The sequence below is a fragment of the Rousettus aegyptiacus genome, unplaced genomic scaffold (assembly GCF_014176215.1).
Source record: "Rousettus aegyptiacus isolate mRouAeg1 unplaced genomic scaffold, mRouAeg1.p scaffold_m13_p_14, whole genome shotgun sequence".
NCBI lineage: Eukaryota > Metazoa > Chordata > Mammalia > Chiroptera > Pteropodidae > Rousettus > Rousettus aegyptiacus.
The window spans coordinates 35,826,442-35,896,494 of NW_023416289.1; the positions used below are offsets into that span (position 1 = coordinate 35,826,442).

Sequence of the window (70,053 nt, forward strand, 5' to 3'; positions counted from 1 at the left end):
CTACAAGACCCTCATCACCACTCTTCTCATATACTTCTGCACAGTCTCTAACTTCCTTACAAGTCCCACCTCTTCACCTACTGTGTCCTCTACTCAAGAAACATAAATCTCTCAATATCTCTTCAGTTAAAACAAAACAAAACAATAAAAACTCCCCAAGAATCCTCGCTGTTTGCATAGCCCAGAAGAATCACATGGTTACTACCATACACACCATCTCCTCAGCCTGGGAACCCCCTTCCTCACATAGATCCCTCTGTCTCTGGACCAAGAATCTCAACCTCCAACGCACCTTGAAAATGTCACCAAGGCCCTTTGAATATTCCAACAATTGAATCCCACCTGAGAAATTCAGATTTCCTTGATCTGGTCTGGTATGACCCTGAGCATCTAGGCTCTTTAAAGCTCCATGGGGGGTCTTAACCAGCACCAAAGCCACACTGGACCCTCTGGTTTAGAAGAAGGCCCCTATCTCCACCCCGTTCCCTCTAACAATCCCCACTATCTCCCTTGGACCACCCCCACCCCCTACTATGTCTTTGACTCAAGAAAACTCCCATCCTTTTTTTTTGCTTAAAGAAGTCTTCTGAATCTAGCCTTTGCTATCTCTGCAACTTAGATGAACTCATCGTGATCGTCACTTTCTCCTCCTCCATTAAGAAAAATTTTCTCCATGAGCTCCACGGCATTTCCTACTCATAGAAATCTCCTCTTCCAGACCCCCAATTCCTATCCATTCAGAATCTCCCAAGCTGACCCAGACATCCATTGCTGTCCAAGGAAATCTGCTGGTCTGCCCAGCACCCCCACCACATTCTTCTGCCCTCCCATCACCTCCCACTCCTCTACACCCCCAGGACAGACCTTGTTATCCCAACTCTAGATCTCCCCAACTTATTTGGACCTCCCACTCTCTCTCCAACTTACAAGAAACTTCCCCCACCCCTGCCTTGACTTCTCTCACATATGAAGTTTCCCTTTCACTCCTGCCCTCTTCCTCCACCCACTCTGACTTCCAGCATCTCATCCACTTAGAAAAACTCCCTTCCTGCCCCCCAGACTTCTCTTCTGGGGAACACCCCCAACACTCCCCGTATTTCACTTACGCAGGAACATACACTGTATGAATTTTCTTTCAAATCTAAAAAGAGCCCCTCCATAGACAGCACCCCTCAGAAAAATTTGATCTATAGGACTGCAACTCACTTTCAATTAGGAATAATCTCCCACCCTGCATGCTCCACTCCCACCCAGTGTCCATTCATTTCCCTCTCCCAGAGCAGTCCCACCACCACACACCTGCCTTCTCCGCCTCATCCCAAACCTCTTTCCAGGCATGAGCCTCTTACCTGCTTCCATCATTCATTCTTTCCGAGACTTTATCCCTAAACCCCCTATTATAATTAAGGGCCTGGAAACCATAGAGCTGGGAAAAACACTGCTGGGTCCCAATACCAGGGTGACCTTGGCCTCTTCTATCCCCATCGGCTGGCCCCCACTGGGTCTCATACATGGATGGGTGGTTGAAAAAGGTTGTCTGGGGGGGGGGTGTCTCCATAGCAACTGGGCCCAGTGCCCCACACATGTGTTCCCTCCCTCACTTGGACTCCTGCCAGCCCACTAGCAGCCCCTACCCCAGTCCCATTTATCAGACATTGGACACTGACATCGCCAGCCTCCCTCTTCTTGCTGCTGTCCCCTTTCTCTCTCTCCCCTCCAGGCAGATGCTGAGTTTCCTCAGCTCTCCATCTCTGGGCCTCTTCTTCCCCTCGCCGTGCCCCTCACCACCAGCACTACCTCCAGCATCACCACCTCCACTGCCCTAGCAAATTTCTGCTTCCACCCTGGTGAGCTTGTGACCCCAGGATGTACCCTTCCCCTTATTTGCCCCCTACAACCCAAGATAAGGGGGGGATAGAAACAGGAAGTAAATGAGGGAAATTCTCCATCAAAAGAAAAAAAAGATTTGATGATCTTTTCATTTTGTTGATCTGGGGGCAATCTGTTTGGCATGAGGGACTGTTCCCTTAGTCCATCTGTCAGCAGCAGCAAGGGAAGAGGGTGCACGAGACCCCCAAGTCTACAGCTTCCGGATATGACAGGGTCACTGTACCCTCTCCCTCTGAATGGGACCAGCTCCTTCCTCCAGAATGAGGGGGGTCACAGAACCTTCTACATCCACCCACCTCCAATTAATAAAAAGATCTGTCTCACCTCTTTTAACAGCAGGTCAATTCTCCAATGCAGTGGGGAGGAGACGAGGAGCCCCCTGTCGGCACCCCCCCACACACAAAAAAATACCCTCGTGGTTCCCAGTTCTTACAGCTCCCCTCCCCCAGCAGTGAGAGACCCAGGCGTCCGACCTGGTAGGGGGATGGAGATGAAGAGGTATATGGGGGATGGGAGTATTGAAGTGGGAGGGGAGACTGAGGAGCAGCTCTGAGCTTGGGCCCCAAGGGAGTGGGGGTTCGGAATGGGGAAAAAAAGGTGAGGAGACAATTTGGTTCTCGAGTCGCTGGGTAAAGTGCGGAGCTGGAGGATGAGAGAGGGAGGGAACACCGAGGGAGGGGGAGCTGCTGAGGATGGGGGAACACGGAGTGGAGATGGCTGGGGGGAAGGGAGATGATGGGGGACAGGGTCTGGGTGGCAGAAGGAAGCTGGGGAAAAAGAGAGAGACCCAAAGAGCCAGAGGAGAGACAAGGCAAGTGGAAAGAGGAGACCTGGAGACTGGGAAACAGGAATGGGGGAGGGAAAATTGGGGGGGAGGCAGTGACTGGTAGAAGGAAGTTGAGAGAGAGAGACACACACACACAGAGAAATATCCAGTGAGAGAAAGGGACAGAGACAGAGACCCAAAAAGAGAAACCAAGAGACTAGGGGGGATGGGGAAGAGATAGGGTGAGGAGGAGGATGGGGGGGCAGGGTCTGGGTAACAGAAGGAAAGAAGAGACAGGGAGAGTGTCATCCAGAGAGAGGGGGAGAGACAGATGGGGAGAGACTGAGAGGATGGGGGGGAGAGAGAGAAATAAAGGGAGAGAGAAACTGGGGATTGGGCAAGGTCTTAACACAGAGAAAGACGCTTTAGAAAGAGAAAAGGAATCAGAGAGAGAGGGTAAATAATGAGAGAAATTTAGAGGAGAGAGATCTGAGTGGCAGAAAATGCCTGGAAACAGAAAGACAGGTACAGAAGGAAAGAGAGACCCAAAGAGAGAGACAGATGGAAAGACACTTGGAAAGAGAGAGACCCAGGTAAGGAGAGACAGAGACGGAGAAGGCATCAAAAGGAAGGTGGACAAAAATGGGAGAGGTGCTAAGCTCAGAGGCATGAAGGAGGTCAGAGAGAGAGGACGCCCCTGCCTCCTCCCCCACCTGCATCCCAGCCTCTGAACCCTACCCCCATCCCCATTTCAAAGCCACCACCCCCACCCCCACTAGCCTCCATCTCTCCACAGCATCGCTTGCTGCCGCCACCGCCTCTTCCTGTCGTCATAGCAACAGGATCCAGGCGCCCAGCCAAGGCTGGCAGCAGCGGCCGGAAATGAGGGGAGGGCCTTTTTAAAAGGACCCCTGAGCTCTCCCCTTTCCCAAAATCCAGGGGAAAGCTCAATGTCTCCGGATCTTCCAGCCCCCACCACATCCCTCAAGTGTCAAGGACACAGATCCCCTGAAAATAAAATTATATTAAATTTACAAGGATAGCGAAGCTTTGAGTTTCACTTACACATTTTTTTCTTCTTACCCCCTACTCACCCCTAGCTCAGAGTTTAACTTCCCCAAGGAAGGTATGGGAGGGGGAAAGTAGTATGCAAGAAGCTTGGGTGGCAATAGTCTGAAAAGAAATCTGTCTGGGGTTGGGTGGGAGGGCTATGTAACAGTTTTGAGAAGAATTAGAACTCGCCAGTGGGACTCGAGGGAGAAAATCAGATGAGAGCAGAAAATTTGGTCTTGGGTTCAAATATCAAGATGCCTTACGTGTATGACCTTGAACAAAACATTTTCTTTCTTCTAGACTCAGTCATAACGGGGGCAAAACTGTCTGCATTGAGCAAGAACTTTGATGAGAAAAGGTCTTTGCAGGATGCTGTAGATTGTCCTGACTCAAATGCTATCCAATACAAAAAGCTAGTTGGGACAGGAGCCTTGAGGTAGGCAGTTTGCATGCGTTGCCATCTCATGAAATTCTTACAAATTTCTTACAATGTGGACACTTATGTTCCCATATTATAGATGAGCAAATTACGGCTCGGAGATGCATAGGGATTTTGCCCATGATCATGCAGGAAATAAAAGGCAGAGGTGGGGGTGAAGCAGCCTCTTTGTTATGGTTGCGGCGGGGGGTGGGGGAGGTGGAGGGTGGGGGGGTGGGAGGTGGGGGGAGTGGGAGGGGTGTTCAACAATAGGTGAACTTCAGAGCCACTCACTCAAGGCACCCTGCCTGGAGCAACCCCACAGTTTGGAGGCTGGCAGAAGGCAAGTAACCTGTGTCCCTCACACAGCCAGTTACCTCCCCAGAAAAGCCATATCTCCCTGTACCTAGCAGCTCATATTTCCACTGGATTTCAATAGCTCACTTTACTCAACTTTCCCCATGGGGGCACAAAGTTTAGAAAAGCATTCGGGTACCCCTAATTTAGAAGCAAAGAAACGCCAGCCTCAGGCGAAGGTGGCTGGAATTCACTGATTAAGAAACATTTGTTCTGCCTCTCTGGGTTCTGTTATTAGCCCCGTTTCAAATATGTGCAGACTGAGGCTGCAGCAGGTAGCCCATCAGGCAGGTAGGATGTGGCAGTGGTGGGAATAAGGGTCAAGGCTCCCAGCTCCAGCTGTTTTCACTGCTTCTCTGTTCTTGGGTGGACGGGTGAAGTGGGGGAGTTGTTTATATCCTGAGTGAACTAAAATTAAACAACAGATCCTTTCGAAGGTGAAAACAATTATAAGATAATAAATAAGCCAGAGTTTGATCATAAATAAGCCAGGGTTTCTAAACCTTGGAAGTATTGACATTTGGGCCAGATTAATTTTTTGTGGTGGGATCTGTCCCATGCATTGTAGAGACTCCAGCAGCATCTCTGGTGTCTTGCTGGTAGCTAGGGGTTATAATAAAAAAAAAATTCAGTTTGTTCCACCTCAAATCCTATTTCTTATTGGAAAAGACTTTTAACATCTTGAGCTTCTCTTACCTGCTTTTACATCCCTAAACCATTGCCTTCTAGATATGTCAATATTATGGCTTTTGTTTTCTCTGATAGAGATGGACTTAACTCATATTAAAACTTCACTTTTCCCTCTCTTCCTCTCCATATAAATGTTTTTAGTTCATTTATTGGTTAATTTCACGACATTAAGTAACAGACTTACACTACGATTTCTTGTTTCAGAGGACATATCTTTCTTTCTCTTTTTTGCTTAGCAGTTTTATTGAGAGAGACACCACATACCATTAAATTCACCCACTTAAAGTGTATGATTCAATGGCTTTTAACTATAATCATAGAAGAGTGCAACCATTGACTTTAGACCCATTTTAGAACATTTTCATTAGCTCAAGAAGGAGCCACACACCCCTCAGCCAGCTGTCACTCCCAATCTCCCCACACACACCCCAGCTCTAGGCAATCACTAATCTACTTTCTGTTTGTATAGAATTGCCTGTTCTAGACACTTCATATAAACAGAATGATACAATATATGTTCGTTTGTGGCTGCCTTCTCTCACTTAGCATAATGCTTTCAAGGTCCACCCATGTTGCAGTGTGTGTCAATACTTCATTTCCTTTTTTTTTTTTTAAAAAAATGCCCGCAGCACCTGGTATTCAATACTTCATTGCCTTTTATTGCCAAAATATATTCCATTGTATGAATATGCCACATTTTGTTTATTTATTGGATTTTTGGGTTATTCCCACTTTTTGGCTATTATGAGTAATGCTGCCACGAATGCTTTTGTATAAGTTTTTGTGTGAACATGAGTTTTAATGTCTCTTGGGCACATACCTAGGATTTGCTACATCATAGATTAATCTTTTCAAGAAGTAAGATAGCACCTCTGCACTTCATTTTGTAAGATAGAAATATTAGACCCCCTGATCACCGCTTCAGTTCAGGGAAGGACTTCTCAGAAGGGGTGTCACAGACAATGTAGTTATGAGCCCTTTCAGATCTTACTCCCAAATTTGCAAATGAATTAATCTCACATGAGACAAAATCTCCAGCAGGCTTGATCTGGAGACACAGAGGCTGTAGACTCAGAGATAAGTCTGCTAAGCACCTACTTTTGAGAAGGCCCTCCATCCTCACTTCCTCTGATCTCATGTGTTAGGCAAGACTCAAAAATGACCTTCAAGATTCCCATCCCCTGGGGGACACACCCTGTAGAATTGAGTGTGGGCGGGATATGTGACTAGGATGGAGTGTCACCCCATCGTTAAGTGACATAATATGACGAGGTGACCCTGTCACCTTGTCTGCACATGTAATTAAGGTCCCTACTCAGTTGAAAGTAATCAAAAGGAAGATGATCCTGAGTGGGTCTGATCTAATCAGGTGATCTCTTTTAAAAGGGTCAAGAAGTCAGAAAGCCTCAAAGCAAGAGATTCTGTCGCTGTCCTGACAGGATCAAGCTGCCCTGGCGAGGACCTGAGGGTGTCACCTACTAGAAAGAGCATAGGGACGCCAGTCACACAACCACAAGGAAAAGAATTCTACTCAACCTGAGAGAGCTTGTGAGTCTTTCCCTAACTGAACCTCCAGATGAGAGTGCAGCCAGCTGACATATTGATTTCAGTCTTGGGAGGTCCTGAGCAGAGGACCCTGTGGCACTGTACTAGGTTCCTGATCTACAGAAACTGTGAGATAATAAAATATGTGTTGTTTCAAGCCACTACATTTGTGGTAATTCCTTACACAAACGAGTTACCCCAGATAACTAATGAGCCCTATAATGGATAACTAACACACTCTGTCAATCACATTGCCTGTGAAAATCTTTCATGGGTCGCTCATTCAATGTTGCCTCCTCAATGCCTCCCCCTTCCTCACTCCCCATGTGGGCCCCCCTCTCCCTCCTGGATTTCTTTCATATCTATACCCTTTTCTCTGACATGCTCTTGTCTGGATTGTACCACCAGCCTACACCACTGATCTCCTCCAGTCCAGTTTTCACCTGGACCCTAAAGGTTATTTCTAACATTCAGAGCTGACCTGTCTTTCTTCTGCTTAACATTCTCTATGGCTCCCTATTGCCCTCAGGAGAAAATCTAAGCTCCTCACCTATGTTCTTTGCCAAGAGCAGAAGTCATGTCATATGCTACCTTTCTTGCTGCTTCTTCCTGTAAACGGGAAACATTTTCCACACTGTGCCCAGAACCTTCATGCTTTTGAGGTTTCTGAGTGTGGCTCCCTTGCCCAGAACCCCCTTCCATCTCTCTGTCATGCAACAAACACTCTACCTTCTCTTGAACGTTCGATTTATATGCTCTCTTTGGAAAGCCCTTCCTGACCTTCCAAGGCCGTTTCAGGGGTTATAACTGTGCTTCCACTATGCCCTCTTCTGCCCTCATTGGAACACAGTCACCTTGCATTGTGGTTGGTGCATTGGTCGGTCCTCTCCCAGCAGAGTGAGAGCTTTTCGAGGACAGGCATAGATCTGGCTCACTTCAGTATCCCCCAGATCCTAGCCATAGTAGATAGGAAGCCTCGGTCCACAGGTGCTAAATGAATGGATGGATGAATAGATGGATAGATAGATGGATGGGTGGGTGGATGGTGGATGGATGAAGGAATAAATGAAAGAACCAGGGAAGAAGTGGATACAGATTCTGAGGTCTCTCTCCTCTAGCAGCCAGTTACAACCTCTTGTCCCTGTCCAACCCCTCTCCCTGTCTCACATCCTGAGTGTGCTGTTCCCCAGGTGCTGGAGTGTTTGTCATCAAGTGCAGCTGGGCCCTTTGTGTTTTCTCAAGAGGAGCAGAGTGGTAGTGGCATGTTTTCCCGCTCTATCAGGAAGAGAAGATCAGCATTTCTAAAACGTCCTCATTCAGGGTGAAGTGGAAATATTCCAGTGCTAGGGAGTCAGGTGGCTTGAATTCCAATTCTTGCTTTTCCTTGCCTCCCTAAAGTACCCAGAATCAAACCTTTGTTCTCTCTGCACCTTTATCCTCTCGCCTGTAAAAGGGATGGCGGGTGCAGTTACAGATCTCCCCCTGGATGGAATATTCTGGGATTCTGATTCTAAATCACACATCTCAGGAATCCTGGCAGGGCTTTCTGAAATTGTATACCAAATTTTGTGAATATAGGTATTCTCTTCTGTGAATCTATAGCTTTGATCTGATTCTTGCCCCCTTCAAGTTAAGAGTTGCTGCTTATAAATCAATTTAGCAAAATCTCATTTGTATTAGTAAAACACACACACACACGCGCGCGTGCGCACACACATACACACACACACACACAAGGGAGAATATCTAAATGCAGAGATAATGTCTAAAGCAGGTTTTTCTCAACCTCAGCACCAGTCACATCTTAGGCCAGATAATCTTTCTGGTAAGGGCTGTCCTGTGCATTGCAGGGACTTTAGCAGCATTCCTTACCCACTTGATGCCAACAGCATCCTCCTGCTGAGTTGTGACATTCAAAAATGTCCCCAGATACTGCTCATTGTCCCCTGGGGACAAAAACACCCCAAGTGGAGAACCACTGGTTTAAAAGAAGAAACTAATAACAATTGTTCCCTCTGTGAAACGAGACTCAGTTTGAGAATAGGCAAAAGAGAAAGTTATTTTTTCTTTGTATCCTTCTCTGCCGCTTAAATTTGAAAATCATGGCTTAAATTTATAATAAAAATATAATATATTGTTAAATTACAGTAGCCCCACCCCTCCTTATCCATGGTTAATTTTCCATTGTTTCAGTTACCCATGGTCAACCTTGGTTCAAAAATATTAAATGAAAAATTCCAGGAACAACAATTTCTAAGTTTTAAATTGCGCACCGTTCTGAGAAGCATGATGAAATCTCACCGTCCACCTCCATGCCGCCCAAGACACGGATCATCCCTTTGTCCAGTGTCTCCACACTGTAAATGCTACCTGCCTGGTAGTGAGTTAGCAGCCATATTGGTGATTGGATAGACTGTCATGGTATCACAGTGCTTGTGTTCATGTCACTCTTATTTTAGTTAATAAGGGCCCCAATATGCAAGAATAGTGGTGCCGGCAATTTGAATATGCCAAAGGGAAGCCATAAAGTGCTTCCTTTAGGTGAAAAGGTGAGTATGTATCAGAAAAAAATATAGTACATATAAAAATTGGTACTATCTGCAGTTTCAGGCATCCACTGGGGGTCTTGGAACCCATGGATAAGAAGGAACATCTGTACCTCCACTCAGTAGGCCACTACATAGTCACTGCAAAAATGAGGCAAACCTCTACTTCTGATATATTGCCTCCATGACGTACAATGACAATGCTTAAACTTTTTGGTCTCAGGACTTCTAATGCACTTAAAAACTTTAGGGGACCCCAAAGAGCGTTTGTTTATGTATATACTATGTCTATCAATATTCAACATAGTCAAAATTCAAATGGAGGTATTACAATAAACATTCATTTTAGTAAAATAATAAACTCATTGCATGTTTTCATGAACAATTTATTTTAGTCAAAAATAACTATATATTGCCAAATATAGTCATGTTGGCTTGTATTTTTGAAAATCTATTCAACATTTGGCCTCATAGAAGAAGGTTACTTTCTCACATCTGCTTCTGTATTCAGTCTATTGTGCGAAGCTACCCAAACACTCTGGACTTAAACTCACAAGAGATTAAGAGTGAAAATGGGAAACAGTATTGTAGTATTAGTATAAAAATGATGCCTAGGCTCCCTAGACCACACTTCAAGAACCACCGATGTGTAATATTGTGCTGTAAATTAGCGGTACCCAACATTTTTGGACCCAGGGACCAGTACTTTTAAGAGAATCTAATGCCTGACAATCTGAGATGGAATTGAGGCGGTGATGCCAGTACCAAATACAGATGAAGCTTCACCCTCTTGCCCATCTCTCACCTTCTGCTGTGCAGCCCAGTTCCCAAAAGACCACAGATCAGTATAGTCCATGGCCCAGGGACTGGGAACCCCTGCTGTAAATGAACTGAGTGCAAAACACTGTGTAAGAGCAATAATAGAAAAACAGATAGAACTATGTGGCTGCAATATACATGGAGGTATACAGCTTAGTGGTTAAGCATGACAGGTCAGGAGTCTCCCAGGTTTCTAATCTTAGTTTGAACACTTACTAGCTGTGTGACCAGGAGGAAGTTAATTAATCTCTCTGCACCTCAGGATCTCATTTACAAAATGGGGATGATAATAAAGGCACAAATCTCCTTGGGTTATTGAATGTAAGGTGTTAGGACTTGAATGCAAAGTTGCTGGCACAGAGGAAACACTCGATAAATTATGCAACTAATTTATGCAAAGCATTTTTTGTTAAGTGGCCTTGAAAACCAGTAAGGTAGAGTTACATAACCGATACTAAATGATCTTCATACTAAACTTCAGTGTGAAATTGCAAGGTACAGAACTATGTGGATACTATGATAAATGCTGTGTCAAACATATATGTACATATTTGCTGCACGTTCACTTGTGTGTGAGTTTAAACACATGCGTATATGTTTCATTATGCTTAGATTTTCTTGAAATTATATGTTAAAAGATGGTAGTGCCTTGGTGGAGCGATTTCTGGATGTCAAGAGGTCAGAGGTAGGACTGACTTTTCACAGCATTCCTTAAAAACAAACAAATAAATCTTTAACAATGGAATCCCATTCCATTTTCAAAATGTAAAAAGCAAAACAACAACTGGCTTTTTTTTTTTTTAAGTAACATAAACATTAGGACTGTAAGTTGTTATGTTCCAGACAAAATCAACAAAACCAGCACTTGCACCACAACCGCCCATCCTGCTGGCAAGACAGGCAGCAACAATTGATCAGGATGGCAGGCAGCAATAATGGATGGAGACATCCTTTCCCACTGAGCAGAAGTTCAAAATCCATATCAACACTGTGCTCCTGGCAGCCACTAGAAATCGATTAGTCTTGACAAAGCAGCCGAACGTATTTGCCATCCCAAATCTCCAGCATGACTGCCAGAAATTCCTAAAATCATTGTGCATGACTCAGACTATTTCTTCCATGGAAGCTGATCCTGCTGAATCTTAATTCTTTCCTGCTAATATACCCCCCTCCTCCCAATTCTCCCTGCTCTGAAAAGATTTGGAACCTTTCTAGCCCATCCCCCCCCACCTTGTTACAGAAAACGGAAGTCCCAGAGATTTAAAGACTTGCTCAAGGTCACAGAATGAGTTTGCATCAAATTCCTAGCAGTAATATACTGCAGCTGAGAGAGCAGACTGGAGTTAGCCCGCCAGGGTGTGAATTCTCCTTTGCATCTTACCAGGTGGGTGACCTTACCTCCCCTAGTCTCAGTTTCTCCATCTACAAAATGGGGTTACATGGAATGCCCAGTTCACAGGGTGGCTGGGAGAATCCAATGAGTGAATGAGTGGGAATACCTGACACCTAATGACAGATTGATAAATGTGGTTGTGGTTGAAGTTGTTCTAAGTGTCACCAAAGGCTAAATTAAGACCAAAGAACCCAAGGGCTAAGATAGAACTGTTTCCTTTTCAATACATATCTGAAACAAGATTATCAAGCACTCAGGCTGGTTTTAGTTCCTCAATGTGGGGAGATATCACAGACCTCAGAGCCCATTGTGTGTGTATGTGCATGATAATTCCTTCCCAGGGCCACTGGGAATCTCATGAGATCATGTGTGAGAGAAAAGTGTGAGGCTTGTAGTAGGTGCGCAATAAATGCTAACAGTTATTTCTTGACAGAGTGACTGAGCCAAGCATTAGAAAATCCATTGCTCCCAGAATCATTTTACCCCAATGGCCCTAGCTGCAAAATGAGTCCAATAAACTCAGCCTGTAGGCTTGGGGAGAAAAGTAAACAGAGCAGTGAATGTAAAAGGAAGGTGCATAATAGTAACAGTACTCTAAATAATCAGAGTAATAACAAGAGTTAATTTTTATTGATCCTGCTTCGTGTCATTTGCTGTCATACGTGCTTTACACAGACTGAATTATAAAGTTCTGTTGCTGATAATGAAAAGGATTAAGTAATTTAACAAACACCAATCTAACCTTGTTCTCTGATCCTAGGCGTCTAGACCCAGTCCTAGCTCTCTGTACCCAACGCCCACTCCCTGGGCAGACGGAGACGTGTTTGAAATAAAGTTTATTGAAGTTTCTGTTGTTATTTACATATGATACACGGTAAATAACAGAGCCAGGCCTCCCCACACCACCCCCTCCCCCCCCAAAACCCCCCTCCCCATCAGCCTCGTTAAAAATCGTTGTGTAAAGACAGATGAACTGCTGCGGTCTCCCCTCCCCCCTCCCCCCTAAGATGCAAACTAAAAGTCCCCGTCCCTTCTCTGTCCCCCACCCCCCACCCCGGGGGCCTTTCTGGTTCCGTGTAGAACACTGTGCTATCTCGCCCGTCCTCCCCTAATAAGGGGTGGTGAGTGAATTCCTGGTACCCCTCCCAAATCTGTCCAAGAGGGAGGACTGACCCTTGAAAGAGGCCAGAGTTAGGGGTCTGAGATGAAAAGGGGGATTTCAATGGCGGGGGGAGTGCCAGAAAATGGAAGACTTCGAGGTTTAGGGGGTGTTGACCCCCGCTACTGCCTCTCCCTCCCCGGAGCGGTCTCTAGGGGGAAGAGGCGGGCACAAGTGTGGAAATAGCATGGAATTCCCTCACCCTAGGGTCTCCATCCTTCAAGTGGTGTGCGGGGCTGGATGCACCCCGGGGCTTTGGATGTGCGGGCCGAGAGGAGCAAAGAGACAGAGGAGGAAGAGAGAGAAGCTAAGGACAGCTGAGAAAGCAACGTCGGTTAGACAGCGTACCCTGAACGGCAGGTAACCTGGAGGCCTAGAAGAGTCTAACCGGTGAGAAAAAAGAGGTCTACCAGGGAAGGAGACATGTTCGTGTGTAGGGGGTACCACATTAACGGTACCCACAGCCTCCAGCCCCCACCTCACCTCGGATCTGTGGGCGGAGCAAGGAGGCCCTCCACTGCACCCAAGAACCTCCAAGGTTCAGAAGTGAGACTGGGCCAGGAAGCAGAGACGCCGCGGCAAAGGTGAGAAGAGGATGATTGGTATTCCTGACGGCTACCGGACCCTTCTCTCCAGCCCTGAGGCCCTGCGGGGAGGCGGCATTTTGGGGGCTCAGTGTAGGTGGGCGCCTGCACGGCGGTGGAGGTGGGGGTGGTTCCCTGTGAGGGTGCTCAGAGCCTGGAATAACAGAGGCTCTAATATGCGGGGAGGGGCGGGGCCAGATGAGATGGGCGGGACCTGCGGAAAAAAAGGAAGAGCCATTTGGAAAGGGCAGGGCCCAGCGGAGAAAAAAGGCCGGTAAAGGGCGGGGCCAGGGCGACGGGGCGGGGCCTCTGGGAAGTGGGCGGGGTTAAAGCGTGAGCGGCGCCCTCCAGGTGGAGCTCTGAGGGGCGAAAGGAGCTGCGTTCCGGGAGACCCGGGAGGCGGTCAACGAGAGGGTATCTCTGAGTAGCAGGGCCTCAGCAGGGAGAGGTGGAGATGTGCAGGTGGTCTGGGTACTTGATGGCAGGAGGGTAGTTCTGCGTCATCTGGATGGACACATCGCTGGAGATATCAGAGGGGCTGCGGCCGCGGCGCCACGCCTCGGGCTGTAGGAATTGGCCCGAGTAGTCCGAGCAGTCGCTGAGCCTCGGGCGGTAGAAGGCCGGGTGGGGGCGGTACATCTCCTCCTCCGCGTAGCGCTTCGTGAACAGGTACACGGACATCACGCCGGCCCCCTACGTCAAGGCACCGTCAGAGCCCATGGCTGGCCCTGGGCTCCCTGTTATCCCCGGACCCAAGATGCCGGGCCTCCAGCTTCCTCCTTCCCCAGAACCCCGCAATTAGGGCCCAGCCCCCTCCTCCTCCAGGACCTCCGGACCCTCCTCCCCCGGGACCCAAGGGTCAGGCCCTCAGCCACCGCCTCCCTCTGAATCCAAAGTCTACACCCCCAGCCTCCTCTTCCTCCTGGATCCAGGAATCAGGCCCCCCAGACCCCTCCCATTCAATCCTACAATCTGGGCCCCACAGACATCACCTCTTTGAGTAGGAAGGAGGAAGCAGCGAAGGCAAAAGACCACCCGTAGCGATAGTGGAAATACTGCTCAGAGCTGCTGGGCCTGTTCATGACCTCATCATTGATGCTGGAAATGTAAAGAACCAAGCCCACCACCAAGGAGAGGCCTGGGGGAGCGGAGGGACACCCTTGCTCCATTAGCAGTGGACCCCTCGCCCCAGCCCCGGACCCCTCCCCCTCACCTCACCACCGTCCCCTTCCCTGTCCTCCCTGCTATGGCCTGGACTAATTTTGATGCACTTTGTGTGCTGGGCCTAGGCTGGGTGCAGGGATCTTGGAGATGAATCTTGCCCCCCCCCCCATATTTGCATCCAGAAGCTCACAATACAATTAAGGGAAGCAAATCTGAGTGTTGGTAAACAGTCACATACGTGGTGATACGTGATGTAAGGGAACTAGTAGCACAGAGCTCTGTGTGTCCAGAAGAGGCACCAAACCCACCTGGGGGAGGGGCAGGGGAAAGCTTCCTGGAAGAATGACCTTGTCCTACAGGATGAGGCCCAGGGAAAAATAAGAGTATTCATTATACAACTCTGGACAGGGGAAACAGAACAGGCAAAAGCTTGGAGGCTGAGTGTGAGCTGATTCACCCATGTGGCTACAACATGGGGCACAGCCACAGGAAATGAGGCCAGAGAGGGGGTGAGGACACCACTATGAGGAGCCCCACATGCCAGGCTGAGGAGCTGGGTACTGATGCCAAGGGAGCCATGCAAGGTCTGGAGCAGAGGAAAGACACTGAACTTGTGTATCCCAGGGGGAGAAAGATGAAGCCTGAGTGAAGGCCATTTGGATAATAACAGCAACATTAATAATAATAGTAATAGTAATAATAACGATAATAGCAACAGCTTATATAGATCTTATTCTGTGCCAGGCACAACTCTTAGTGTGATATATGATTAACTTAACTCAAAATTCACAACAACCCTTTCAAGTAGGCACCATTTTTAACCCCATTTACAATTGAGGAAATAGAGGCACATTGGGGAAGGTGGAGAGGAGAGGTCTTGTCTGAGAATTTTTAAGAGGCAAATATCATTTCCTCAGGATGAACTTTCTTTTAAACATGCCAAGGGTAACTTAAGGAGGCTACGAAGTCTCCTACACTAAATTAATCCATGTAATCCTTAACAGCATTTCCCCCCAGAACCTTACAAACACACACTTGTTTACCAATCACCCCCAGAATAAATCTGTGCCTATAGCACAGATCAGCAAGCTATGGCTTATGGGCTAAATCCAGCTTCCTATTTTTGTACAGCCTGCTAGCTAAGAGTGGCTTCTACATAATTAAATGGTTGGGGGGAAAAAATAGAAAAAAAATAGTGTTTTGTGGCATGTAAAAAGTACGTGAATTTCACTTGGTGGTTCCTCAGAGTGTTAAAGATAGAATTCCCATATGACCCAGTGACTCCATTCCTAGGTGTCTACCCAAGAGAACTGAAAACATATGTTCACACGAAAACTTGTGTGCAAATGTTTGTAGCAGCATTATTCATAACAGCCAAAAAAAAAAAAAGAAATGGAAACATCTAAATGTTTATCAACTGCATGGATAAACAAAATGTGGGATAGCCATATAAAGGAATATTATTCAGCCAAAAAAAGGAAGGAAGTACTGATTTATGCTACCACATGGATGATGTAGGAAATATGCCAAGTGGAAGAAGCCAGACACAAAAGACCACATATTGTATGGTTCCATTTATACAAAATGTCCAAAATAGGCAAATTCAGAGATAGAAAGTAGAAGAGTGGTTGCCAGGAAATGGAGTGGATGAGGGGATTATGACAGGCTGTGTGAGGTTTCTTGTGGGGGTCATGAAAATGTTGTAGAATTAGGTAATGGAGATGGTTGTGCGACCTTGTGAATATACTAAAAACCACAGAATTATGTGAACTTTAGGTGATGTGAATTACAATATCTCAATTTTAGAAGTCTATGAATTTCAAATTCAGGGTCCATAAATAAAATTTTATCGAAACACAGCCACAGACTGTCGGTTTACATTGCCTGTGGCTGCAATGGCAAAGCTGAAGCTGTGTTGAAGACTGCATGGCCAGTAAAGCTGAAAATATTTATCACCCAGATCTTTACAGAGAAATTTTCTTGACCACTGGATGACAAAATCTACATGGTCTGGTGCCTGTCAGCCTCATCCCTGGTTAGTCTCTCCTTGTCCCCTCTACATAGGCCCTGTGAATCCCCTACTCTCTGTCGAACACGTCAAGCTCTTTTCTGCTTTAGGGCCTTTGCACACAATGCTCTCTCAACCTGAGATGCTCTTCCTCCAGACTTCTCCATTCTCTCTGAGTCACCTCATTTAGATCTCTCCTTCCTTGTCACCTCTTTAGGTCTTCTGTGACCTCCCTGTAAAAAAAAACACTCCCTCACTCAAAGTAAGAAAAATGTAGGTGAAAACTATGAGAGGTGATACCATGCCTTATGCATCAGACCATCAAAAGTTAAAATACTTCACGATTATTTCTTCCAGTGAGGCCAGGGGAACAGAAGCTCCTATATGTTGCTGGTGCGGATGCAAACACATATATGAATTTGACCTTTAGAGCTATGCTAATATTTTACATATTCAAAAGATAAAATCAACAAGGATAGGGAAAAACTAAAATTGAACACAAACAAAAATAAGTGAAACTGACATAGCAAATTACTAATACGACCTTAGGTGGGGGAAACGTTGTTATCCAAGGAACTTTTGAATACAGTGCTTTGATTGTGTATTTTAGTCTGAAGACACAAAGATCTGCAAAGAAGTCATGAACCATACTTAATAGGGATTTTTGTTGGGAGTGGCCTAGAGGTAACAGTTCTGAAATTAATCTGTGTGGGTTGTAGGGTTAGCAGATGTGTAAATATATTGATGTTTTGGGGAGCTAGAGTTCACATTCTAAAAACAGGAAGACACAAGTCAGAATTGGGCAAGGCAATGAAGAATCCTGTGTTATTTGGCTGCAATATAAACTCCTGTTACACAAATATATATATATATATATATGTGTGTGTGTGTGTATATATATATATATACATATACATATATATATATATATATATATATATATATATATATACACTCTTTCAGCTTTGTGTTTTCAAAGATTCTAGAAGCAGTGACACCTTGGCAGCAGTGAGCACACCTTGCACCCAGATTTTGGTCTCTATTGCCATCCCCTACTACATAAGTAGCCAGGGCTCCCAGGAGAAATATCTGATTTGAAGCCTGGGACAGGAGCGTAAACGTGCATTCCTGCCACACAGCAAGGAAGTACTCAAAAAAGAGGGGGAATATGTCAAACAAACAAACAAAAACAGAAGCTAGTTTGAAGGGGGTTCCTGATAGCACAACTAGGAACAATTTTAACACCAAAATGAATAGTAAAAGTAATAGCATATAACACCGATTTCAAAAAAGAAAAGTGAATCCATACTGATATATATTTTTAAATATATAAATAATAAAAGAAGAGAGAGAAATCTTCTTAACAGAATTAGAAAATACCATTTTGCAACTTCAGTATTAATACTGGGATTCAGGCAAACATCACCAGTGGACATTAAATCGCTGGATGACCGAATCTCCCTACGGCATACCTATTAATTACAAAGAGATTATTAAAACATTTTTTTGCCTTTTTTGTAAAGGAAACTGACAGATGCCAAGTTAGCCAAGTGATGGATGTTAACATCAATAATGGGACAGATTGACACCAAGACCTCCTGATATGAGCATGCCACTGCCTCATTTACTGAGGGCTCCTGCTGAAATTTGTGTAACCTGAATCCACTCTTATGGAAACTGGGGCACTTGACAACACAGCTGGCTGTGCTCTTCGAAAATGTCAACACGAAAGAGAAATTTTTTTAAAGGGCACAGGAACTATATAAAAAATGAAAGAAGATGAAAGAGACACAAGGAAATACAAAGTGTGATCCTAGACTGGATCCCAAATTAGGGGAAGAAACAACTACACACAAGTCAGCATTGGGACAACTGGTGAAGTTGGGATGTGGACTATGTATTAGCTATCATTAAACTTGCTGAATTTGATTATTGCACTGCATTTAGAAAAGGAAATACACTTATTCTTAGGAGATACTTGCTGAAGTATTTAGGGGTGAAGTGTTTGCAACTTACGTTTGAGTGGTTTTATAGACAGATGATTAGATAGATAGATAGATAGATAGATAGATAGATAGATAGATAGATGATAGATAGATATAGATAGATCTGTAGGTAGGCAGGCAGGCAGACAGATAGACAGATGATAGAAAGAAAGAAAAAGGCAAAAATGTTAAAAATTGGTCTAGGTGAAGGATATATGAGTTCATTGTATTATTTTTGCAACTTTTCTGTAGGTTTAATTTTTCTCCAAAATAGTGTGTGTGTGTGTGTGTGTGTGTGTGTGTGTGTGTGTGTGTGTATTAGGTATCCCCAAACAGGATTTTTCCCCCAAGGTGCCAATGTGTGCAGACTATTTATTCATTATGAAGGAAAAAATGCCTCTTTTCAATAGAGAGCTCTGGTGACTACTACCTTTACCAAGGGTTCAAACTTTGTGCCACTCATGGTGGAACAACTTGACACAATTTGCTACCTGAAGTAAAGATATAAAGAACATAGCCCACCTCTGAATCTCCTTGCCAGACATGTGTAACCTAAATCTAATAAAGCCAAGACTCTAGACATAGCTCCCAGGTCACAGAAAATACAAGGAAAGAGGAACAAATGAAATGATGCCATGAGGATCCCACAAATCCAGGATGTGAGATATTCTACAAAAGGAAAATGACAAGGATCAAGCTGATAACCTCTGAAGCAGTGACCACTCTTAACATCTCAAAAAGAGATAACCAGACCCTATTATGTATCCAATGTAATGCAGTCATTGTAAATAGCACCACCTATCTATAAAGTATTTTTGAAAAAAAAAAAAAATCAAACCTGGATCTGATCAAAAACGGTTTCACAGGAAAACACAGGAATGAATGGACATATTAAACCATGACATGTGAATGCAATTGGAAAAATCTAGAGTGTGGGAATTCTACAAGACAGATGACCGGATTTCTTCAGCAAATAAATGGCAAGGAGTAAATTGGAGAGGGACTGTTATGGACTAGAAGAGGCTTTAGAGATCTATCAACTAGATGTACAAGTGGAATTTGGGTCCTGATTTGCAACAAGTTAACTGTAAAAAAAGCATTAATGACACAAGTGGGGAAGTTGAACACTAACTAGATATTAAATAATAGTAAGCAGCTATTCTTAATTATTTGGCATGATAATGGTGTTGTGGTTATGCTAAATAACAAAATACTTATTTCTCAGAGATATTCTGAAATATTTATGGATAAGATTATTTAATGCGTGAAACTGGCTTTAAAATAATGTAGTGAAGTGCAGAAGGGAGATATGGCAGTATGTCTAAAAAAGGATTCACCATATGCTGACGATTGTTAAAACTCAGTGAAGGATACTGAGTTTAGCATTTCATTATACCATTTCGTTATACTATTCTTTCTATATTTTTATAATGGAATACATTTTACAAGTAAGTGTTGTAAATAACATAGTGAGGGGACTGGTCTGAACTAAAAGAGACATTAACTAAATACTATGCATGAACCTAGATTGAATCCTAGTTCTGGGAGAAAGCTATAAAAGGCATTTTTGAAACCACTAAGACAGTTTTAAAATGGAATAAATTATATTATAGAATTATTGTAAAATTTCTAGGTGTTTTTGTAGTGTTGTGTTTATGTAGAGGAATGTTCTTACTCTTAATAGTTGCACACTCAAATATTTGGAAATAAACTATCATGATGACTGCAACTTACTTTGAAATGGTAAGGGGGTGAAGGTGGGGGAGGGAGACGAAAGAGAGAATATACAGCGAAGCAGCAAAACGTTAGCAAAATGCAGGATACAGGTATATCTATGTAGGTAGAAGAACGTATACCTGTGTTTATTGTACTGTTCTGTGGATTTCAAAGTCTTCACTAAAAAATTGGAGTAACTGGAGTAATTTTTCCTTGTGACACTTAACACCAGCTGACTTTATATTTTCCATCTATTTGTAATTTTTTTGTCACATATCTCCCCCAACCCCACTGGGATGCTTGGAACTAGCCTATCTTGTTCCAAATTGTATTCCTAGTGTCTAGCATGAGATCCAGCACATGATAAATGCTAATTGAATGGATGAATACACTTGCTTCTCAACTAGAACTTCCAGAAAATCTCATAATTGTCTCCCTTTTTTAATCAACTCTAAATCCCACCTCTCCTCAATCTCTTCTAAGAATTAACTTTTACTTGTTCTGAACTTTTATCCTGCTTTCAACTTGTAGTATTCCATAATTTTGACATTCAAGGGAGGGGCCCCATGATGTGTCACATGGTGGAAAGGCATCAGAGATAGGTCTTGACAGGTGAGCAAGTTTACAGGAAAGGAGTAGCAGAGTAAGCCCAGAAATCATACTTACTCAGGTACCCTAGTCATATGCAGACAGTCATCTCGATTCCTCTCTCTCTCTCTCTCTCTCTCCCCCTCTCTCGCTCTCATTTATCAAGAATGCTCAGTCATCAAGTGATGTCCACTTCACTTCCTGAATTACTCAAAAATCTAACCCCCTTATGCATCTCTGAGTCCTCTGACCCAGTTAAGGCTAATTGTCGATGCCTGTCTCACTGTACACTCCTAACCCTCATCTCCCTGTTTTAGGAACTGGTTATTTCTAAAACCCATATTGGACTATATTCTTCTCTTGTCAAAAGTCTTCCATGGCTCCCTGCTACCCACAGAAGAAGGTATTCATCCCATAGCCTGACATTCTTTACAATGTGATTGCTGCAAACTGCGCCTACCTCACCTTAAGTCCCAGGTTCACACAACAGCCTTGAATACCATTCTCTATAACGACAGAGTCAGGAGCCAAGGTTGATGAGGAGACAAATATTCCCAGAGATAAAGCTTTTTCATTATAGATTTGCTTTTAGTAACTGAGAGTTAGTTTAACACAATGCCAAAAGGTAAATTATTCTTGTTCTTTCTCCTTTCTGGCCATTTTTATAGCGGCTCTGGTTCTCCAAAAATAACCTTTTTGTTCCTTCTCTCTCTCCCTTTCTTCCCCTTGCTCTGTAACCCAGCTCTCGCCTCCGCCCCGCTCCCTGCCCCTCCCCCACCTCCCATCCACTACATCAGCTTCAGAATTCTTAGAGCACAGAAGGCAACTGACAATCTACATTCCAAGAGACATAGAAACATTCTGGCTTTAGAACAATAGTGTTTTAGGACCACGGAGAGCTGCACACAGGCCACCCTGGTCTTACTTGCTTTCTGGGGTCTTAACAAAGGCTGTGAATACTATCCACATGCAATGCCCTAATCATTCTTCACTTGAAAAATTCCCCCTCGCCCCTTCAGTATCATCAACTTGGATGTCACCCTTGGAATCCTGGTCACTCCCACCATCCTCCCCTTTTCCTCACAGTCCCCAAACTGTCCCAAACCTTCATCCATTCTACGAATATTTCAACATGCACTTTGTACCAGCAGCTCATCTAGGCTCAGCAGATACAAATAGGAGCATATCTGTAAAGGCCCCTGCCTATTGGAGTTTACATTCTGGTAGGAGAAGGCAGAAAGCAAATAAGATGACTGATGATAGCAGTAAGTGTTACAAAATGAATAAAACAGAGAATGGGACAGTAGAGTGAGGGCAAGGCAGCATTACATAACATACTGCTGTCAGAGAAAGAAACACTAAAAAAGGAAAGATTAGGTCCTTTGAAAATTAGGGGGAAGAGACTTCTGAGAACGGAGGGCTAGTGAGTGAAAAGATTCAACCTTTTCAAGGAGTAGCAGGAGCCCAGTGTGGCTGAAGTTATAAGCAATGGAAAGAGTGTCAGTGGGTTAGGAAACGAGGTCATAGATCTGAGCGGTAGACAAATCATAGAAGACCTGCAGGCCAGCATGAGGAGTTTGGTTGGACATATTCTAAGTGCAGTGGGAATTCATCAAAGCACCAAAGCTATTTCAGTGGTGTATAACAAGCTTTGATGGATGTGTAGTTGGGGCTGTTTTATGGCTGACTGCATGTGGACTCTCATTTCGAATCCAGCTGTGTTTCCAGTGTCCAGCCCAGGGCCTGGCATTTTGGATGCTTCTGTAAATGTTTAATGAGTGAATAAATGAGCAACACATAGGGCACGTTTTTGAGAATCAGGAGTTAATATGGGTCATGTACTTGGAAAAAGAAAAATCAATGTCACTCCAGCCTCCCCACTCCATCTCTCACCAACTATATTCAGTCATCTAGTTCTATTGATTTTTCTGTCAATATCCTTCTCTCTCAAAGCCATCCTGTCTTCTTTAACCTGCCAGCCTCAGCCCCAGCTCAAATCTTATCTGCTATCGCTTGGACCACTGTACAAATCACCTCTTTGGTTTGCCCATTTTCCTCTGGTCCATCCCCAACACAGTTCTTTGAGGGATGTTTAACACCCTTTCCTTCCCCTGCCCCAACCTTCCCTTGCTTTAACCACAACTAAATGTCAACTCCACCATTTCCCAGACCTCAGGTAACTCCTGTCTTTCTCTCTAAGTCTTCGTTTCCTCCTTGAGAACATGAGGTGTTTGGACAGATCATTCTGTTCCAGTATCTAAAATATTAGTACTATTTCCATCCTTTCCTCCCTTTAAATTTTTTTTTCATTTTGATGATTTTTACTTGTGGTGGAATAGTTTAGTGCCATGATGAAAGCTTGTGTTGGAATTCTGCTTCCACAATGGAGCAAATTAACCTCTGATGCTTCTGTTTCCTGAACCAGAAAATGATAATAATAATTGCATGTGCCTTACAAGGTGAAGAAAAACAAATAACTTGATTTGCATAAAGCACTTAGAACTTCCCCAAACCACAGCACTCAATAAAATGTTTATTATTATGGTTGTTGTTGTTACTACTACTATTTATGTTTGTATGTATGCATGTATGCACGTATGTATGTATTTAAAACTACTACATGTCAAGCAGTTATTGTTATAGACTAGGCACTCAATTGAGATCTTCACACCCATGATCTAGAACAGAAGTTGGCAAACTACAGTTTGTCCCACTGTGTGTTTTTGTATGATTTGTGAGCTAAATAAATGTGGTTTCTATATTTTTTAATGGTGAGAGGGAAAAACAACAAAAGAATATTTTATAACCCATGAAAAATTACACTGAATTCAAATTTCAGGGTCCATAAATATATTATTGGAACACAGTCATGCCCACTGCTTCACCTCTGGTTGCTTTGGCACTACAGCTCTTTAGCTCAGAAGCTTGAAATATTTACTATCTAAAGTCTGCCAACCCCTGACCAAGATTTGTTCTTTCGATAACTCCATAAATGAAGATTGTAGCACATACAGTACATGGTAGAGTTTGAACCCAAGTCTTTCCAGGTTTACAGCTGCATGTGCCATCAGCCTCTATACTCCACAACCCTTTTAAGTGCATGACTGAATAGCTTGGGATAGGGCCCATAAGTCATAGCCCATGAAATGAACTAGAGAAGGGAGTTCAGGAAGTGGGGTTCAGCTCTGTTCAAATTACTCTATTATTACATCGGAGGCCTAACTTCCAGCCCCGACAGCATCACTGATCCTTGTCTTGACCTTGGGAAGTCAGATTCTGGTGCACTGGTATGAGCATGAGTTTTGCAATGAAAAAATCCCTCGATTCTAATCCCAGCTCTGCCACTGCCTTGCTAGGTCACCTCTCCTGTTTCCACTTCTGTGAACCACAAATGATGGGATTTTCCTTCTAATGCTTTGGGTAAATTAAAGTCCCCATGCTACCTACTCTTGCCTCACTTTCTCTCTTTAGGCCACTATTTTTCCATCTGAAAATGATGAGACCTTTCGCTCTGACACTCTGGGATGGTGACATTCAATATGTCTTAATTTAGCTCGGTGTCTGGCTTCACATGCTGTGCTTCAAGTTTGCACAGAGGTTGCGCCCTGGTTTCTCTGGAAAAGATCTCATCAGTTCAGGTTGGAGGCACGAGGGAGGCCGAGCCTACAGAATGCTGGGTGAGTAGCTAGGAGGAGACTGGGAAGGGAGATTTGGAGATCTATCTTCACTATTTGCAGAACCTTCTCTAAAAGAAGAGCCAATTGGGGGCCCCAAGTGACAGAATGGAAATGAGATGTACAGCAGTGTTTCTTCATAAAATACCAACTGTATTAAGAGGAACTAAATGGAGTTTAATTAAATTATGTTGAATTAATTTGAACGGAATTGAAGAACTGAGTCAGAATGGGTGGGGGTGAGTAGGACAAGATTGATGGAGTTAGAGGTGTCAGAGCTGAGTTGATCAGGGCTGACGTGAGCTGAGAGGACTGAACTGAACTACACTGAGCTGCAATTTGGAAGTGGGAAGCACCAGAAAGGACCCTACTCAGAAATTTGAGACACTTGAGTCATTGGACACCAGCTTATGCTGGTGTCTTAGGCAACTCCCTGCACAATTCCCGGCCTCAGTACCCTCATTTTATCAAGTGGGTGCCAATAATACTCCCAGGCAGAGATGTTATGAGAATGGTGTGAGATAACTCATACAAAAGAAAAAGAACTGTAAACACATACTGAACTCTAGCTAATGACATACGTAACAAAATATCTAGGGTGAAGTGTATCGATGCCTCAAATAACTTTGAAATGCATAAAAAATAATAAGATAAATAATAATAAGGTAGACTGAAGGATGAGTAGAAATATAGATAGATGAACAGTTGCAGGGCAGAGCAAGTGTAGTAACATGGTATTGGCTGACCATAAGCACTGGGTACATGGGTGTTCACTCCAAAATTCCTTTGCCTTTTCTGTTTGTTTGAAAATTTTTTTCAGATAAAATGTTGCATAAGAAATAAGCCTCATAATCTGTTAATTGCTAAAATATCAAGAATGGTTAAAAATACAGCCTCTGGAGGCGAAATTCGTGAGTTTGAGCCCCAGTTCTGCCTCTCATTGGTTGTATGGCCCCAAGCAAATGACTTCATCTCTCTGAGTGTTTGTTTTCATATCTGCGAAATGGGGCTATTAATAGCATTTACCTCACAGGGCTGTGAGTATCAGAACAGAGCCTGGTACCCAATTAGCACCCAGCAGGCATTTGCTGTGGTTTGGTCTTGTCAACAACTTAGTGAAATGAGTGCTGCTATCTCCACCTCACAGGAGGAGTAAATGGGGCTCAGGGAGGTCCTGCAAGTCCTCTAGGTTATACAGCAGGGAACTTGCTTTCTTAATGGAAGAGGGACCACAGGTTCCTGGAACCTAAAATGGTCTCCCAGCCCCTCAGTCCCTTCCTTAGGCTCACCGGACAGGATGAAGAAGATGCCAGAAACGAAGGCCAGAATTGTCCTCTGTGGGCGGATGTGGCCAATGTTGCTGATGACGAAGGCGGTGAACACGAGAAAGAGACTGACCATGGGGAAGGGAGTGGCTGTGCGCACTGTCTCTGGGGGAGGAGAGAAACAAAGCATGAGGAGGGTCTGGGGGTGGGCCACTACTCATTCCTCTGACCTCTCCACTTCTACCCCTTAGGTGGCCCCGCCCCTTTCCACAGACCCCCCCCCCCCACCCCTTACTGACACTGACACTGTGAGCTTCACCCCTCCGCCCAGGTTACACCTCATTTGACTTGACGGTACTATTGGCTCCACCCACTGCCTAGGCTCCGCCCCTTTGACTCAGCCCCTCCTCCTTATACCACCCCTCTGCCTTCTTCCTAGCCTCCGCTCCTTTCCATCTACTCCGCTTCTTTCCTGATCCTGCTCTTTCTCCCAGGACCTGCCCTTTGATCCTGCCCCCTTGTTGCCTAGCCCCCTCTCCCCCCACTTCCCCTCACTCAGAATGTTCTCCGTGTTTTCCGTCACCAAGTTGATCTCCGGTTCAAGGAAATATTCTGAGGCCACGCAGCGACCCTTTTCCCGGCCTGGGAGATGATAAGAAGGTAGGGTTGGGTCGGAGGCTCCAAAGCTCTAGTGAGGCCATCAGGGGCAGGACACAGCGGGGAGACCCCGAGATGGGGATACGAGGTTTAATCCAAGGGTTACAGTTTGTATCACTTTTGGGGGATGGGGAAGGTGGTCCAGGAGCCCCTCTACCCAGTTGCCCTAGATGCCTTTGGATGGAGGAGGACAAGCCTGGAAGCTTGGGTCCTTAGTGAATAGGGGCTGTGGGCCAAGTGAATAGGGCTGTGGGAAATAGGGGCTGGATCTCTAAAGAGGGTAAGGGGTGAAGGGTGGATTCCTAGAAGGGGGAGTTTCTGAATGATAGAAGGCGTGGATTTTTTTTTTTTTTTATACTGCCCATTCAGCACTAGAACTGTCCAGCGGAAAGTTCTGAGCCTTGACTACTGCTTTTAAGGGGGGACTGGGGCAGTTCTCCAGGGATTAGGAACCTGGAGATGGTGGCAGCACTGGGCTCATAGATCTCGACTCCAGCAGAGAAACAGGGTCAGTTTCTGGATTTCTGGAACCCGAGGGATGGGACTATGAATAAGGACTTTCAGGTCCCAGGGACAGTTGTGTGCGGGGCAGGTGAGGTCTGTACCTGCGAAAAAGCAGACGCGCCAGAGGCCCGCGTGCAGTGCCATCTTGACTTCCGTGGTTTGGTTCTGCGGCAGCACCGTCCCCTCCTCCATGTACAGCCAGTAGTCAGTGCTGACCGCGATACCCACAAGCAGCAGGCCGCAAGCACCAAACACGCTGCTCAGCAGGGTCAGGGCGCGGCTGCTGCAATGACTCATTCTCAGCGGCGGGGGGCGCCCTGCGGGGCCTGAGAGATGAGAAGCTGCCCTAGAGAGATCTGATGGGACCGGCTAGAGTCCTCAGTCTCATGCAACCACCTGGAGCAGTGGACTCAGGCCAGAATACCCATCCCCAAACACAAACCTCAGAAATCTGACCTCTGCGTTCTGACTCATGATCGCATCACTGGATTTGAACCCGTGGCACCAACTGTTGACCCTCAACCTCGGGACTTGCCTTCCCAAACCTGACACCTGTGCTCTGGCTCTCCATCCTGATCAGAGATGCCACTCCAGACTCCCAAGCCCAAGGGAAGCTTTCCAGCCATAACCTTCAACCCAGATGCACAGATTGAACCTTGGCCCCAACCATTGGGTGCCAAATATTATGACTCTGACTAGAAACTCAATATCCAGATTCTCAAACCCAGAGCCAGGACCTCCAGCCCTAACTTCATGCCCTGACCTGAGACCTTGACAGCAGACTGGAACCCCACCAGAATCCCTAGAAACTATTACACCGATCGGATGCTGCAACACTAGGACCAGGCACATACCTCCAACCCTTACTCAGTGTCCTGATCCAAGCCACCAGCCTTAAATAACAGACTCCAACAAGGGCCTGTAATCTCAACTCTAAGCCAAGACCTAGGTCCCTGGACCCTGAATGCTGGACCTTCCACGCTGGATGCTGAGCATGTGACCTGTGTAGAAACCCTAACCCGGGCCACACAGTCCTGACCCCATGCCCTGACCTAGTACCTGACCCCTTTCCTTTAGATTTTGTCTCTGAATAGCACCCAGAAATCTCCCACATGGGTCACTAACCAAGTACCCTAACCCAACACCTTGGCCTCAAGCCTTTGACCTCAGGCCTACCTAAGACCTTGGGGAGAGGTCCCCACCTAAGTTTAAACCCTTAGACTTTTCTCTTGACCCTTAACTCTAACACCAAGACCTTGACCTGTGTGTGACCTTATAACTCTGATCCTGTGCCTTGCTCTCAGTTTGGTACCCCAGTCTGAAATCGTGGTCCATGACCCAGATCCAAGATTCCAGGACCCTAATTCCCCCCACCCCATATCCAGGTAGGCCCCTGAACCTGGGATGCTGGACCTCCATTCCAGGCTGCTGGACACCAAAACACTGGAACCCAGAGACTTGGAGCCAGGATTTTGGATAAACTCTGGAATGTCAAAACCATGATCTGGTGACAACCCCCTCAACTCAGCCCCCTAATCGGAGCACTCCAGTCAAACAAGTGACCCCCTTTTGAACTAAGGATCAGAGCTCTGAACACTAAACCCCAATCAGGAAGTCCAGGATCCCATCCCTCTCATCCCCCATCTCAAGATCTCCAATTCCCTACCAGAAATTCCGGACTCCAACTTCCTACGTTAGGACTTCCGATGATAGATCCTCTTCAGCAACCAACCTAGAACCCTGATCCTCTAACATTGGCCCCTCAAAACAATAGATTCCCAGTTCACAGCTGGGGCCCTCAAATTCCAATCAGCAGTCTGGAGATTCCAACCAGGCTTTTCCTCATTCATCAGCCTTCATCCTCACCACTTACTTTTCCCTAAACCGCACAGTCCCATGATTTGTTTGACTCAAGGTGGGATCCCCAACATATCTCAACCTGAAACCTCTACATCCCTGAATACCAGAGCACTCATCATCTTTTTAACTATGACCGTTAAGACCCCTAAACACTCCCCTGGCAATGCAGCCAAGACTATAGAGACCTCACTTTTTTAAACCAGAATGCTGGTAGCTTTAAAACTCTGCCCCGCCCCAATAAGGACAATAGGAGTCTGAGACAATGTTCATCATCACCCCCGTCCCAGTATTCAGTGTCCCGACCCCATTCCGCCCCCAGCCTCCTGGAAGACCCAGAAATCAAGTCCGCCAGAACGCGGACTGGCCTTTCCTCCCATCCCCCATCCCAGGTCTTGATCGCCAGTTGCTTGTCTTCCTCCCAGTCCACTCCGCTCAGGAACAAGCATCAGCAACCCTGTAACCCTGGCCGCCTTAGTCCCAGGTAGCTGACCGCAGCTGGGACCTGGCCCATTGTCACCCATGTCTCTTCCCCTTCGGAAGCCTCCCGTCTTCCTTGCTCCGACTGGTCCTCACTCTAAATGGCCCGCCCAAATTTCTACATTTCCCTCCAGTCTCCAACCCTTATCCTTCGGGACCCCCACCTCCAACCTCCGCCTGGAGCCTGCCCTGGATTCAGACATTCAAATCCCTGCGGGTCCCCTTCTCCAAGTCCCACGTCCAAACTCCTTCTCCCTTCAATCACTGGAAAGACGCACGTACCCCACTTTCCGGGACCCTCTCTCAGACTCACATCCTGCTCTTTGCCCGCACCCTCCCCCAAGACCACCTCCATCAGGGACTCGGTCTGCACCCCCCCGGGCCACGGCCTTGAGGACTCAGACGTGAACAGCACAGTGGCCTCACTCAGGACCCTCGTACTCCATCCTCCCGGATTCCCTAGGCCCTATTGTCCCTCCATTAGCCACTGCCTCCCCAACTCGCGCGTCTTGAAGGCCAGAATGCCCACCAGAGCCACTCAGGATCTTGTTAGCCCCAAACCACGGCCCCCGTCGCCTCAAGGGTACCCCACCCCTCCGCCTCCTTCCAGGACCCTTCCCTTGCGCTCACCTCGCTCAGGGCTGGGCGGACGCTCCGGGCTGCGGGCTCCGCAGCCGCATGACCGACCCCGCAGCTTCCCCCGGCCGCCGCCGCCGCCGCCACCGGGGTCGCCGGTGCCCGCGCCCCCCGCCCCCGCCCCGGAGCCCGGCGTCCCGACCCCCTCCCGGCCTCCCACCCCCCACCCCCCGCACCCGCGGCCTCACTCGGCGGTCGATGCCGGGAGCTTGGACCGGCGGCCGCTCATTGGCTGCCGCGGAGGCGGGGAGGGGCGGGGAGGGGCGGGGAAGGGCGGGGAGGGAGGGGGAAGGATGCAAAGAGGGAGGGAGAGGGGCCTTGAGAATGGGGAAGACAAGGAAGGAAAGAATAGAAACGGAGAAGAGCGCCGAGAGGGGCAGGGGCGCACGGAGGGGTGAGAGACAGCCGAGGACCCAGTCACACCCAGACCTCGAGGCTGAGAAATCCTGAGACTCGCAGGTCTGGGGACGGGAGGAGACACAGAGATGGCCTAAAAGAGACAGAGATAGAAAAGGAAAGGTAGAGATCGGGTCCCAGACCCTTGCTTCCTCCAGGCTCAGAGATTCTGGGGCCCTGGGAGTGGAGTGGTCAGCGAGGCAGAGACAGGGAGATGCTCAGAGGCCTTTGGCTGAAAAATGCTGAGAACCAGACACCTTGAGTGAGGGAGGGAGAGAGAGAGAGAGAGAGAGAGAGAGAGAGAGAGAGAGAGAGAGAGAAAGAGAGAGAGAGACCCTGAGAAGGAAAGACAGCAGGGGCAATCCTAAGGGAGGTCCCCCGATGAGCAATGGGGCTCTGGCCAGGTCTTGGGCTGAGCCTAGGATCTGGGAGGCTGGAGGAGACGGGAGGGGGCGTCCCAGGCCGGGGTCCCCAGAGCAGCAAGCAGGCGCAGAGCAGAGCCGGGTCCTGCAGCCGCCGCGGAGCCGGGAGCGGAGCCAACACCCCACCACCACCCGCCGTGATGTCAGCGGGGCCACTCTTAAAGGGGCAGGCTGCCCGCGGAGGATCTGATGGGGGCTGGGAGCCGTGGACACCGGACGGGGGTACTGCGGCTGTTCTGAGGAAGACAGTGGGTAGCCCTAGCATCCAATTGGACCGAGTCCCAGAAACCCAAGAGAGATGAAGAGAAGCCGGCCTCGTCGAGGGAGCCTGCAAAGCTTTGGGGCTCAGTCCCTTCAAACGCACAGACATAGGCACACCATTCGACAGTCTGCCGCTGTTCAGGGACTACATTTCCCATCAATGCTGGAGGCCAGGGGCCGCACTTGGGGGAAGGGTCCGCCGCGGTGTCTACTGGGATGTGTAGTCTATTTGCACCGTCATCTCCACTCCCCTTCTCGCAATTGGGTCAAGGGAAGGAGGCTCGAAGGACGCATCTGCCTGCTCCCTCGGTCGCTGGCCCTTAAGCTCCCAGGTTCTGGTCGCTTAAATTTCTCTGTTGTGGAGTCTGTCCCTCTGATCACGTCCCCAGGTCTCTCAGTGGGAGGCTTGCCTTTCATTTACCCTCTCAGGACTCCCCAGGATCTGGGTCTCAGTGTGTGTCTGTGAGCTTGTGTGTGGCTCTTGGTGAGTATGTTTGTGCTTGTGTCTCTGTGCCTGGGGTCCCCCTCCTTGATCCTCTCTGTGGCTCGCTCTCTGTGGGTCCATCTGTCTCCCTGTTCTTCTGCTCTCAGGCTGTGGGTATCTCCTCTCTCTTTATGGTTCCGCGCCCTTTTCCTCTCTCTCTCTCCGCCGGCCCTTCCCCAGCCTCTGTCTGTTTGTTTCTGTGTACACTCACTGCCCCACCCCCACAACCCCTTCATCTTCAAGCTTAGAAGAAAACATTCAACGCCTTAGCGTCAGCATCCCAAATTTATTCTCCAGCAGCTGTGACCGAATAGGAGAAGCAGAGAGGAGTGTGTGTGTGTCGGGGAGGGGGTCCCCAAGAGTGGCAGGCATGGGGTGGGGGCGGGGTTCCGAGCAGGCCTGGAGCCATGCACCTGGCAGGTGGGCAGGAATGGGTTTAGGATGGGGCAATCTAGAATGAAAGCTGACTGAGAACGGGGAAAGGATCCTCCACGCACCCTAGGAATCCCCAGAGCTTGGAAGAGGGCACTGGAGCACGTGGGGCACAGCCTCCCACTGACTGCGGAATGGAGTGGGGATGGGCAGGGCCTTGGAGGTAGGTAGGGGCTTGTCCTGGAATCCGAGTCTGGAATTGACCACTTCACGAGACTATTTCCCAGAACAAACACAAATAAATAAATAACAATAAAAAGGAGAGGTGGAGAGTCTACCAAGATGGAGTCTAGAACCCCACGGAGTGGGCATGGTGGTGATTCCGGAACGTGGTGGAGCAGTCCTAACTCCAAGGTGGGTGAGGATCTAGGGCTCAGCACAGCAGAACCTAGAGCACGGCATGGCTCCAGAGACTGCACAGAGTTGCGAACACCAGGGACGCTCGAGAAGGGCATCTAACGCCCAAGGGGCAGGGGCCAGAATACTAGAGAGCAGGCGCTAGAACTAGAAATGGAATGGTAAAATGGGGCCGAGGCTGGCGCGGTGGAGGGAGCCGTGGGGACACCTGGTGGCGGCGGTTGGAATTACATGACTGGCACAGGCGTTGGGCTGATGGGGCTGCGGGCATCCGGGTGCACGAAATCCGGGTTTACGTAGGTGAAGCCTTGGAAATCTGCCTGGTCGATGCTGGCCAGAACTAGGCGGTCCGGGGGCGTCAGCGCTGGCGCCGCCCGCGTGAAGAACTTGTCGAAGTTCTCGCCGCTGCGGCCACACTGTGGGAAACACGGAGAGGGAAACGTGATATTCGCCCGCTCCTTGAGTGTTTGTTTCTGTCCCCCAAATCTATCTCCTTTCTCCTCTAGAATCTCTGCACACTCTCATGACCTCTGCATCTCCCTTTCGGAATCTCCTCAGAGGGAACCCCGTCCAATACCTCATATAGGTATTGGAGCTCCTGGGTGTCCCACCTACCAAGGGACCAAGGTTTTTTTCTGGAAGATGACCTACCGGGCGGGGTCTAAACGGAGGTGGGATCTCCAACCGTTCCAGCCGGTCCCAGTCGATCCAGCGGAAAAAGCCATGGGCACGGATGGTGGGCTCCCCGTCAAGCCCTGAACCCAGGCGCTTTGCAGGGTGTTTGGTTAGAAACTGTGGGGAACACAGAGAGACAGAGAGACAGACAGACAGAGTCCCGGACAGGGAGGCCCAGAGAAGGAGAGGGGAGAGAGAGGAAGAAGAGGAAGGGAGAAACACAAGCATAGAAATCCAGGAAGAGAAGAATAGCAAGGGAGTGGGGACAAAGATGGGGAGAGGGGAAATGGAGACAGAAAGAGAGAGAGAGGGAAAATAAATGAGAATGGGGTAGATGAACCATGAGGACAGATGGAGAAAGAGAAAAATCAGGGTCAGAGAAACCCAGAGAGGAAGGGGTAAGTAAAGAATTACAGAAGGGGATAGAGGGAGAGAGGAAGAGGGAGAGAAGGAAAGGGGAAGTGGGAGGGAAAGAGAGGTTGGAGGCACAGAGAAAAGGGAGAGCAGAGATCCAGAGATAGGGGGAAACCCAGAGGGGGAAGACAGAGACCCGGAGAAGGTCGGAGATGAAGGAAATAGGGGCAAGGAGAGATCCAGAAAGAGAAGAGGAGAGAGATCCAGAGAGAGAAGAACAGAGATCCAGAGTGTGTGTGTGTATGGGAGAGGGGGGAGTAAGGTAACAGAGACCCAGGGAGGGAAGGGCAGAGATGCAAAAGGTGGACAGACATCCCAAAGGACACAGAGGAAAGGGAGAGGCACAGAAAGCCCCGGTATATGTAGTTGGAGGCAGAGGGATGAGACAGAAACCCAGAAAGAGACAATCAGAGAGACATGGAGACAGGAGCCAGAAGTGTACTTAACCCTGTTGAAAAGCTGCCATAGGCTCTCTCTCCTACATTAACTCCCTAACCCCAGAAGAGGAAACTGAGGCTCCCAGAGTTTCAGTAACTTGCCCAAGATCCCACAAGAGGACAAGGTTCATCTGTCCCACCTGGTCCTGGAGAGGCAAGCTCTGGTCTTCCAGCCCTTCCTGCAGTGAGCTAGGGAGTGGGGACAGCAGAGGAGGATGGGACTGAGGCTATCCTTGGGCTGGAGGTGGCAGCAGGGCAGTAAATTATTGTTTAAACAAAATGTCTGTATTATATAAACTTTCCCAGTAGATGGAAGTGAAGTTACTTGAGGAGCAAGAGCCACTTTCTAATGCACAGAGACACTGTGTGGGCAGCCCTGGATGGCAGCACTTGGGCACATGGGTTGTGAGTCTGAACAATCTGCGAGTTAGGGGGCTCTCACCCCCTTGCAGATGGCCACGGCTTCCCTGGAGAGAGACTTGGGGTAGGTGACGGTTTGTTCCATGATAGCCTGAAACAGCTCCTCTTCATCCTCCCCATCAAAGGGGGGCTAAGAAAATGCAGGGGATAAATCAGAGACTTGATGTACTACCTCTCCCCACCTTCTACACCCTCATCCCCCACCATGAACACGACCCCCACCCCCAACTTCTTAGGAAAAACTATGAGCAAACCACCAAAGCTTTATCTTTCTCCCTCTCAGATGCTCTGGTTTCCTAACTCAGATGCTTTCACTCACCGCACCTCTTTGCTTTTCTGTCTCTCTCTCTGCTGTGTAAATCAGCAGGGTGTTAATTAGGCAATGTGTCATTTAAACAAAAGAGAGAGAAAACTGCAGGGAGAGCTGTACAAGTATCCTTGTTAGATGAGTGGTCCCCAGTGTTCTGGGGGTAGGAAGAGCAATGCAGAGGCCAGATGCTTACTGTGAAGTCTAGAGTGTTTACATAATTGAGGGGGTCCATGAACTTGGATGGGGAAAATGCATTCTTTTTTTTTTTTAAAAAAACATCTAACCAAAATCTAGCATTTTTTTCAATTATGAACGAAGGCAACAAATCACAACAGTAGTACTTGTGGTTCACTGCCAATAGAAATCACAGATATTTTCTTATTAAAATATCATTCATCTCTACTTCAAAATTACTGGTAGACCTTCCTACTTACTTCCTATTCTTGTGAGATATTGTTGTTACATAATTCATTAGTAGGACACCATATATATGCCTACATCCAAGTGTTTAATATTTAGATAAATGTATACATTGAAATAAAAAAAAATTTCATTGGTTAAATTAGAGTCGATTAAATTTTTAAAGTTTTGATAATCATAATTCAGTGTAATTGATTTCTTTTGTGACCCTATTATTTTAGTTTTATGCATCTGAAAACACTATTTTTGAGAAGGGGTCCATGGCATCAAAAAGAGGTGAAGAACCCCCACTTGTGGAAAGATAATGCTTTGGCACCACAGATAGCGCCACATGGGCGTGACCTTTTCCACTGCTTAGCACCTTCTTAGACTACGGGCGTCCATTCCTAACCTGTTATTCCTGAGACAAAGACCATGTAACAGCTGGTGCCCTACTCTATGTTGCCTTTAGATAAGCCAGCTTCTCCCCAGCTTCCCTTACCTGTCCTGCCAACATTTCATACAGCAGCACCCCAAAGGACCACCAGTCAACAGATTTCCCATAGGGCTGGTAGGCAATAATCTATCGGGGAAGGATAGAAGGCAAGAAATCATGCTTTGTGTTTTAAGAAGCCTAGGACCCCTCTGGCTTCACCCTTGGACACCCTACCCACATTAAGGACTTCAAACACAAACTCTTCCGCACTTAAAATACCTTGGCCAGAGCGCCATCCTTTGGGAAATCTGGGAAACGAGCTTTACTTACTTAGAACGTTCCTTTGGAGCCAAAACCAAAGACTAGCTAAGGGCCGAGTCATAAATTCCAGCCACCTAAAACATTTAGGTGATCATATCCTCGCCTTACAATATCAGGTGCACAGGGCTAAATTTCAGAGACCAGAGATTCTTAAATTTCAGGTTCATTTCCAGCCCTGAAGAATTCCAGTCTCAACAGGCCAGAGTCAGAGGCAGGAAATATTTGTTTATTTTCCAAAACCTTCCCAAGTGATTCTGACTATCAGCCAGGATTTGACACCATTGACCTTGGTTATTCGTTCACGCACTAGCATCAAATCACCAGGAAAGATCAAGACACCACAAACACTATCTCCTCCTTCCACTGAGAGAAGTCAGGACACACTATTTACTTATATGCTGTCTGACCTGTAGCTCCACTCCCTTTCACAAAGTCAGAGCATATTCTGCCTCCTTGAAATATTCAGGACACAGCCTCGTGACACTCCATGTTCTCAGGGGACTGGCCCGCACACTCCTAGTAACTGGAAATCAACTCCACAGTTTACAACAGTTCAGTGACAGGCCCTGTTCTTTTGGAATGCCTATGAACTGGTCTCGCTCACTCATCCACAGGCCCCGCCCACTTTGCCTATTTAGAGACCCAGTTTTGCCTCTCTGCAGCTGCTCTTCCTTAGAACTCCGGGAGCTCACATAAAGACCCCAGGGTCAGGTTAATGCTAGACTATCAGTCACACCCACTCAGAGAGAGCCAAGGGCAGTGGAATTACGGTTACCTCCGGGGCTATGTAGTCTGGGGTCCCGCAGAAAGTGCGGGTTGTGGTCCCGGGGAAAACGTTTTCTTTACACATGCCGAAGTCAGTGATTTTGATGTGTCCTTCCGCGTCGAGCATCACATTGTCCAATTTCAGGTCCCTGGGGGTAGGGGTGGGGTGGATAGGAATCCAGGAAGGGCCGCAGCAGGAGGTTTGAATCCCTTCCCCTCCATTGAAAGGCCTTGGGCTGCTCACCGGTAGATGATGCCCTGATTGTGAAGGAAGAAGAGGCCGATGGCGATTTCCGCTGCATAGAACCTGGAGAGGGAGGTGTGGTGTCAGAGGTCAATAGCTGGACCCTATCCCCTTCCACCTTCCCTCCACCCTCACCTTGGCCTAGACTCACGCTGCATGGGGCTCCTTAAATTTGCCCAGCTGCTGAATGTGGTACATCAAGTCGCCCCCGGTGACATATTCCATCACAAAATACAAGCGATCCTGGGGAGGAGTGGGCGTGGCTTAGAGGCAAGAACATGCCTACTGGGCGGTCAGCCTGAGCAGAGCTGCGCACAGGCCTGGGCGTCCAGCATTCTAAGTGGGCGCAGCTGGGTTGCTAAATGGACGGTTTCTGCCCACTCCAGACAGATGGGAAAGGTTAGGGACTCACTCAATCAGAAACCCAGAGCAACTAGTCATGCCCCCCGGGAGGCCCCGAAGATTCTAATAAGGCCAACTCAGAATCTCCACCCGCCCCATCCCGTTACTCAGAACCACCGGGGTTCTGGTCCTGTCCTCTCAGAATGGAAAATTGGGAGCCACCACCGTTCACTGGAAATCCTGGGACCCGCAACCCTTTTTTCCACACCCACTCACACACATAGGCAGTTCTGGACACTTATTAGAAACCAAAGTTGTTCAGGCCTCACTTGCACTTGATGATGATGATGATGATGGAGATGATGATGATGATGATAATAACATAAATATCCAAGAATTTGGCCACATCCATTCGGAGAGCTTGAAGTTCTTCCACCTTGCTATAAACTCAGAAACTCAGAGCAAATGTCTGATCCATCCAGGGGGAATGAGGGAGGGCTCCAGAGCCAGCCTCTACCCTTTCCATCCTTACCGGGGTCTGGAAGGTGGAGTGGAGCTGGGTGAGAAAGTGGGGCCGGCCTCCGGGGCCTCTGCCTCCCAGGGCCAGCACGCGTTTCTCCACCAGGGTGCAGTCCACATCATCATCCTGTACGATCACGTCTTTCTTCAGGATCTTGATGGCGTAGAGCTCATCGGAGCCCCTACGCTCGGCCAGCATCACCTGGAGACACAAGCCCCAAAGGCCCAGTCCATTGTGGGAACCTTAGGGGTGCAGGTCCCTGCCCCTCCCTTTCAGAGACACAGGAATGGGAATCCCAGTTCCTTCCTCTCTCTCTCTCTCTCTCTTTGGGAACAGGGTGTCCTGACTCTGCCAACCACTGCCTCAGGGAACGCATCGTATCTTTACGCCTCCCTTCTCCAGGGCCCTAAGGGGCCTATCAGCTCTCTTTGGGGACTCAGTAGCCTAGTGTCGCCTGCCTTTTATTTTCCCTCTAAGGACCAGAACATGATCTCCCCCAGACATCCCCTCTTTCCCAGAGCCCCAGGGGTCCGACCTTCCCAAAGCTGCCTTTCCCCAGAACCATGAGGAAGCTGAAGTCAGAGATGTGCAGACGTCCAGGACTTGCCCCAAAGAAACAGCGCTTGGAGTCGGTGGGACTAGGGGATGGGGAGGGGATGGGAGAGGAGGAAGGACCCATCCGCACTCGCTGTGAAAAAGGGGAGAGATCCAGAGGTAGTCAAACCCCCAACAGGGGACATAAGGGGCTGCCCTTAAGAGAGACAGTGTCCAAGAATGAAAGAGGTGGGGAGAGATGAAGAGAAAATAAAAGTTGTCCCCACATGCCCAATTTGGCTTAAGAACATTCTATGACTTCCTGTAGCCACAGGGTTCATTTATTATTTAACTAACCCTTAGAGACCTGACTATATGTCATAAATCCTCTGGAAAACCCTGTTATCACCCCCACCTCATTTTAGAGAAAACTGGCACAGAGATGTTAAGTAACTTGCTCCAAGTCACACAGTAGGTCAAACACAGAGCCAAAAATCAAAGTCCGTTAAAGCTGGACCATTTGTTCCTCTCCTGTCTGTTTCTCCAGCAGCACCCCGCACATGGCTTGGAACAGAGGAGGTCTCAGCAAGAGGATAGAGAGTGGTGACCTCAGGAGGTGGTGCTGAATGTAACCCCTGTTGCTCAACCCTCAGAACAAACTCGGGATCTGAACTCACCCACACTGTCCCCCTGGGCTAGGCTACCTGCCGCTCCTCCCTGGTCTTCAAGATAGGCTTCTTCCTCCTTCTACCTTTGCCTTCCACCATCTAGTCTACACAGAGGCAGTCATCTTGTTCAAATCTTAATCACCTCAGGCCACCTCCGATATCCTCCCAACTCACTCTGTTTAAAAGCCAAAATCCTTCCAGTGAATGAGACCTTCATCTTGTGCTTCCCCCTCCCCCAACCTCTCTTCTCTGCTGTGCTGGCCTGCCCCAACCTCAGGGTCTTTGCACAAGCTCTTCCCTTTGCTTGAAACTCTCTTGTCTGCTATTCTCAAAGCTCATTCTCTCACTTCTCTTATGTGTTTGCCACATAGTACTCTCTCAGGGAAGCCTTCTCTGCTTACTGCAGTTAAAATGACATAAACTTCCCCCAACAGCACTCTCTATCCCACTCAATGTTTATTTTTCTCCACATCACTCATTGCCTTCTAACATATTATTTACTTCTTTCATTTAATGTTTTTCTCACTGCGTAAGCCCCACAGGGGCAGAATTTTCTCTCTCTCTCTCTCTCTCTCTCTCTCTCTCTCTCGTTTGCTGCTATATCCCCAGCAACTAGGACCATGCCTTGCCCACAGAAGGGCTCAATGACATATTTTGCAAAAGAATAAATGAGGAAGAGAGTATTTCTTCCTTTGGCCTGGAAGTCTGGTCTCCCTTTCTTTGGCTTGGAAAATCCTGCCCCTTATGACTCTGGGAAGCTTTCTGACTCTCCCATGTGGTGCCAGGTGTTTCTGGGACCTCCCCCTTGGTGTCTGAGGCCACCTCCATTATCAAATGCATGCCTTCTTATGGTGAATATCTCCATCTGTAACTTTCCCCTACACTAGAAGAAAAGCAAGCACCCCAGGAAATGGACTGATTCAATTTCTAGAACAGGGCTTGTCTAATGAAACCCCTCCAGAAATAATGAGTGAGTGAATGGAGGAGAGGCCACAGTGATAGTAAAAAATGCAAGGATAAATTCAGGTGTCACCTTCTCAGGGAAGTCTTTCCTGATCACCTCCCCCACCACCCTCAGCTGGGCTAGTGCTCCTCTATGTTTCTTTAGTGCCCTGGGTTCTGATTTGGTCCATCATCCTGCAATTTCAGTATCATATCATCGTGACTCTGTCCCTACCTTGGGGAAGGAGTGGCCTGAGAGTCAGATTCACCTAGGATTACTCAGCAGCAAAATCCTGCCACCGAGTATGCACTCGACTGGTGTGTGTAGAAATAAAGACTTAATCGGGGGAGAGAGATATAGATTACAGGAATGAAACTGTCTCCATTCCAGGCCTCAGCTCCACTCACCTCATATAGTTCCAGGGGGTAGTTACAGGCCTGGGGGCAGGTAGAGAAAGCAAGTGTCAGAGTCCCAGAGAAGTAGGAGATTGCCCTGGAGCAGGGGTTGGAAGCCCCCAAACTCCCAAGCCACAGGGATAGATAGGAACTTGAATTCCCATCAGACCCTGGGGCAGGTATTTCATAGGAAAGCAGTTGACAGAGCCCCAGGATCTTCTGGTAATTGTAGTACCTGGACCAGTGAGCCACCAACAATGGCATATGGGAAAGGCCAGCTCCGAACCGTGGTGGGGCTGGGCTGGGCTCCCCTCGGAGAAGCCAGGGTCAGGGTACCTCAAACTTCTGGAGGAGGCTGCAGTTGTCAGCATCAGCCACCGGCACATTGTAATATTCGCCCTCCTCCTGGTTCAGTAACTTGTACCTGACATACAGACGGAGACCAGAGCCGGGCAGGAGTGGGGGTGATGGGTGGGCCGGGGACCCATGGGAGAGGCAGAAACATCAGAAGGGGGTAAAGAGACAGAGAGACAGACACAGAGATTGAGAGAAAGAGTGAGATAAGGAGAGAGGGGAATAGGGGGAGAGAGACGTGCAGGGAGAGAATGAGGGTGGTCTAGAGGGAGACCACACAGAGACAGAAGTGGAAATGCTGAGGCCACCCGCCCCACCCTGGCCCTCACCATCCATCCACTGGTGCCTTGAGCAGCTCTGAGACCCCAAAAGACATGGCACCCATGAAGTCATTGCGGGAGGTCCGGTCCCAGTCCCACACCTCCACACTGAGCCGGCGTTCCACATCCCCAGGCTTCAGGTTGCTGGAGAAAGGTAGGGCAGAGTGAGGGGCCCAGTCCCAGGCTCCCCCACTTTCCATCCTCACTACTGGAGGAGGCAATTAACCCAGCAAGATGGGGTCTGTTTCCTGCTCTGTGAAGTGTCTTTCCACTCCAGTCCTCAGGTAGGGGATCTCTCTGCCAACATGGGGCCCTTAGTAAACCTAGATAGCTCTGTCTCCCTCCTTTCCTCACACCCGCGCCCTCGGCCCCTTCCCATTCCAGTCTGCTGGTTGTTTCTCTCCTACTGAGAGTCTCTGTGCCCCTCTCTTCCCTCCAGTCTCTATTCTTCTGTCTTTTTGTCAGTTTTCTTTTTTTCTCCTTGCCACCCACTCCCCCACCCACCACCCCTCTGCTCACAAGCCGCCCTACCCAATTCTGTCTATGTCTCCCTTTGGGGCTCTATCTTTCTCTCTCAGTGGTGGGCTTTAATAGATATTAAATATACAGATGTCTGAAAATAAGTAAGTAAATAAATAAACAAATAATGCACAGATGCCTGTCTGTCTCTAAGCTTTCAGATCTCCATTCCTCTCTCCCAGTCACTCGATATCCTGCTCCCACCACATTTTTCTGATCCCCTTTTGGGTTCTTCTATCCTAATGCCTCACACCAGCTGCTCTCTAGGGATCTTGGGGGCCACCAGGACCCTCAGATCATCTTCTGTCAGCCATCACAGCCTCCCCTATACCCGAGGCTCACAACACAAAGGTCTCGTTCCACACAGGGTTCAGAGTGGCTTTCACGGTCCGGGTCTTCTGTTTTGTCAAGTTCCGAGGGTCTGGAATGAGCTTCAGTTTCACATAAGGGTCAGACAGACCATTGGGGTCCATTGGGATGAGATTCCGGGCCTCACCAACTGTGGAGGAAGGTGAAGGAGAGAGATCCAGGAGGAGCTCCTAGCCCTTCCACACCAAGGATTCTGAGCTCTCAGCTATCTGTCTCGTGACCAGGTGTCTTTGATGTCTTACCTGTCCACTACCTGGAAGACAGGGCACAAAGCCCTTTTCCCAGCCAAGGACCCCGAAATCAGCCTCTTCCTTCTTTACTACCCAGGAGTCAGGACCTGGCCGTATCAGCATCGGTAAACTCGACCCTCTCATCCCTCCCTCTCAAGGCAAGGACCTTGACGCCTCTAAGGAGCAAGCATTAAGAGGGCCTGAAAGTCACCCGAGGCGAGGGTGGAGGCGAGGCTGCCAGCTAGAAGGGGCGTGGCCGGGCAGTGTCAGCCTCAGTTGGTGGGGGGCGGTGGGCGTGGCCTTCGAGAGGGGCATGGCCTTCCCGGAAGGGGTCGGGCACCGCGCAGGTAAATTCTACCTGTCCCGCACATGTAGGTGACAGGGCGGGGCCTCACCCGTGATGTGGATCTCATCTGCGGTCGGAGCCCGGATTTCCAACTGCAGGCGCCCGCGACGCTCTGTGTGGTCCACGCCGCACAGAGAGGGCACGCTGCGCACGCAGCGCCGATGCACGTTCATCTCGCAGCCTGGGAGGGCAAAATTGGGGTTTGCGCTTCAGGCTCCTCCCCAGGCCCCAGACTCCATCCCCCCAAAACCCAAACTCTGAGCCTTTGAAGGGGCCCAAGAAGTGCCAAGTTCTGGCTAGAGCAGCGAGCATAGACTTACAGGAGCATTTCATGCCCTGATGTACCAGCCCGTAAAGGAGGGAGCCGCAGTGGTCGCAGAAGGTGGGGCTACTGTAGCTGTGCAGGCGGAACTTGTGCTTGTTCCGGGGATCCTGGGGACAGAGAGGGGCCGGTCAGAGGTGTGGCAGGAGACATCCTTTTGAACCCTTCCTCCTTGCTCTCCCAGTCTTTCTGCGTCTGCACACTCATTGGCTCTGCAGTATTTATTGAGCACCTAATGTGGGCCAGAGACTGTTTGGGTGCCAGGCCCCTGCCGTAAACAAAACAGAGGAAGAGAGAAAATAAACGTAATGAATAAAATATATTGTATGATGGATAGTAACAGGCGCTCTGGAGAAAAATGAAATGGGGAAGGGGACTGCCAGGGATGGGGAAGGGACTGAAATTTGAAATAGAGTGATCAATCAGGGAAGGCATCACTAGCAGGGTGGCATTTGGGAAGAATGTGAAGAAGGTGGGGTCTTCCAACGTTCCATATAGCCCCTACACCCCCACCTCCCACAAGCTGTGCTTTGAGGACTTGTGAGCCACTATGGATCCCAGATCAGCCTCTGTCAATGTCCTCACATTGATGATCTGCCTTTTTCGAGCCCCTGGTGGGATGGAAAATCTAATCTCTCAGTCATGTGGCCTCAGGCATCCTAAGTGAAATCCTAAGTGAAAGACTAAGTGTAAACCATGCCACAGGGGCTGGCATGTTAAATGTGCTCAGTGCTGTTACTTTTATTGCTGAGGTTATTATTAACGATTTTATTGCAGTTCCCACAGTAGCCATGGGTTTAAATATGAGCTAGGCTATTTCCCAGCTGTGTGATTTGGGGCAAGTTCATGCCCAATTTTGAGCCTCCTCAGCCCAGTGGAAATAAACAATCTATGTCTTAAAGCAATACTAACTGTCTAGAGTCCAATTAAGCAAGAATTTAGGGCACCAGGAAAGCAATCCTCCCTCCACTCCCTGGCAAGGTCTTAGTGTGAAATCATTTGATATTTGCCTTTTGCGAAGAATGCATTGCAAGTTATCCTAGGGTGAAAATTCAGGACACTCTTGGACTTTCATATATTTGGCAGTTTAGTGGAGACCCTATTTCAAATGATAGTTGAGTGGCAGCAGGGTGTTGTCAGTTGCCGCCATCTTTTTCAATGCTCTGGGCCTCTGAAGGTGTTCAACTGACTCAAAGGCTCCTGCCTCGCGGAATGAGACACTGTATGAAAGCCCTCAGAAGGGTGCCTGGCACATAAGTGCTCCATGGATAGAAGCTGTTGCACTTATTCTCAAGGTGAAAGTCATGATTTAAAAGGAGACAGTCCTGGGGCTCCAATTAGATCAATCAGGGTCTGAATTTTTAATCTGCCCATTACCCAGCCACGTGGGTTCCTGCCACCCCTTCCAGAGACCCAGTCTTCCTTCCTATAAAATGGGGACCACAAACCCTCCCTAGAAAGGAAGGGCTAAATCAAATTATGATTGTGGAAACTAACTCAAATCATGCTTGTGAAGCCCTTAGTCCTTCCTAAGCCCTCGATCAACATCACTTTACAAGATCAAAAGCATTAAGAAGAAAAAAGATGCCAGATTGATGTAAAGACCACCTCTTCAATAATTAACCTCTGTTTCATCATCAGTAATAATAAACATTTTAACAATGATAATAATATGTTGTCTCTTGCCATGTGCCACATACAGTCCCAAGTATTTAATTCATTTGGTTCTCAAAACAACCCCATAAGGCAAGCATGGTTATCCTTCTCATTTCATAGGTGAGGACCTCAAAAGGTACAGAGAGATAAGCTGATGTGGGGAAGGTCACAGAACCAATAGGTGGAAGAGCTGGGTTTGAGCCCAGGTGCTCTGGCTTGGGAGCCTCTGCTCAGATGAGAATGAAATCAGTACCTAACTGGACAAGCTGTCGTGTATATTCAATTCTGTATGGCATTCACAATATCTGATGAGTGTCTGCAAAGAACACTGGATGAATCAGAAGTAGCACTGGTAGCAGAGTTGGGCAGGTGAGGCAGCCAATCAATAACATAGATAGGTGCTGGTAGACAGTGGTGCTCAATATATTCTATGCAGTCACATCTTCTATGTGAACTTCAATTGTCCTCACCTGACATGCTGGCAAAATTACTCATAAGTTTCTGTGATGTTATCTCTCACTCTCTCCCTTTCTCTTTCCCCTCCCCCCACCTCTCTCTCTCTCTTTAACTAGTAATTATAAAACCATCTCCAATGCTGTGTCAAACCCTGGGTTACACTCTTAACCTGACTTTATCGAACTGTCAAAACAAGCCTAAGATGTCTAGATTTATGCTGTCCCATACAGTAGCCACAACCCATATGTGGCTGTTAAGTTTAAATCAATGCAAATTAAATGGTAGATCTCTGTCCTTCAGTCACAGCAGCCCCTTCCAAGTGCTCTCTAGCTATGTGGCTGGTTGCTTCCGTATTGGACAGGCAGATACAGAAAACTTCCATCACTGCAGAAGGCTGTGTGGGTCAACACGAGACCATCAGTCACACTTTATAGGGAGGTGTGTGTGTGTGCAGGGGGGAGACTGAGGCTCAGAGAAAAGAGCCCCATAGCCAGACAGAAAGTGAAGGAAGGGTCAGGGGTGGGCTGTTGTTGTAAGCCCTGATTTGGAGGGATAGGGAGAGAGAAACTGTGTGTATGTGTGTGTGTGCACATGGTGATCTACACATTCAATGTGTGTGCATGTGGGGATCTGTATATACACATGTGTGTGTACATGGGATCTGTATATGCACATGTGTGTGCATGTGTATTGCAAGATCTCTCTGGTCCTCCCTCTCTCAGCACCTCTGCTGTTTCCATATCCACCATTTTCTATTCTAGTCTCTCCCAGATATCTACACCTCTGTCTCTGAGTGTCTTTGTCTATTTCTCAGTCTCTCCAGGTCCCCTTGCCTTCCTCTTGTGCTGTTGTTGCTGTCTCTGTCCCATCCCTATTTCCCCCTCCCCGCCTCTCTCTCTCTCTCTCTCTCTCTCTGTCTCTATCTTTTTCTGCATCTTTGAGATTCCCCATCCTCTTATCTTGAGATCTCGGTGCCTGCATCAATATTTCTCTCTCCCTCTGTCCCTCAGTTCTGTTTTTAAATCTCTTGAGCACTGGTTCACAGCCCACTCCCTCCAGTGCCAGTCTTTGGTCCCTTTGCCCCTGCCTCCTCTGTCCCCACCTCCGTCCCCAGCCTGTTTCAGTCCCCTGATTCCCCCTTTCCAGGCCAAGGGCAGGGGAATCTGGGCCAGACTAGCTCCTCTTATCTCTCCAGCCCCCCTCTCCTCCTAGCCTTAAAAATAGCAGGAGAAATTGGGACGGATGCCCAGGGGGTGAGAGTGGAGGCGTGGCCTCAGGAGGAAAAACCAGGTGTCTGGGCACTCACGTCCGTCTGGGGGCCCTTCCCCGCGCCTGGACACTCGAAGGTCACAAATTCGTGGCATCGCCGATGAACCACAAAACTGCAGACTGAAGGTGAGAATTATAGAGACACAGAGACCCCAACAGAAAGAAAACTAGAGAGAAAGAGCAACTGACAGAAAATCAAGCGAGAGGCTTCTCATGCAGAGAGACAGAGAAGCCAGGAGATGGAAATTCAAGAGATGGACCCAAAGACAGAAACAGAGATGCAGAGAATCACAGAGAAACACAGAGCACAGAGAATCCAGTGCATACCCACAGCCAAAGAGAGACAGAAACAGGGAGAGACAAATAGACAGAGACAGAGACAGAGAGACAGATAAAGACAGAGGGAAAATAGGATCCTACTGACAGACACAGGCTGGCAGACAGAAGTAAGAAAATGAGGAGAGAGGCAGGCAGATGGAAAGAGAGAAAGCACAGAGGGATATCCTCTGCCAAAACGGAGAGCAGAAACTTGGGCAGAAGTGAGTCTGGGGGCGCTGTGGCCAGCCGCCCCCCTTCCTGACTCACTCTGTTCTCAGCAGTGGCAGCTGGTGCTTTAGGACTCAACCCCCTCTTCCGCTCTCCCGACTCTGCTGGCCTGCCAGGCCCCCACCCGCCCATCGCTGACCCCACCCCTCCTGCCTCTGCCTAGGATGGTCGATGTTGTCATGGTGATGGCAGCTTGTTGGGGGGGGGGGTGCCTGACTTGCATCTTCAGCACCCCCTTCAGCTCCCCTTTTCCAAATCTCCCTGTTCCCATGGCAACAGATTCTCCAAATATCTGTCCCCACCTGGAGCTGGCCAAGGGAGGGGCCCCCAGCACCACCTCCGCGCGGCCCCACCACCAGGGCTGCCTCCCCACCACAGGCTGTGTCTCTGCCACACCCCCCGCCCTGGGCTCCCCCCGCGCCTCTCTGGGGACCAGAGAACACGTGTGTCAAGCAGTCTCAGCTGTGGCGCCCCTGCCTCCACCCTCCTAAGGGTCCCAGGAGTCCAGGTCCCCAGCTCTTACCTTGACATTGCAGGCCCTGTTTTCCAATCCCCCTGCAGAAGGACCAGAGGTCAGTGCAGAAGAGGGTACCTGGAGCCCTCACATCTGCGAGCCACTGGAAGCCTCTGATCTTCCTCCCGCAGGAGTCAGGAGTCTAAGCCCATCTGCCTCCTCTTTCTAGAACACAGAAATTCTGGCCCCCAACCCATTCTTCCTCAGACCCATGGGTCTGAGCCCCCTGCCCCTCCTCCCTTAGACCCAGGAGTCTAGGTCTCAGCCCCCTCCTACTCCAGGACTAAGAGACTAAGGCTCCCTCTTTTTTCATTACTTGGGAATCTGGTGTGACACGGGTCTCTAACCTGGTCTCCTCGTCCAACTGGCCCCCAGCCCCCTTCCCTCACCAGATGAAGTCGGTGCAGTGGCTGCAGAAGGTTGGCTGCTTGAAGAAGCGAGCGGTGAACTTGTGGCTCTTGACTTCGTGGACCACCTTCTGCCTCAGAGCCCCCTTTCTACAAAATAGGGGCCGGGGCCCCCCCTCTGAATCGCCGCCGCCGGGGCCCAGGCCTGCCATGGCCCCAGAAACGTCGCAGGGACCAGGATCCTGCCTTTCTGGGGAAACAGGTGGAAAGGCAAGGAGCTGGAGAGTCGGAGAGCAGAGGAACCACTGGGAGATCCTGAGAAGTGAAGGAGAGGGGCGAGGCACCTCCAGAAGTGAGCCTGAGGGGCAGGCAAGGCCCCCGGGCGTGCCCACGGGGAGCGGGCGAGTGGGGCGCAGAGCCCAGGGTAGGGGTGCGAGCAGCCGGGAGGCACGAGCGGCGGTGGTGGGAGCTCCGGCTGCAGCACCTGCTGAAATGTGGGAGCCCTGGGTTGGGGGGAGGCGTTACCATGACAACTGAGGGGCGGGGATTCGGCTTAAAGGCATCCCCCTTCCGGAACACAAGACAAATGTCCTCCTCCTACCACCCCCCTCCCCCGACACACACACACACACACACACACACACACACGCACGCACGCACGCGCGCGTGCACACCCCCTTCCTGGGCTGGCTAGAGGAAGGCAGCAGCATCCTCCAAGCCGTGTTGTCCCCACCCCAATCTGTCACCCGGCTTGCCTTCCATCCCCCCTCAGGTGTCCCAGTGGCTCCCGGCAGCCCACTGTGGCTCCACTAGGTCTTTATGTCTCTGACTGTGTCACTCTATTTTAACCCACAAACTTTGTATTCGGTGCTGGGATCCAGTGGTGAACAGCGAGGCTTGGTGTCTCACTTTCTCTGCTGCCACCCATCTTGACGTCTCTCTCAGGGCCTCTGTGCATTCCTATGACTATGTCTCCCTCTCAGAGAGTCTCTTCTCCTGGTGGCTGTTCCTCTCCCTGTATTTCTGAAGTACCCCCCACCCCCACCCTGCCGTCTCTGTTTCTGTCTTTAGGTGGGTGGGTTTTCATTTCCTTGCCTCTGAGAATTTGTTTTGTTCCATCTGTGTCTGATTCTCTGGGTCTTGGTGTCACAACCCTTCCTTAGATCTTGATGTCTCCCTCTTTTTCTGGGGGCTCTCTAAATTCTTGCTGTCTCTCCCTCTCTCTCTCCGTGTCCCTGTCTTTGTAAATGCTTTTGTCTCTGTCGCCGTGATTCTCTCTGTTGGTGCTTGCCCCTTCCTCCTAACCTCTCTGTCCTTCTCCTGATCCACTGACTGTCAATCTCTCCCCCTTGCTGAGGGTCTCTCTCCCTCTCCCCCTACCACTTTTGTCGCTTTCCCTCCCTCTCTCTATTTGTCTCTGGCTCTATGAATCTATGTTTCTGGGCGTTTCCTTCCGTCCACATCTCCCTGTGATTCAGTCCCTTTCCCGCTCTGGCTCCGGAGTTCTCTGAGGGTCTTTCCGAACTGCGGTCCTGCGTGTCTCCTCCTGTTGCTCCGTTGCCCCGCCACTGCCTCTGCGGGTCTCAGGTAGTGTTCCGCCCGCCCCCCGCCGCCTCCCCACCAGTTCCGGGGGGCTTCCAGAAGCTCGCTCGGGGAGACCCGCTGTTGCCAAAGGCAACCAGGCCCGCCCCCGGCTGCGGGGCTCAGTGCACGCCGGGACTCGTAGTCCGAACTGACGGGCCGCCAGTTTCCGCGATGCCGCTGAGAACTACCTGTCCCTGCATGCTCCGCGTGGCGAGGCGGGGCGCCACCAGGGGACTCCGGACGCCGCCACACCTTCCTGAGGACTTTTCGGGGTCGGGGTTGGGCTTCCGGAAACTGAGAGGAAGGTGAGAGAATTCTAAGTCTTCTTCTAACTCCCAAACATGGGATCCTCTGACCTTCCAGCCACATCCAGGCGTCCGCAGCGCCCCAGAGCAGATAGGGGGTGGTAGTGGCCCCGAAGCTGACCTCAGAATCCCACCGCGCTCTGCTCCGCCAGTCCTGCGTCTCTTCCCAGCCCCCAGCGTTTCACACCTGGCTTCTAGAGCGGCCCTCTCTGGCGCCCTCCAGAAGGGGTTCAAGCACGGGATCGGGGCAGGGAGAGACAGAGAGGGAACGCCCTTTGCGGAGGCGGGGGTTGGTGTAGGTCAGAATCCTGGGGCGGATGTTGCAGAGATTCAGGAGTCTCTAACTCACCAAAACAGAATGCTTAACTCTTCTAGTTAGCCCTTCCCCCTCTTCTGGAGTGACCCCTTCCTCCCTTTGCAATCTCTCCCTGTTTTTGAGTGTAGGTGAAGAAAATGGGTGGTATGATTCTGGAATTTCCCGGGATTTACCTATTTATGATTGTCAGGCTGGAGAAACTGGCAAGATGACCTTCTGTTGGACAGACACTCATTGCACGAGTAATTCATTTGATCTTTACCAATTCATTTGCTCTCCTATTGACCAGATGTGACAGGGAGCTTAGAACTGAGAGTGGGAATGTAGGCAGGTTCAGATGCTGATGGCCTTGAATGCCAACCGAGGGGCTTTGGTATTACCTATAGGTCAGGTGGGGTGGGATACGGAAGAATGTGAGCAGGGGATGGCAGGATCAGACCTGGATGCTGGAAGCACCCTCTAGGCTGGAGGTAGGGTGATCCAAGAGAAAGCTGGGGCAATAGCTCAGGTGAAACAGTGAAACCAGAGCTAGGTCAGGAACCTGGAGAAGGGGACAGATAATAGCCTTTAGAAGGAAGAAAAGACAGTGTTTGATGACTGACTGACAGGAGAGGGGCTGGTAGGAACAAGTGCCTGGGCTCTCAGCCCCAAGAGGCTTTTACTGAGATGGGGAACCTAGAGGAGTTGATTTTGGAGGAAAGATGCTGCACTCATATTGGGACACTGTGTTTCTGACCTGCTCATGAGACTCCAAGGAGGGAGAAATCTTGTTCATTTCATCTTCACCAGCTCTCCTGGTTTGAGAGTTGTTTAGAAGATCCAGACTCAGCTAGTATTTTCTGATGAGGTCAAAGTTGGCTTCGCCTCAGTCCCCTTCTCCCACCAGACCCAGACACAGGGATCTGGGCCTTGCCTTGCCCTCTCTCCTGGAGCCCTCCCCAATAATAAAGCACAGGTCTTCCTTTTATCTTTATATAAGGTTAAAAAAAATATGGGTTTGGGAGTGGGGAAGGGGCAAGGCTTCAGTCTGTGATTGACAGCGGGGGCTGATGGGAATCAGAAGCTCCAGGGAATTAAAAAATAATAATATATTTATACATTTATATATATATATATCATGTTATGCATGTGAGTCCCAGAGAAGCAGGAAGCAGCAAGAAGAAGCAACTAGCACACAGAAACATGCATGTGTGTTATCACACACTCAAGCAATGCAATTCCTCTATGTACCTACCCAATCCACCCACAAATTTAAAAAAAATTGAAAAGAAATCTCCCCTTTAAGAATAGGACCACCCAATAATGTTTGCCCTGGAAGAAAAAAAAAAAAAAAAAAAAAACCTAACATTCCCTTTAAAGCCAGCAGCAGCCATTTTCTCCTCCCTGCAAAGGCAATACCTGCTAGTTTAAACCCTGAAGCTAGAGGGCCATATCACTGCCCCTTCTCTTTGCCAGCTCCTCTGATATCCCAGAGAGTTGGGGTAGGAGGCATCCACTACCCTTTGCTGCCTTTACAATGGCGTCTAGGCAGTGGGTTTTTAGTAAGCCGAAATTCAGGAGCCAACCTCAGATGAGGCTGAGTGACAGCAGGGGCCTAGAGACCCAAGGTCTGTGCTTTAAGCCTCCTGCCTCCTGGAAATGACTGATCTCCAGGGATTTTTTTTTTAACTTCAAGAGGAGGTACACTGTACAGCCCCCTCCCCTGAGAGAAAGGGGGTCCAATCCCTGGCTACCCACCTCTCCCCACTACCCGCTCCCCCCCACCCCATCCCACCCCCGCCGTGCACACACACACACACACACACCTACTAAGGCATAGCCAGGGTGGGCAGGCATGCTTTGGCAATGAGGCCCAGTCAAGAGGCCCAGGGTCTGAATAGCTGCATAGAGGGGTATGGGGTGTGGACCTCAGCACCTTTGGATATGGGGGTGGTGATGGTGGTTGTGGTGTGAGAGCAGAGAAGTCTCAGGGATCCCAAGGAAATCAGAAGAAGGAAAATGGAAAGAGGTGATCAGGAAACAGACAGATGAGAAAACAAACAGGATGGCTGAGAAAGACCCAGACAAGAGAACCAGTAGAAAAGAAGACCATCAAAAGAGAAAGGGGAAACATGGAGACAAAACAGGATGAGGGCAACCAAACCAATGGGACAAGAAGTAGACAGAGCAACAGAAGAGGAGAGAGCAGGAGTGAAAGAGAAAAAGAGTGAGCAGAATGAGACAGAGATGAGAGGGGAGGCAGGAAGGCAATCAGAACTCAGTAAAGAAACCTCCAGAAAGAAGAAGGAATCAGGAGCTCCTCGTTAGCACCTCAGACCCTGACAAAAACCAGGCGAGCTGAGTACACCAGGTCAGCCACATAAGCCAGCAGGTTGATGGCTGTCAAGATGGCCACAGCCAGGCGGCAGTCCCAGGGGCACACAGAGTCATTGTGCCTGCTTTGGCAGTTTGCATCCCTCCACCTCTGGGGTTGGCCACCGTACTTCTCATCGAACTGGTACAGAGGCCAGAGGATCATGGCAGAGATGTAGAAGAGCACGGAGAGCAGGGCCAGCCCGGACAGGAAACTGGGGAAGGGGATGGGAAGCATGTTGGTGCAGTCGCCCAGGTTCAGCAAAATGGCCACGGCTGCCAGGATGAAGCAGATGGCATAGACGGCCACACACCACTCCAGGGCTGGCTTGTGCTTGTACAGGTAGGAGTCGCTGATGAAGGCGAAGATAATGCAGGCCACGAAGGTCTCAACCACTTTGAGCAGGCCTGGCACTGTGGCCATGTAGCCGGTGATCTCACCGGGCCGGGCCCGGGTCCAGGCCACCTCAGTGGCATAAGCCACACAAGCGATGCAGGAGAAGGCGGTGGCAGCGATGGCGTGGTCCCTCGTGCGGCCATGAGACATAAACTGGACGTAGGTTGTAGGGTAGATGACAGAGGCTGAGAGGCAGAAGAGGGCGGCGTAGCAGGCATAGGTGATGGGGAAGTTGCGCCAGGAGAGTGGGAAGCGCTGCTGGAGCCCAGCTAACTCCACGATGATGATGATGAGGGTCATGGCGAAGCAGAAACACCAGGCGAACATGCACCAGTTACCCATGAACCCTACCCACGCGTTCACGCTGGCTACCAGCGAGAAGGCTACGCAGGTGGAAAGCAGCTGTAATATGCGGAGGAGGCCCAAAGGCTGGGTCAGTGCACGAGGGGATCCCAGGATGGTCGGGGATCCCAGGCCTGAAGATGACGACGTGGTGGTGGTCGTGATGGTTGTGCGGGTCACCGTCACTGGCATGGCTGCAGGGAGAGACAAGGTGTCGTAAGACAATTCCAACCATTAGAATCTGAGCCCTTGCCTCCCCAGGGGACAAAGTAACCTGGACTCCAGCTTGGGGAGTATCCCTGGATGCAGACCTTTCAGTTTTTAAACTGGACAGTCCCAGGCCTATAAAGACGAGTCAGTCACCCAGGTCCTAGCCGTTCTACCCTCGGCCTTGGATCCTCTATCTTCCACATTAAAACCCAGGAGTATAGGCCCATATCTCTCTCTCCTTGTCAGGACACTCCTTTTCTCTCTCCAACACAGCACCTATAAAACCACAGCGCTTTCTTCCTACTGTCCTCCCCACCCCCTAGGGAATTGGCAATCTTGCCATTCCAGACTGGGCTCTGACTCATCCCCTCTCCAGCTTCCCGCACTACCCCTGTCAGAAAGAGGCCCTGTCTTCCAGGAGCTCTTAACAACCCCATCTCCCTCTCAACTTCCTCTTTTTGAACACCCCAGGTCTGCACCCCAGCCAACTTCCTCCACCTAAGATGAAGAGGAATTTCTCTCTTAATTGGCCAACATTTCTAATCAGCTTTTTTTTTCTGCTTCTGTAAACATTCTTGTTGCAAGGCTGGAGATCTCAGGGTCAACTGAGAACTCATCCTCCCCTAAAGATGTATTTGCTTTAGTGCTTGTTAGGAAAGATATATTACTTTAGTGTTTGTTAGATAGAAAATCCTATGATCTGTAATTGCCCATAGCCCATAGCAATTTCATGGGTCTTAAATGAGCCCATGCCAACTGTAACAATGTGGGTATAAAAGTGGAATTGCCCCTAAGCTTGTGGCCTAGATTTTTGGAGCACTAGCTCTTCTGGGACTGCCACCGTAATAAAACTGAATTCTCTTTCTCTCTGGGTTACTGCTGGATTTTCACTGGTCTGATTTTTGGAGTTTTGGGGATTTTTTCCATAACAAAGGGACCTAGATAGCCCCAGCCTCCAAAGGTTCAAGAGTCCAGACTCCATATGCATGCATTCTCAGAGACCCATATCTGATCAGCGCTTCCAACTGGACCCTGGGACGGGGCTGACCTCTGGGCAGCAACCCCCCTTCCAACACCCCAGCTGGAGATCTGGTTCCCACCTGGGAATTTGGATCTGGAGAACTTCCACCCAAAGGAAGTCATACTTCCTCCGGCCTGTCCCCTCCCCCACATGGAGTCCAAACCGCTCAGGAACGCAGCCAGCCTGTTCCCCAACTCCAGGGAAACGGCTCCCAGATTCTTAGCTGTCCAGGGCCTTAGTCCCTTCCACTGAAATCTCTAGGCTTCCTGTTTTGCTCATACAGCTTCAGACCTCAGGACTCTCGGCCCTCGGCCCTGAGCACGCCAGAAATAAACTGCATTCTTCAGAACCTACAGCTTTTACTCCCATCCTAAAGACCCCCAGGAAACCAGTACCCAGCCTCTTGGGGACCAGATCTGCCTTCAGGCCCTAAAATGTTTCAGATATCAACTACCACCCCTAAGAAGCTCAGGAGGCCTCTTTCAAGCCTCAGGGAAATAAAACTTCCTCCTTCTAGTGTCAAGCGCCTTTGGAACAGGCTTTAACTGCTTGCGCCCCGGGGCCCTCTCTTGCACAGCAGCTCCCTGAAGACACAGGAGGCCAGGTCCAGGACACACTTCTTAGGCACAAAGCTGTCTGGGGTCCTCTCCTTGCAACCCAAGCTCCTAGGTACTTCTCTCAGGATCTAGGAGTCAGAATCCAGCCCCATCCTCTCTTAGACCCAAGACCCAAATATTTACCTCCCCCTCCCTGCCCCAGCCACTTTCTCTCCCAGATTCCGTGGTTCGGGCCCCAAGTCCACTCACCAGCGGTCTTGGCTGAGGACTCCAACGGAGAAAGATCGAGCAGCGGAGGCGGATGAAGTCAGACACCTGGAAGAGGCTAGTCAGAGCAGAGGAGGGAGGGAGAACGTCAGCGTCCACGTCCAGCTCAGCCCGGGCTCCGCCCTCCAGGGACCCAGGCTACTCGCCGGCGCGCGGCGGGGGACTCGCCCGGAACCAGCTGAGAGACTCCGCAGCCCGGGCGTGCCTCCTAGCCGGGGCAGGGTCCGGGGGTGACCAGGAGGCAGCCCCGCCCCTTCTCCATTCCCAAACCGCGGAGAAGGGACACAGAGTCCACGCCGCGAAAGCGCACGCCCTGTAGGCTGGCGTGGGCGTGTGTAAGAAACCCTGACCCGGCCTGGTAGTCACCCGGCACCCAGCGGGAGCGCCCGGGACGGAGGCTGCGGGGGCGGGCAGCGGGAGAGGGCCGCGTCTCCAGGCCTTATAAGGACTTCAAGTCAGCCCAGTCATCTGGAATGTGATGGGGACTGGGAGGCGGCGCCCAGACCCCTGCCCCGCGCCGGCCTCAAAAATGGCCCGACCTGGTCAGTCGGCCACACGCGGGAGTGGGGTGGGACTGAGTGGAAGGAGCGGGGAGCCTGGATTCCAGGTTTTAGGAGGTAAGACCTGGAACCTAAATTTCTATATCGTTCAACATATGAATTCTGGGTCCCTATGAGGTCGGGCTGGGTGCTTGGTTCCCCCAAGAGGGTCTCTAAGAGAGGAGTTACGGAGAACCTGGACCCCTGGGTTCGCCCAGTGGAGACCCCTGCCCGCCTTGAGGCCTGACACTGCTCTGCGTTGGAATCCAGAACAAAGATGAGTAGCCACACCTCCCACCATCTCCTGGAAGGCAGATCTCCGGGGCCACCTGGAAGGTGCCTCCCCACCCCCGCTTCTCCCGTACCCGTTAGAAGAAAGTCGGGACCGCCCAGGAGAAAGAGGATGGGCCAGGACTTCTGAAGTGTCGCGTGGAAGACGGGTTAGCGCAGGGGCCACCCTCAGAGTCGCCTGAGCCAGAGCTCAGGAATGCGAGGTGGGACACTCGAGGAGGAAGAGGAACACCCCTTGGGCTTCTCTGCACAGCTCAGGGTTCCCCTCCCTGCACCCCACCTTCTCCTCACCTCCACGCGGAGCACCACACCCACCCTTCTACAGACTCAGGATTGCACTCCGGACGCCTGGCCTGTGTTCTAGACACCCAAAGACGCAGGCTTCAGCCTTATTCTCTCTCGGCTGGCTCTCCAGCTCCGTCCGCGCTTCCGCAGCGCGGGTGCTGGATCTCAGCCCCCGGCTTTCACAGCCCAAATTCAGATTCTGTCCCCCGGATGGGGAGGTCAGTACTTCTGAAGCACAGCCACTCTCCCAAACTCGGGACTCTCAACTCTAACGGATTCCAGCTCCCTTCAACCCGGGATTCTTGGAGACCCCATCCGTCTGTGTCCTCAGACGCAGCAGTCCAGGCCCCCAACCTCCCCACCGCTCAGACCCAGGTGTTCGACCCCCAGCCTCCCGCCAGACCCAGGTGTCCCAGCTCCCAGCCCCTCAATACCCCGCCTCAGACCAGGGTGTCCCAGGCCTCAGCCCGCTCCTCCATCAAACCTAGCAGTTCAGGGCGCCGGGCCCCCTCCTCTGTCAGAAGTAGGACGTGTAAGAGAGTCCAGGGCTCCAGCCCCTCTTCGCCAGAACCCGAGTCCTGGCCCAGCCCCAGGCTTTCTAGGGACTCAGTCTGAATCCCAGCCCATTCCTCCCTCCCAAGAATCCTGACGCCCGCGGGAGTCACCGCAGCCTCAACTCACGGGCCTGTGGCGGCTGCAGCTGAAGGAGAGGAGACAGCTGAGGACTGGAAAGGGCTGCGAACTGGGTGGGGATGGCAAACTGGTGAGGGAGCGCGGGCGGGGCCGGGGGCGGGGCCGGAGCGCTGAGCTCCGGCGGAGACTGGGACTCCCTGGGCGCCAGGGCTATCCTAGCCCCGCCCTGGGGCGGGGCCAACACAAAGACCTCGCTCCTCCGGAGGCTAAACGGACCTCGGCTCCCCAGCTCCGCCGGAGACGGGGAGGGGAGAGCTGAGGTCATTGTCGCCATGGTGACAAAACAGGAAGACACAACAGCTGGCGGAATAGGGGCTCCTGGGGGCTGCCCTCTCGGACTCTGCCCCAGTGGTGTCTCCAGGGGAGGCTCGAGAAGGCCGTTGCCGCGGCAACCCTCTTGTTTAGCATTTGTTTAAGACTGAGACCCTCAGCCCACATCCCACCTCGCTCACTTTTTCCTCCTCCCTCCCTGCCTCCTCCCTCCCCGTCTGCTCCAACCCCGCCTTTCAGAATGGATGAAAGCTTGGACATCTGGGTCGCAGCGGGTTGGGTGGAAACCAAGCCTCAGTATAATGGGGTCTGTGGGCTAGGATCCCTGTCTCCTTGCGCCCATGAAAAAGGAGAGGTACCGGCTTCTAAGCTTCTGGAGACTTCTGATCTGAGGTCCCCGACTCCTAGATTCCCCAAAGGACTGCGGTCGGATTCCTGTACTAAAGAAACTGAGGGAGGAGCAAAAAGGGTCCCCTGATCATCATTTACATTGGGACTCACGGTGCAGGGACTGGTAGGCCGGACTTCAGGGTCCCAGATGTCAGTGGGTGGGGTGGGGGAAATTCCTGGGATTTGGGGGCACAGACTCCTGGGTTCCACATAACGCCCAGGCTGGGGACTCAGATTCTTGTCTCAAATGAGCGATCAGCTCAGACCCCTGGGTGTTCGGAAAAGATGTGGTTGCAAGGGGAGCCTCTTGGGTCTGGAAGGGAGAGAGATTTTTGGCCTGCATTCCCAGCTCCTGAAAGAGGAAGGGACTCAGAAGCTTAATGAGGATGGGTCTAGGGGCACCAGATTCCCGGTTCCCGCAAGAGGGGAGAGGCCCCAAGGGCCGATGTGCTTGGTCCTGGAGCAGGGAGGGCTGCGTGGTCCTTTTCTAGGGTCAGCCCTGGGGCCCTGGCACCGATTGAGAGCCAAGAAACCTGCGGGAGCTGAAGGGCTCGCTGCCGGATCGCGCAGAGCGCGGTGGTGGGGGGTGGGGGGTGGGGGGTGGGTGGACCCGGCCGCCTGGATCCCTCGCTGCCGGTGGTACACACTTACCAGCTCTGCAGTCGTCCTTGGCGCGGCCTGGCTCGCGGCTACCGCGGGGCGGGGCCTGGTAGCGGCTGCGGATGCTCGGCGACGCTGAGCTAACGGTGAGCTGACCTCGCTGCTGCTGCTGGGTGTCTTCCAGGCAGTCGACGGAGGAAGCTTTGAGGTGGAGCACAGGGGTGGAAACTGCACCAGTGGCGAAGGGAGGGGTCCTAAAGGGTCTCAGAGCTCTGGCTGTATGGTCTGCGGGGGACCTGGATGCTGTGAGCTCTGCCCGAAGTGTGGGGTAGTGGAGGGGTGGGAGGGATGTGGAGCCTGTATTACCAGTTTTGTGCTCCTGCAAAGGAGTTGGCACAGACCTTGCCCATAATTCTGTGCCTTGCATATGAGGGAGTCTCCATTAACCCCGGATCAGGACAGATAGGAGCCAGGACGTGGCATTAGTTACAGGTTCTCCAGGGACGTCCCCAGGTTCTATTCACACAGCTCCTTGGCCTCCGGCATAGCAGCATCTCCCCACCCGACCCCTTCTTCCACCCAAATCAGTCACCCTCTTTGCCTGACCTGGTAGCAGCACTCCTAGGATACCCAAAATAGTCCATGGGTGGCGTCCACTGATACAACTTCCTATCTTGTATTTGCTGGTAGAAGCTTCCCCCCTTAAGGCATTAAAATTCTACAGCTGTAGAGTTGGGGACAGAGGCCCAGGAAGCAAACATGTAGAGTTAAGTCATGGGGTGTGATCTTGAGAAGTCATACCTCAGGGTTTCCAGGCCTGTGTAATCTGGCAGCATGCATGTGCCACCAGTTTAGAGTATTTACCCATCCTGGAGGACAATATCCCTTCACAAACAGTGTTGAGTGTAGCCTGGCACTGTAACCCAGTCTCAGACATGATGTGCCTCTGTTCTGTGAGGCTATCTGCTTTGGGGTAGTGGGGTACATGAACCCACCCAGTGACTTCCTAACAAACTGAGTTCCTCGATCAGAAGCAATATTGTGTGGGTTAATCTGACAGTGAATAGGGCCATTGAGTGCAGACACAGATGCTACTGTTGGCGGGAGTGCGAAAGACTAGAAAAGCAAATAATAGCCCAGAGGTAGTAATCATTCCAGGGAGAAAAACTCACTGCCCTGTCCATGGTGACATGAGTCCCATGTAATCCTCTGGTGACCACATATTTGATCTATTCATCCTATGAAGAAATTACCCCACAAGGGGGCCTCAGCACCTCTTGCTGCTGCTAGCGAGGTGGGCCTTCATCAGTGACATGGCTGGCTAAGCCTGGCTGAATGATTTTGTTCACAAGCCCATCAGGCAAGCAGTGGGGCATTTTGGGAAAGATGCTGACTGATAGCCTCAGAGTGGTCATCTGATTTACCAGATGACTTAATAGCATTCTCTGTAATGGACGTTTTGGGGAAAAAATTCACCTGGGACACAAATGAATGGTTTTTACTCCTGATACCAAATGTGTGTAGGGTTTTATTTGTTGTTATTGTTTGTTTGTTATGCCACAACCAATTCTCCTACTCTCCAGACACCAAGTGAGTGTCCAGGGATTCAATTTAATTCTGAATCTCATTACACTAATGACCAAGACTTAGCACTAGACCCTACAAGCTAAGGCTCAGTCCCATGAAACCTCCCGCACTTCAGACACCAGTTGTTAGGCCCAGTCCTCCTATGCTTCTGACCAGGGCTCCTGTGACCCCCTCCTGGGTTCAATAACTTGCTAGGATGGCTGGCTCACAGAAGCTGGAAGTCACTTTACTTGGTATTACCGATTTATTATAAAGGATACAACTCTGGAACAGTCATATAGAAGAGATGCACAGGGCAGGGAGTTGGGGGCTGGGGGGGGGTTTGCAGTCACCCTTCTGGAACCTTCATGCATTTACCAACTTGCGAACTCTTTGAACTCCATCATTTGGAGTTTCTGTGGAGATTCCATTATATAGGCATGATTGATTAAAATCATTGGCCACCAGTCTCAGGAGGTCGGAGGTGGGGCTGAAAGTTCTAACCTTACAATTACAGATGGTTCCTCAGGCAACCAGCCTCCTCCCACCCCCAACCTTATCCAGAAGCTACCTAGAGGCCCACAAGAGTCATCTTACTAGCATAAACTCAAGTGTGGTTGAAAGAGGCTTATAACTGGACACCCCCTAGCCCTCAGTAAATGACAATTGTTTTAGAAGCTCTGTGTCAGAAACTGGAGACAACGTGAAGATATCTCATATCACAATATCGCACAGATCTTTCCATACCTGGTCCATTGAGAAGTTTCATTCATTCATCAACAAATATTTATGATGGGCTTCTAAGTGAGAACAAAGCAGGCTAAGGAATGCCTGCTCTAATGGAGATTTTTATGTTATCTGTTAGTGGCAAAGGGTCAAGATGTAACTTCATCTCGTCATGTGGGATATTTCTGTCTCCATTACAACTATATGTGGCCATGTAACTAAATTCTGGACAATGGGATATGCATGGAATGTGTGCAATTTCAGGATCACACGCTTAGAAAGTAAGAAGCATGCCAACCCCTTCTCCTTCTCCTCTTCCTGCTGGCCGCATCAACAGCATAGTGGTATGATCTGGTTCATACGTTAGATTCCAAATGGAAACCCTTGTTGAAGATGACAGCAAAAATGAGAATGACTCCTTGAGACCACGGAGGTATCATATTAACCTTGGATTGCTAACTCTTGGACTGCTACAAGAGAGAAAAATGAACTTTTATCTTGTCTGGATCTACACTGTCCAATATAGTAACAAGAACTGGAAGAGGCAAGGAAGCCATTCTTCCCTAGAGCCTTTGTGGGGAGTGAGGCCTGCTTACAGCTTGATTTCAGACTTTTGGCCTTCAAGACTCTGAGCGAATACATTTCTGTCATTTTAAGCCACCAAGAACGTGATGATTTGTTATGGCATCACTAGGACAATAATACAGGTGGATAGCAGGACTGTTATACCTTTCTCTAGCATTACATTAATTCTCCAACTCTGCCCCACAACTTATTCTTCAGGATATTTGTTCTTTCAATACTGCATAGATTATGGTGAGCTGCGTTGAGGACACCATGCTGATGATACCTAAAAAGCAGGAAGGAGCTGATAGACACACTATGTCTTATCAAGACACCCAAATGCCAGAGCATGAGAGATAAATCCTTGAAAACTGGGGAGCCTGTCACCTCAAGGAAGTTACTGAGAATCCAATAGTCTGAGGACGGTTCGGAGAAACATAACACCCACATAAAACTTCTATTATAGAGGAAAGAAATTGGGAGAAACTCCTGGAAGACTCAGGAACATATCACAACCCAGATCTCGCCTCTGAGCTTCACACATATATCCAGGTGCTCATGGAGCCTCCACTTGGACATCATAAAGGTCCAAACTCAGTATACCCAAAATTAACACAAGATCTCCCCTTCAAATCCTGCTCCTTTGCAGAGTACCTTACATCACCAGTAAATTTCACCCCTCCCCATCCAGTTGCACAAGCTGGAATTCTAAGAGTCATCGTTGATATCAGCATCTCCCATATCCAGCCCAACACAGGTCTTGTCACTTTTACCTCCTATAACCTCTCTCAAATTCATCAATTTCTGTACATCTCTGTATTAGCCATATATGGCTGTGATTAATAATAAATAATAAATTTTCCCAAAACTTAGTGTTTTAAAGGAATGAAATTCTGATACATGCTACAATATGAATGAACCTTGAAAACATCAAGTAAGTAAAACTGGCCAGGTACAAAAAGGCAAATATTATACGATTCCACGTATACGAACTATCTAGAGTAGTCAAATTCATAGAGACAGAAAACAGAATAATAATCACCAGGGGCTAAGGGAAGGAGGTGGGGAGCTAGTGTTTAATGGGGACAGAGTTTATATCGGGGATGGTGAAAGTTTCTGGAAATGTTTAGTATGATGGTAGCACAGCAATGTGACTGTACTTTGAACACCACTGAGTTGTACACTCAAAAACGGTGAAAGTGGTAAATTTTCTGTTATATAGCTTTTGCCACAATAGTTTAAAAAAAAAAGAATAGCTTGACTAATTTTGAAGAAAAATATAAAGCTGAACAAGCATCAACTTATTAGATTTAAATTAGTTAAGCATAAATAAAATGTGAGGCCACATTTCAAGTGCAGCATGTGACCTTCGCATTGGATAGCACAGCTTTAAAGTGTGTTAGCTCCTAATGCTCAGAATGAACTGAGTTTTTCAGAGTGTGCCAGCCTGTACCAGCACAGAGATTCCAGCAGGATTTAAATAATAATAATAATAATAATAATAATAATAATAATAATAATACATTGAAACCAAATGGGGTATATTTTGGACAACCAAGGATGGTTAACATTTGAAAACTATTAGTGAGATTATCATATTAACAGAGCCAAGTAAAAAGAAATCATATGACCAGCCCATATATACTAAAAGAGAATTTGACAAAATTTAATATCTATTCATTAAAAAACAAACACTGAATAAATGGGAAGTTTTGATTCCTAAAAGCTGTTGGATCTCATGGCTCTCCAGGGCTCCTGCTCTGCCCTGCTTTCTGGTGTCAGGATATCTAAAACCCCCACTTCTCAGAATGTTCTCTGCAGGATTTAAGCATATTTAAACACTCTAGAAAATTCCTAGTATTGTGGGGCTTCCCAGTACCTAAACCCCCAACTTATTTTGGAGAGCAATTCTCCACTGTACGCACACTGGTGGGAGCTGGTATCTCATTTATTAGGGAGATTAGGAAGTATTTTTGTGTTTTTGGAGGGTATGGGGTTGACAGAGATTGCATGCTTCATGCTGAGATGTTGAATTCACCAGGTCAGAGGCAAGGATGTAAGGAAATTAAGAGTGTAGCAGCAAGGGTGAAAGTGTTGAGTGGAAGGAGTGTCCAATGGAGCTGGTAACAGTGTCAGCCTCCTAGCCCAGCTATGGTCACACAGGACTTCTGGGACATTCTCTGAGCTGTCTCATCTTTGTTTCCTGCCAAGTTCCCAAGTCCGATTCTCCAGCCTTCCCATACATCCTGTGATATACTCAGAGCCCTTTCATTAAATTCCCCCTCTGCTTCTTAGATCCAGAAGCCATGTCTGTCCTTTGCAAACTGAAAGCATGACAGGTAGAAGCCTTGTCACCCCAGTGCAGGAGACCCTTGAATCTCCCCCACTGCCACCAGAGGGGAGGTTTCATGCTTGTGAGACCATCTTTCTGTTCCCCCTGATGCAGATTGCATTAACAGATGGTGACTTTCATCTTCCTTATGCAAAACAGAATGAAGTCTCCTGTTTTGAAGAAAGAGGCTGCCTTTTTTGAGGAATGAGGAAGGAAACCTATTTAATTTGCAAAGCTCCCCTGCTAAAGGTACTTATCAAATTAGAAATACATCAAGTCCCCATTTATGGGGGACTGGAGAAATAAGCTAATTAGGAAGGTTTAGTTACCTAAATGGAGTGTTTTCTAGGATACCATCTTCAGTGAAAAAGGCAAGATGCCAAATAGTATATGAGAATGTAACCTTTTGTATGAGAAAATATAAAAATAAAATAAGTTCTTATACTACTACTACTACTACTATTATTATTGTTATTATTATTAATATTTTGTATAAACACTGCAGGGATACACAAGAAGTTCATAAAAGTAGTGACCTCTAGGAGTGGGGGACAAAAAAATGAGGCTACAGGTGTGGAAATGAAATGTTCTCATTTATATGTATAAATTGAAATTTTTAAACACATTCTCATAGTACTTGTTTGAATTATATCTATATATAGATTATATGACTCAATGCATCTAAAATACTTAGAACAATGTCTCCACATCAGTACATGCTGATTCTTAAACAATATATAATATATGGTAATATTATATAAAATATGCATTAGAAAGTTCTGGAAAGGTACAAAAGAAATTAGTTCAGACTAGAGCAAAAGGAGAACTAACTGGGCAACTGGAAAAACTGGTATGGGTAAGAGACTTATTTTTCACTATTCATTCCCTACCTTTTTATTTTTTTATTTTTGGTGTTTTCTGAATCATCTACCATAGTAAATATATTACCAAGTCGAACACATAACTATGCATGCATTTTAAGGAGCTATTTATAATCTGCCAGGCAGGAAGCCTTATGATGACAAATGAGCCTTTTTCTACTGAGCTTCTAAGAGAAACCAGGGGAGGCCCATCCCTAGGCAAATGTCACAGCTCCCTGTCACAGATCCAAGAGGTCACCTAGCCAGATTAATTTCTGCTTGCCCTCTGGGACCTAGCGCTGGGCCCTTGAATACTGGAGGCTTCCATAAATACACCTCATTGCTTCTTGGCCTTTTGGCTAAGAACAAGCACATAAATACATTTCATTTCAGGGACTCTAGGGCTGAACAGAGGCTTTTGTCTCTTGTGGTCTCTCCAAGTCTCTAAAAACACATAAAAACAACTCGAGGTGGCTTGGGGAACTGGCTCCGGTGGGAGTGCACCCATGTGAGGTCTCCTTCAAGCAACCATGGGGAAAAAACACATTCATCCTGGATATGGAAGAGGGACACATTTCTCTCTCATTTTTTCAAAGTGAGTACCACTCACTGAACTGAGCACAGGGAACATGGCAAGTGAATAGGACACATGGGGTCATGGCTGCTGCGTGCACACGTTCCAGGGAGAGGCAGTATAAGCAGACACACCCACATGATTGTTTTTGGGTAGCCAAGTATACAGTAAGAAACTAAAGGGATGTGGAGGTTCTTGGGGGCCCGTTTTAGACTGAGTGTTCAGAGAAGGGCCTTTCGAGAGGGTGACCTTGGAGCTGAGAGGCAAGGAATGAGGAGAAACCACCACCCAAAGAGTGGAAGGAAGGAGCAACATTCCAGACAAACAGCACAAATTCCCTGAGGAAGAGACACATGGGTTTGTTCACCAAAGAACAGGAAGGCTCCTGTGGGTGAATCCACAGTGACAGAGGAACTGAAATGAGGCCGACAATGGGGTATTGTCACAAACACAGAGACATGGGTGAAGCAGAATACAGACTTCAGAAACATACACACGCAGAGAGCCACTTGACTTATGAGCAAATGCACACCGACCACACTGCAGTGAAGAAAGAATGGACTTTTATTTTAGTTATGCTGAGTCAGTGACCCCTACCCCACACTGAACCCCAAATAAATTTCCAGATGGTACCTAGGTCTAACCATGAAAGATAAAAGAATACATATTCAAGAATAAGGTATTGGAAAACACCTTTGGAATATAGAGACTGGCAACAATTTCTTCTTTTTCGTATTTAAATAAATTTTAGTTGCTTTTTTAAAAATTAAATTTATTGAGTAACATTGGTTAATCACATTTAATGGCAACAGATTTCTTAAACAAGACACAGAAGCATCAGGTATAAATGAAAAATGGTGAGTTAAGCCATCTTAAGGTGAGAGCTTCTGTTGCTGTAGACTAAATGTTTGCATTCTCCCCAAAATTCATATGTTGAAACTAATCTCCCAGGTAGTGGTAGGAGGTGGGGCCTTTGGGAGGTGATTAGGTCATGAGGTGGAACCCCAGGGATGAGGTTGGTGTCCTTATGAAAAAGACCTCAGAGAGCTCCCTGTCCCCTTCCACCATGTGAGGACTTGAGGAAAAGACAGCCATCTATGACCCAGGAATCAGATTCTTGTTAGATACAGAACCCTCAGAGGCCTTTGTCTCTGACTTCCTAGGCTCCATAACTGTGAGAAACAAATTTCTGTTGCTTACAAGCCACCACCGAGTCTGTGGTATTTTTGTTCAAGCAGCCTGAATGGACTAAGACATGTTCTTTAAAAGTTACTTCTGATAAGGGACAGGAGATCAGTTAGTCACAGAGAACTTATTGAAAAGACAATGGGGAGCAATAAAAAGAGAAAAATACCTACTTTGTTCCCATGGGTGCTGTAGAAGTGAGGATTGAGTGTCTGCCAATATGAGGAAGAGTAGAGAACTCCCACAGTCTCTTAGAGTGACACTGGGCGTCTGGAGGGATTCAGAGGGCAGCAAGATGGACAAGAATGGGGATGGTGGTAACTGTGAGTTGTAAATGACTTCTGCCATCCAAATCCATGCACAAATCCCTCTCAAGGCCTCATCACTGCTGAGTAAACATACCTGCATGGGCCAGGTGTACGTGGCCCATATCACCCTTGCATGCTTGAATGCTTTTCTAAATGTAAGGCAGATTTTGAGTCAGGAAACAACAGCACACTCAAATGGGTAATTGGAGGAGTTTAACTATTTATAAAGGTGTGGGTGGAACCTAGGGCAATCTCCAGGGTCTATTGTCTTGTAAGATAAGCGAGGACTGCACCATCATTTGTGTCAGGAAAGCTTTAAAAAAATGGGTAAATATTTTCCCATTTTTTGGGTTTTACACAAACACCAGCAGCCTGCATGAGAAACCCATCAAAGTGGTGGCATGTAAGAGAGACTAAGTACTTAGATATAGCAGTGGGGATGAGGCCTTTTGAATTGTACCTTTTGAATTTTATTTAGATTTCTTAACCCCATAAATGTGTCATCCATTTAACAGTTATATATATTAAGTAGGATGAATAGTGCCTTAAAATTGTGACATCTTGTCACTTGTTAACCATTATACACATTCTCTTACATGCAGCGAATTTCTGGAAAAAAATAAAAGAACATGCTAAGGGGACAAGGCTGAAAAGCTCAAAAACTGGGATGTGTGAGGGGCTCATTAGACTTAAAATATTTTTTTCATAGTCCCTGGTTCAGTTTTATTACCTAATAGAAGTCCAGTTTCCGGAACAGTAAAAGTAATTGTTCCAAAGTTTAATGAAAAACACAGTTTACGAATATTTAATATCTTCTGAAACGCATTTCCAAGTTAAGCATGAAAAAAATATATACACAATATATAATCAAATACCAGATAGCTTCAAATCCTGTTAGGTCCACATTCAGCAACATCAGTCTTTTGAGGTACTTTGAAATCTTCTGTTAAATCTACCAAGTTGTTTTCTACGATAGGGAAGGGGATGGAAATTGCTATTGCTTTTCAAACTCCATACATGCTTACGGTATCTCCTGGAGTTACTTGCTGGGCAAGTTCTTTAAGATTATTGGTCAATTGTTCAGCAAAATTCATCTTGAGGGCCGTAACAAGCAGATCATGTTGGGTAAAGGTCTGGCGCTCAGCCGCTAGTTCTGGGCCTCCTGGAGCTTCCTGAGCAATTTGGTGGTCTCATTGAGTTTCCTCTGGAATATTTCAGCTTCTTCAGAGTCAAAAACTTCAAATGGAACACCAAAGTTTGCTACTATTTCCAGAGCTGTGAGCCTGCTCTGATTACTGGAGTCTAACTGCACTGCTGGCTCTATTTCTGTAATCTCTATTTCTTTTGCTGTCAAGTGTTCTAGTCTGGCCTTCATCTTCAGTTGATGACGTCTCCAACTCTTACAGGGTTCGAGAATGCCCTCCTTTTGTTAAAACATCCAGCAAACTGTCTGCCATAACATATGGATAATCTTGGCAGGTGGCTAAAAACACATGGATGCCGAAATTGCTCTGAAGATCAGAGTCTTCTCCATAGGTTGACTAGATTAAATCACAATTGTCCTTGCTGATATTTGCAAATGTGGAATTGTAACGTAATGCATAAGAACTGTAGGGCCCCATAATTCAAGTATAACACTGGAGTTCGACTTTGTTCCTTTTATCTTCTTTGAATCCCTGCAGAGTAGTCACTGCAGACTGAAGCCTTCCTGTTGTCCTCCCCAGTCTCACAGGGCAGTAGCCAGGTCCTCCGACAATGGGACCCACAGGATGGAGAAGTCCCAGCATTGTTCTTCCATCTGGTTTTCTTCTTTCCAATTCACACTGACTATTAACAAGCAGCTTCCGTCCAGATTCCTTAACGATCCAACCAATCTGCTCCTGCTCTCTTTCTAGATTATCGCTCTTAAGTTTTTTTTCACACATTTCTTTGTCTTTCTTTTTGTCGTCCTTATTGGGGACTCTTGAAGGCCTGTGCTTCAGTACCTCAGGATCTTTCCTCCCTGGTCTGCGAGGCGAGGCGTCCGCTTTCTGCTTTCAGCTTTCAACTTTTTTGCAAGTCTGCCATGAAGTCTATGCTCTGCCTGAGGCTCTGAATTCTCCCCTGGCTAAGAATTTTCACTCCCGAGTGCAATAGCTTCTTTACAGCTTTATAACAAACGCTTTCTGGTTTGCTGTAAATCATAGCATTAGTGCACATAAGTTTGAAGTTATCCTTTAGTTCTTCTATGGACTGGCAGTCATTGTTCTTGATATTTTCTTTTATGGCACTGAAATCCACTGGGTGTTTAATGATCACGGAGTAGCCGGGAACAATAAAATCAGTCACAGGAAATGGAAAGAAAGCACTTGGGTCTTTTCTCTTTAACAGTCTCAGCAATTGATTCAAAGCTTCTTGAAGGGGTGTCTGTTTTACTTCTCGTTCAGCTAAAGAGCTTGCGAGAGGCTTCTCAGGAGGCAAGTCTAATCTTACAGGGGCCTGGCATTGGAAGTCTTTTTCTGCCTCATTCTCCACACGATCCTGATCTCACTTTTAAAAATTCTTTTCACTCGATTCCGTTTTCTTCCCTTTTCTTTCCCTGGAAACTGCTTCTCGCCTTTCTTTCTCTTTGTCTGCTTTTTGTACTTGTGTTTGCCATGATCGTTTTTGTCTTCGAAGAGGCCTGAGGTGAGCTCGGAGCTGCAGGTGGAGAGCTTGATGACTTGGTTCCCTCCCACTTTGAGGACCAGCCTCAAAGGCTTCTCTACAAACTCCTCCTACTTATGTTTCTGTGCATCTTGCCCATGTCAGCTGGCCTGGTGCCCAACCCTCACACCAGGCCCAGGCCATGGGGTGCTGCTTCTGTCCCAGCCAGGTGAGCGGAAGGCGGGAGCAGGCTGTAACACGTGGGCAAGGGAGACCCTCCCCCCCATGAGAAGACTGCATGAGACCTGGCCAGAGCCCTGAAGGCAGTGGCAGATCTGCTAGCTAGACTTAAAATATTTTTTGAGACACAATTGACATATAATGTTGTGTAAGTTTAAGGTGTAGAAGATGTTGATTTGATACATTTATATATTGGGAAATGTTTGTACTTTAGCATTGGCTAACACCTCTATCTTATCATATAGTTATTATTTTTGTGTGTGGTGATAACAGTGAAGATTCCCTCTCAGGAATTTTGAAGTTTATAATACAGTATTGCTGACTATAATCACTATGGCTCTCCAGGATTTATTTATCTACTAGTTGCAAGTTTGTATCCTTAAACCTTACCTCTTATTTCCCACACATTCTCTACCAAAAATTCACCATTTTACTCCATTTTTACAAATTCAGCTTTTTTAGATTCCACGTGTGAGATCTGAGAGGGTTTGTCTCTCTGTCTGAGTTATTTTGTTTAGCATAATGCCCTCAAGATCCATCTATGTTGTTGCAATCTTTCTCTCTTCTTTTTGAGATAGAACTGACGTATAGTGTTATATTATTTTCAGATGTACAAAACGATGATTTGATATTTGTATATACTGCAAAATGATCACCACAATAAGGCTGCTTAACAACTGTCACCAAACATAGTCACAATTTATTTTTCTTGGGATGAGAACTTCTCAGATCTGCTCTCTTAGTGACTTTAAAATATATAAGCAGTATTGTTAACTGTAGTCGCCATGCTGTATATCACATCCCAGGGCTTATTTATCTTATAACTGGAATTTTGAACCAGTTTGTAATCTTTTTCTTATATGTCCACCATTTTGTCCTTTGTATGAAAGTACTTTATACTTTGCAACTTACTATGTAAATTGTTACTGAGTCAGAAGCTGGGTACCTCACGTCATCGGACCAGCAGGGAGCCTTATGATGACGAATGACGGTGGATGCCTCTCACCCGGCATCTAGAAGGAGACTTGAGGGACTTTGTCCTTGCAGGGAAGACACTGCCTCAGCTACAAAAACAGTGACGAATGAACAGCAGTTGTTGACACGCCTCCAAATGGTAGCTCGGAGGAAGGTCAGAATTTGAACCCATGTTCTCCAGGCTTGGGCTCAGTCCCAGCACCTATCACTGAGACGTAGCTCCTGGAAGTCAGGCTGTGCCTACCCCAGCAGATTGGGAACTGCTCCAGCACTGGTGTCACATCCAGTTCCTCTCCTGGAACTAGGGTCCTAGATGGTTTCCAGAATTATGTCTGGTTTCCCAGATAAACTTAGGCCTGGACAGTGAGAGATGAGCTGACCTGGGGACCCCACCCCTCATGACACTCTCTCTCTCTCTCTCTCTCTCTCTCTCTCTCTCTCTTTCTCTCTCTCTCTCTCTTTGTTTCTCTCTGTATATTCTTAGACATGAGTCTGGGGCAGG

The 70,053-nt window shown here is 48.4% G+C and overlaps 3 protein-coding genes and 1 pseudogene across 10 annotated transcripts; all 4 read right to left on the minus strand.

Moving 5' to 3' along the window:
• Nucleotides 1–12,493: 12,493 nt before the first annotated feature.
• Nucleotides 12,494–29,881, minus strand: CACNG7 (calcium voltage-gated channel auxiliary subunit gamma 7). The gene is made up of 6 exons (XM_016130920.2): nt 29,749–29,881; nt 26,883–27,107; nt 26,176–26,262; nt 25,645–25,785; nt 14,213–14,358; nt 12,494–13,913 (listed from the first exon to the last, which is right to left on the minus strand). The coding sequence occupies exons 2-6, from the start codon at nt 27,076–27,078 to the stop codon at nt 13,656–13,658; spliced, it is 828 nt and encodes a 275-aa protein (XP_015986406.1). The 5' UTR covers nt 27,079–27,107; nt 29,749–29,881; the 3' UTR covers nt 12,494–13,655.
• Nucleotides 29,882–31,563: 1,682 nt separating this feature from the next.
• PRKCG (protein kinase C gamma) lies at nt 31,564–50,123 on the minus strand. 4 transcript variants are annotated; one of them, XM_036232303.1, is made up of 20 exons: nt 49,188–50,123; nt 47,220–49,055; nt 46,840–46,871; nt 45,808–45,890; nt 42,388–42,499; nt 42,117–42,248; nt 41,465–41,621; nt 40,613–40,747; nt 40,266–40,353; nt 39,942–39,971; nt 37,925–38,077; nt 37,402–37,590; nt 37,199–37,309; nt 36,679–36,770; nt 36,528–36,590; nt 36,294–36,432; nt 35,264–35,344; nt 34,075–34,182; nt 32,758–32,898; nt 31,565–32,522 (listed from the first exon to the last, which is right to left on the minus strand). In XM_036232303.1, exons 2-20 carry the CDS (start codon nt 47,387–47,389, stop codon nt 32,334–32,336), a joined length of 2,205 nt encoding a protein of 734 aa, XP_036088196.1. In that variant the 5' UTR covers nt 47,390–49,055; nt 49,188–50,123; the 3' UTR covers nt 31,565–32,333. The 4 variants fall into 4 exon arrangements, with proteins under 4 accessions (XP_036088197.1, XP_036088196.1, XP_015986402.1 ...); XM_036232304.1 differs by lacking the exon at nt 37,925–38,077 and having other exon boundaries at nt 31,564–32,522; nt 47,220–49,504; XM_016130916.2 differs by lacking the exon at nt 37,199–37,309 and having other exon boundaries at nt 47,220–49,504.
• Nucleotides 50,124–50,338: 215 nt separating this feature from the next.
• MYADM (myeloid associated differentiation marker) lies at nt 50,339–57,670 on the minus strand. 5 transcript variants are annotated; one of them, XM_016130919.2, is made up of 3 exons: nt 57,648–57,670; nt 54,511–54,586; nt 50,339–52,667 (listed from the first exon to the last, which is right to left on the minus strand). In XM_016130919.2, the coding sequence occupies exon 3, from the start codon at nt 52,663–52,665 to the stop codon at nt 51,694–51,696; it is 972 nt and encodes a 323-aa protein (XP_015986405.2). In that variant the 5' UTR covers nt 52,666–52,667; nt 54,511–54,586; nt 57,648–57,670; the 3' UTR covers nt 50,339–51,693. The 5 variants fall into 5 exon arrangements, with proteins under 5 accessions (XP_015986405.2, XP_015986404.2, XP_036088225.1 ...); XM_016130918.2 differs by lacking the exon at nt 57,648–57,670 and adding an exon at nt 56,320–56,394; XM_036232332.1 differs by lacking the exon at nt 57,648–57,670 and adding an exon at nt 56,325–56,373.
• An 8,925-nt stretch (nt 57,671–66,595) lies between these two features.
• LOC107503037 overlaps nt 66,596–70,053 on the minus strand; it is a 6,549-nt pseudogene continuing 3,091 nt past the window's right edge.

Coding starts and splice junctions, on each gene's coding strand:
- CACNG7 (XM_016130920.2), bottom strand. CDS start 27,078: ATGAGTCATTGCAGCAGCCGCGCCCTGACCCTGCTGAGCAGCGTGTTT. Junction 26,263..26,882: donor GCGCGTCTGCTTTTTCGCAG/GTACAGACCTCA, acceptor ATCATCTCCCAG/GCCGGGAAAAGGGTCGCTGC. Junction 13,914..14,212: donor CCTCCTTCCTACTCAAAGAG/GTGATGTCTGTG, acceptor GCCTTGACGTAG/GGGGCCGGCGTGATGTCCGT.
- PRKCG (XM_036232303.1), bottom strand. CDS start 47,389: ATGGCAGGCCTGGGCCCCGGCGGCGGCGATTCAGAGGGGGGGCCCCGG. Junction 40,354..40,612: donor AAGGCACCAGTGGATGGATG/GTGAGGGCCAGG, acceptor TCTGTATGTCAG/GTACAAGTTACTGAACCAGG. Junction 32,899..34,074: donor CCGTGGCCATCTGCAAGGGG/GTGAGAGCCCCC, acceptor TGTTCCCCACAG/TTTCTAACCAAACACCCTGC.
- MYADM (XM_016130919.2), bottom strand. CDS start 52,665: ATGCCAGTGACGGTGACCCGCACAACCATCACGACCACCACCACGTCG.